General features: G+C 39.7%; 2 protein-coding genes across 3 annotated transcripts; one reads left to right on the forward strand and one right to left on the reverse strand.

Moving 5' to 3' along the window:
* Positions 1 to 32,457: 32,457 nt before the first annotated feature.
* On the forward strand, positions 32,458 to 34,982 carry LOC121783694 (trifunctional UDP-glucose 4,6-dehydratase/UDP-4-keto-6-deoxy-D-glucose 3,5-epimerase/UDP-4-keto-L-rhamnose-reductase RHM1-like). The gene is made up of 3 exons (XM_042181841.1): positions 32,458 to 32,565; positions 32,823 to 34,407; positions 34,480 to 34,982. The coding sequence occupies exons 2-3, from the start codon at positions 32,836 to 32,838 to the stop codon at positions 34,930 to 34,932; spliced, it is 2,025 nt and encodes a 674-aa protein (XP_042037775.1). The 5' UTR covers positions 32,458 to 32,565; positions 32,823 to 32,835; the 3' UTR covers positions 34,933 to 34,982.
* Positions 34,983 to 45,599: 10,617 nt separating this feature from the next.
* Positions 45,600 to 59,173, reverse strand: LOC121783555 (alpha,alpha-trehalose-phosphate synthase [UDP-forming] 1-like). Of its 2 annotated transcripts, none has more exons than XM_042181664.1 (18): positions 59,053 to 59,173; positions 50,373 to 50,696; positions 50,200 to 50,297; positions 49,730 to 50,118; positions 49,513 to 49,627; positions 49,315 to 49,416; positions 49,062 to 49,212; positions 48,884 to 48,972; positions 48,572 to 48,620; positions 48,373 to 48,473; positions 48,018 to 48,205; positions 47,606 to 47,723; positions 47,337 to 47,513; positions 47,134 to 47,259; positions 46,910 to 46,997; positions 46,688 to 46,818; positions 46,412 to 46,510; positions 45,600 to 46,216 (listed from the first exon to the last, which is right to left on the reverse strand). In XM_042181664.1, the coding sequence occupies exons 2-18, from the start codon at positions 50,650 to 50,652 to the stop codon at positions 45,881 to 45,883; spliced, it is 2,637 nt and encodes an 878-aa protein (XP_042037598.1). In that variant the 5' UTR covers positions 50,653 to 50,696; positions 59,053 to 59,173; the 3' UTR covers positions 45,600 to 45,880. The 2 variants fall into 2 exon arrangements, with proteins under 2 accessions (XP_042037598.1, XP_042037599.1); XM_042181665.1 differs by lacking the exon at positions 59,053 to 59,173 and adding an exon at positions 50,808 to 50,875.
* Positions 59,174 to 72,089: the final 12,916 nt, after the last annotated feature.

Raw genomic sequence — 72,089 nt, forward strand, 5'->3', positions numbered from 1 at the left:
ACATTTCTGCAGCGTCGTGTGGCTGGGACGTCCGACCGCGTCGAACCCTTCCTGGAAGAACTCTTCCCGGGCTGCCAAAGTATTCGCGATGTGGAGAAATAACGGTTTCCCCATGCGGAAACGGCGACGGAAGTACGTATCTCCCCAAACCGGGTTATCGCAGAAGTAGTCGCGTACTAACCTTGCGGCGGCTTCCTCCCGGTTACGATGGATGTACGTACGGGAGCGACGTTGGGGCAGAGCGGCTTCTTCCGCCTCCCGTCGTCGATCTTCTTCAAGTGATTGTTCCAATATTTGACGCATTTGTTCATAAGGATCCATTAGTTTGATTAAATTTGGGAGAAGGAAAATAGAGTTGATTTGAGATGAAAATTGGGGTGGAAATAGAGAGAAATAGATGTGTGTTTGTGATTGAAATGAGTATGAAATAGGAGTATTTATAGAGTAAATAAATAAATAATAAAAAAAAAACCAAACGGCTATAAAATTAACGGTCTCATTACCGTTAATAAAAAAAATTTTTATTTTTTTTTATTAAATTCGAAATTTTTTTTAAAAAAATGAATTATTGCGTCATCGGGACGAAGCCCACTCGCGGGGCAGCGAGTGGGCTTCACGCGTCGATTGGGAGTCCGCCACGTCGCCTCGGCGCGTGGCGGAACGTTTCGTTCCGCGTTCCGGAGGAACGAAACGCGGCACGGCATGGGAACGGTGGCGGCACGGAATGGCGACGGAACGCACGCTGCAACGCGTGCCGCCGCGAAACCGTTCCTCCGGAACGGCATAGGAACGGCGACGGCACCGCGTTGCGGGTGCTCTAATGTAGTTGGACAATTATTCACTAACATGTATTTCCTTGCACATCAAACTCGTTGATCATAATTATTTTTTCACATTGGCATTAGGTTTTAATAAAATCCAAAAGGATTTAAAGTAACAAAACATAGTAATTTGAAGTACTACTCACTTTAATATAAGAATTTACTTGATATACGAACGTATTGATAAACCTTAAACTTTATTAAGAGATTGGGGTATTACAATAGTGTTAGTGGATTGTGGGTCCACGTCATAAAATAGAAAGTTCAGAAAGTTTCTATTTTTCATGGAAAGGGGTAGTATCAAACTTGACTCTCTTGGGGTGCGATTCAGTGCAATAACAATCTTAGCACCACTAGACGTTAATTACCACTACCCAACTTATTAGGATTATTGGGTTACGAAAACCAGCATTTTTTGATAAATCAAAGCAATGTGTTGATGTGGTTGGCAGCAAAAGCACAAATAAATAAGAGAATTGGATCTATTTAGCAGATTATTTAGACAAATTCTATTCGCGCAATTATCACATGTATCATGCTCAAAACTTGAATTAAAACATATTTTTTTATTAATTGAAACCTAAAACATGCTTTTCTACGAAGACGGAATAATACCTTCTTGATTCTCCAAAGAATCGTAGATGGCTTGCTACTTCTCCACGTGATGATCTTCAATACTAGACCACAAATCTTCTAACTGGTTCCCGAACTGTATTCCAATATCAGTGTGGGCTGATCTGATCAAAATACTATGACTTAAATAAAGAAGACAGAACTCCCACATGAAGCATGAGAGGAAAAAGTCGACTCCTTCAGAGAGAAGAAGTGGACGAAATTTTGGATAAAAATAAAAATTGTGTTTCCGCCTCTCATTTATTCTCCTATTTATATTAAGTTACATATTGGGCTTAGTCAGGGATCTATGGAGGTTTGGATGTGGCCTAACCTAATTAGCCCTTCTAATTAAATTGAACACACAATTTAATACAAGCTTATATTGGAATATTATTATCAGCCACTACAGTAATAATATTGCATTACCAATCCAAATCTGAAATTACAAGTAATTCGAGTTTCCACTTTTAAAAGGTTATTTCTCGCGCTTAAGATATAAATGTCCATTAATCAATTAATGTATGCTATGGACTTAATTAATTAACATCTTTTTAATTCCAAGAATGGACTTAGCAAGAAACACTTATTTATTATTCATGGAATAATTAAATTCCAACTAGCTAGGTTCCGAATAATAAAACCTTGTTTCGAGCTCCTCCTATTAATCACCATTACCCAATATACCAGGATTATTGGGTTGCGAAAAACCCACACCATTTGGTAAGTAAAAGTAATTCATAATCAATAACGTATGCTCAATACTAAATATATTTATTAAGAAATAATTATTTATCAAGACCTCGTCTTTCAGTAGATAGCATAAATACATGTCTTGCTGTTAGATCCGTTTAGTGTTATACCACACCAATGTCATCTTATTCAGTAAGACTTAGAAATATGCGGACTGACATTGCAACCGTTCACGATAGGTAGTCAAAGCCTATCTGGGTTGTGAAATTCTGCTTATTCTTTGTTTAGAACTGACCGTATTACCTTAAAGTGGGCGACGCCCACAACCGGTCTACTAAAACAAAAGCTTTGACTTGTTAAGTTTCTTATATATTTAAACATGTAAATAAACAACCATTAAATGTAAAACATAATACCATTATGACAAAAATGATATGTTTTATTCCTTAAAAAATAAAATAAGAGTTTTACAGTATTCAATCACTCGAAAGCTGATTTCTAGTATACAAAACTCTATCACATGTAACTAATGTTGTATGCTCAATATTATACACTAAGAAGTTCCGAGACCTAGTTCTTCAGTACATAGCAAGAAAAACTTATCTCTCTGTTAGATCCATTCAGTGCTATATCACATCAGTATCTTTAGTGTTTTTGGTTCAAATATTTATTGGAATGACACCAAAATCATTACCGATACATAGTCAAATCCTATTTAGATTGTAAAATTTAGTTTTGATTTTACAAGATGTTGACTACGTCATTTACTATGATGAAATGTCCACTACTCAGTCTACAATGAAAGAGACTGGACATGTTTATTTTTAAAAATTTATTATAAGTGAATAAGTAAAACATAATATAATAAAAAATATTTACTTATTAATAGATAAAAATAGATGAAGAGTTGTACATTATAATAAAAAGTCTCAGAATATACTGATTTTGTGCAATCTTCCTTGCCTTGCAGAATATTCCGGATCTTCCAACACCCCCCCCTCAAATTAAGTGATGGGATTTCCGAAACTTAACTTGCCCAACACCTCCTGAAAGCTTTTTGCAGAGACCGATTTGTCAAGATGTCTGCCAGTTGGCCTTCTGATTTCACATACGGAATTTCTACAATCTTCTCTTCAAGATTCTCTTTTATGAAATGTCGATCAATTTCGACGTGTTTGGTCCTGTCATGCTGCACTGGATTCTCTAAGATACTGGTCGCGGCTTTATTATCACACAACAATTAGCAATTTTACTGTTATTCCAAATTCAACTCCTTCATCAATCTCGTGAGCCAAAGGATTTCGGTTAAGCAGCTTTTGATGCCTCGAAACTCAGCTTCGGCTCTAGAGAGAGCCACCACCTTTTATTTCTTACTCCTCCAAGTAACCAAATTTCCACCAACAAAGGTGAAATATCCTCCAGTGGACCGTCTGTCGACCAAATTTCCTGCCCAATTAGCATTTGTATATCCGTGAATATCTAGGTGCCCATTCTTCATGAATAAAACTCCATGTTCGACAGTCCCTTTCAAGTAACGAACCACTCTGAGTGTTGCTTCCCAATGTTCATCCTGAGGACTACGCATGAACTGGCTGAGTACCCCCCACTGCATACGCTATATCAGGTCTAGTATGGGATAGATACGTGAGCTTCCCAACTAGTCTCTGGTATTTTTCCCAATCAGTGGAGGGTGCCCCTTTGATGAGTTGAAGCCGTGATTCTGAACGATTGGGGTGTCCGCCGGCTTGCAGTCCAACATCTCTTTCTCTGCGTAGAGATCAAGTACATACTTCCGTTGACTAATGAAAATTCATTTTCCTGACCTGAGTACTCCAATCCCAAGGAAGTATTTAAGGTCGCCAAGATTCTTCATCTCGAATTCTGCAGCTAAATGTCCTTTGAGTTGTTGTATCTCCTCGACACCATCACCAGTAATAATCTTATCATTTACATAGATTATCAAGCAAGTAATCTTCTCCCCTTCCCGTTTGATGAAGAGTGTGTGGTCGGAGTTACTCTGTCGGTACCCATATTTCTTCATCACCTCTGTAAATCTTCCGAACCAAGCCCTTGGAGATTGCTTTAGCGCGTATAGTGTTTCCCTTGCCCGAACTCTTCTGAGAATCCCGGTGGAGCCTCCATATAGATGAGATCTTTCAACTCTCCATGAAGGAATGCATTGGTTACATTGTACTGGTGAAGTGGCCAGTCCCTATTTGCCACAATTGAGAGGAGAACTCTTTCAGCGTTCATCTTTGCAACGAGAGAAAATGTCCCACAGTAGTCGATCCCTTGGGTTTGTGTGTACCCCTTTGCTACATGTTGAGCTTTGTATCATTCAATGTTTCCATCTGGTCTTCATTTAATTGTGAAGACCCAACGAAACCCCACTGTATGCTTCCCCTTAGGCAATGGACTGATCTCCCTAGTGCCATTTCTCTTTAATGCTTTCATCTCAACTAGCATTGCCTCCCTCCAATGTTTGATTTTCACAGCTTCTACAAAGGTTCGAGGTATCTCTTCCTCGTACAGCGAGGTATGGAATGCTCTTGTCATTTTGGAGATGTTGGCCTCGGCGAAGTTTGCCACTAAGTATCTACTTTTTCTGCCTATTCTCTCAGGAGAGTATCTCTTAGGAGAATCTCCTCTCGTACTCCTTGGGGGAAGCACTTATTGTCCAATATCTTGATCAATAGTAGTATCCTCCTTTTCTGTACTAGGCAGGTCAACTTTCAGGATGTGGGCTAGATATTACCTCGGATTCTATTACTGTTGGATCAAAGGAATGCGGCGAAAGCGTCATTCGACTCGTTTCTGTAGATGGGGTCGGCTCATGGATAGTGCCAACTTGCTCTGTTGGTCCCACATCAAAGTGACTTGGCACATACCACCGAAGGGAGTCGTTTTCTTGGGTCTCCCCCTGTCTCTCACTCTCCCCCTAAGTCCCGAGGTGGTAAAAGAATTCTGTTTCGAGAAAGTTGCACTTCATGGTGGCCAAAGCACAAGCTTCACATGAAAAATCCTTAGGAACAAAAAGTTTGGGAAATAAAGATTTTTGATAACCCGGAGAAGTATGACCCATTCTTCGGTGCCAGAGCCAAGTCTCTTGAGTGGTGGGTCCGTGAGCAAGCATCGCCGCACCATCTTGTCGAGTGATCTCGTCTACAAAATAGAGCCCACGGCGTTCAGTGCCATGTCCAATAATCTTCCCAGTCCGGACATCCTGTAAGGCACAAAAGTTTGGTTGCATCAACAGAGTACAATTTAAATCCTTAGTCACATGACTAGTTGACATCAACTTCTTAGATAGATCGGAGCATAGAGGCAGTTCGAAATATGCACACTCGGGAATATTTCTATAGTCCTTGCCCCTTTAACTAGCGTAACCCCCCATTGGTAGTTTGTATATGTGACTTATGGGTTTTATGAAATTTCACATATGCACTTTATCATAAGTCATAGTATCAGTGGCCCCACTGTCAAAAATCCATCTCGTATCATCAAATTCATCACAATCCCGAGCCTCAAATGCATAAGACAAGTTTTCCAAGGGGGCAAGCGATTTTTTGCAAATGATGGGGTCGGTTTCGGCATTTCTTCTAAGCTGGGGTCCTTTTTCATGTATATTATCCAAATCAGGCTGTTTTTCATATTTCTCATAAATGGGGGACTTAAATGATAAAGGGAAAGTGCTAGGGTTAGGTTTCTCACTCCCTAACCCTTTACCTCCATTCTCGGCGCCCTCAAGCTGGAGAAAGGCGACCATCACCTCGGCTGTTCTTCCCCGCCGTTGTCACCGCAACGACCACCGCCAGTTTCCGGCCTTCGTTCCTGGAATTGAGCCGTCTCACAGCTCCCTTCGGCCCCATGTTGTCGATGATCCATGAGAAGATAATTAAGTCGATCTCCTCCCAATCGGTATACCCCTTCTCTCCCGGCCGTGGTGGAGTTGGGGTTTCGGTGATGTGGCGGTAGACTCCTTGGCCTCCGATGGACACTTTCATTAGTCGTGCCCACAGTGAGTAGTTCAAGCCATTCAACTTGAAAGTTACGGTAACACTCTTGCTTTATCTGATTTTCTCGGCAATCGGTTCAACGTCTTCCTTGTTTTCTGTCATTTTTTATTGGGTTGGTTTCTCGTCGTTTCGGTCGAGAAAGGTATATTGGGGCTATGATGACTTCTTTCTGAACTTAACCTGCTCGGATGCCATGTAGAATTAGGTAATTTTGTGTTGTATTATTCACAATGAGATTGTACATCATATATAGGCTAGAAGATAACTATACAATGTAAGATTTTATCAATCAAACCTCCCTAATTACTCGGCCATGATATTATGCAATCTCCTCCTGATTTTGTGCAATCTTCCTTGCCTTGGAGAATATTCCGGATCTTCCAATAGAGCCGGGAGAGAGAAAGAGTTCAAGGAAGAAGAGATCGACCAAAATGTCGTGTGTCCAAACCCGCGCGTTTTTCGGGACTTCATCACTTATTAAAGATTGATGCTTCATCTTTTATATTTGTTTTACTTTATTTTATTCCATGAATATCGAACTTATGTATAAAATAGATTTGAGTCAATCTTCTCGGATTTTCTTCTTGATTCTTTCCCGAGTCGTAAGTCAGAATCAAGAAGGGGGAATTCTATATATATTGTAGAATTCCCATAGATCGAGTCATCAAGAAATAAGAAATAAACTTCTTTTCCGTAGTTCACTATGTTTCCGTCAATTCTCAAGTACAAAACAAGTGCTTGATCGTCGATAGGACACAACGCCTATCATTCTCACGATATTGTTTTCAGGGGTTGCCAATATTTAAATTATAAACCATTTATAAAGTTGACTCTTTTTGGACTATGGAATTAGCATGATAATTATTTCATGTTTTTTATGTTGGACTCTTTTTCTCACATGACAAGTGAATATGAAGCGAGATTCAATCAATTTCACTGTTCTAAGATATAAGAGCATCCACAGTTGGGCGCCCTATAGTCTGTCCTATAGGGCGCCCAATCCTCCGCCACATCAGCATTTTATCCTCCTACCCTTCCACCTGCAGTGGGATACCCTATAGTCCGCCCTATAGTTTTAACTTTTATTTTGATTTAATTTTTGTGTTTGCAAATATGTCAAGAAAAATAAATAAAAAAGCACCACAATTTAAAGGAAAATCCTACATTTACTTAATTAAAAAAAATTACAAAAGTGGAAATAAAAAACAAGTGCACTACAAATAAAATGGTTGGTCTAAAGCATTCCCAACTGACGCTGGAGAACATCGATCTGAAGGGGTTGGCAGCGGAAGCGTGCATCAATTGATCACATACTATCTTGATATATTTAGCAGAATAAAGGAGACAGAAAACATAATAATTCTGGTGGAGAATTTTCGTCCCCCTCAGAGAAAGAGAGAGGTCAAAATTTTGCCTCCTCCGTGAGCTGAGTTCTGTCTTCGTTATTCAAGTCCTAGTACGTTGGTGAGATTTGCCCACACAAATATCAGCGTATAGTCCGGGACACCAGTCGGAAGGTCCGAGGTCGAGTACTGAAGATCTTCACGTGGAGAAGACGCAAGCCATCATCGATTCTTGATTGAATCAACAAGGTAAATTGACTAATTCCTTAGTAAACATGTTTTAGGGATTTTATATGCTAAAGCATGTTTTAATTCAAGTTATGAGCATGATACATGTGATAATTACGCGAATAGAATTTGTCTAAATAATCTGCTAAATAGATCAAATTTATGTGATCGGTAAATTTCTGCACGCTTCCGCTGCCAACCCCTTCAATTGGTATCAGAGCCAGTCTTTGGCTCTGATTATTTAGATTTAAATTTCACGAAATTCATGTATGCATATATTATTTGATTGCGAAGCATGTTCTTGGTGTTTTATTTAATTTATTATGCATGATGAACTCAAGAACTATCGAATCAAAGAACTTGAATTGCTCGATCGTACGAGACGTGCAATCCGTCGGAGCTCGCGCCGAGACGGATCGCACCACGTGCGATCGAGGTAGGGTAGTCGAGACAGTGGGAGCCAGGGAACCGCGATCACGGGGCGACGGGCAGACGAGTATGGGCTCGTGCACGCCGCTGGCCGAGACCGCACGCCCCAGACGGAGCTCGCGTAGAGATCGACACGGCGGAAGGCGTGGCACGGCAGTTCGACCGATAACATGCCGAGGTGCTGAGCCACCAGGCCGAGAACCCTAGGCGGAAGGGTCGAGACGGATGGCGGCGCTGGCCGAGAGCAGTTGCGCTGTCGCGCGAGCCGCTGGTCGGGAGTGCGCGCCACCCGGCGCATCGAAGATGCCGAAACAGGCAGTCGGAGCTGGCCGAGAGCAGGCGCGCCACCTTGCGCTCTGTTGGCCGAGAGCTCGAGCCGCCCGAAGGAACGCTGGGCCGAGACGCGTCGGCACCTGACGGTCGACACGACCGAGACGGGTGCTCGACGCTGGCCGAGACGGAGGTGACACCCGATTGCTCGATGGGCCGAGACGCAGGCGCCCCACCTGCGCGCCGGTGGCCGAGACGCTGCGTGCGTCGTGGTCCGACGAAGAACTCATTGGATTTTCATCGTTCATCGTTCGTGCGAACCTTGTACGATGAGATAACGATGTAGGATTAATTTAATGATTATTTAATTATTTTATTAAAAGATATCATTAAAATATTATTATTTAATGGAAATAAAATCTTTTTGGAAGATTTATCTAGATTTAAGGAATATTTTTATTATTTTCTATATCTATGGAAATAAATAATATTATTTTGATTCCTAGATGATATAGATGAGAATAATTTAAAAGTTTCCTAATATTTATCTAGATTTAAGGAATATTTTTATTATTTTCTATGTCTATGGAAATAAATAATATTATTTTGATTCCTAGATGATATAGATGAGAATAATTTAATAGTTTTCTAATAGTTTTATATATATAAGATTCTAATAAGGTTAGATATGTATGAATACATTAAATAATAAAATATTTCTTCCTAATCTTAAACAAGGAAATAATTTGAATTTATTTTTCATGTCTTATTAAGGATTAAATAATTTGTTTATTTCAGATATACCTTATAGTAGACATGAATAAGAATTAAATTCTAAAATAATAGTTTCCTAAAGGAAGATAACAACATAAAACTATAATTAAAGCTTTTATCACATGTATCATGCTCATAACTTTAATTTCAAACATGCTTTAGCACAAAAAATCCCTAAAACATGCTTGCTACGGAGTTAGCCAATTTACCTCGTTGATTCTCCAAAGAATCGTCAATTGCTCGCGCCTTCTCCACGATGATCTTCAATACTAGACCACGGATCTTCTGACTGGTGTCCCGAACTGTATCTCGACATCAGGGTGGGATGATCTTGTCGAAACACAAGGACTCGAATAAAGAAGACAGAAATTCCTCACGGAGGAGGAGCTGAAAATCTCACGGAGGAGAAGAGTGAATTTTCGAGCTCCTCTCAAAATAGAGGGGGACGAAAATTTCATTGTGAAAATCAATTAATTTTCTGTCTCCTTTATTCTCCTTTTTATAATAGTTCATATTGGGCCCAGTCAGGGATCTATGGAAGAATTTGGATATGGCCTCCCCCAATTAGCTTTTTACTAATTAAATTGAACCCGCAATTTAATATAAGCTTATATTGGAATATTACGAGCAGCCACTACACACGTAATATTGACCTCCCCATTCAATTCCAAAATTACAAGTAATCCGGGTTTCCATTTTATTTATTATTTATTTATCGCGCTTAATTAATTAAAGTCTGCTATGGTCTTAATTAAATAACATCTTATTAATTCCATGAGTGGACTTAGTAAGAAACACTTATTTATTATTCATAGAGTAATGAAACTCCAACTGGCTAGTTTCCGAATAATAAAACCTTGTTCAAGCTCCTCTTGAGGACATTATCAAACGAGACTCACCTCGCGCACGATTCAACATAATAGCAATCCTAGCACCGCTAGATAATGATCACCACTACCCAATATACCTGGATCGTTGGGTGACGAAAAACCCGCACCTTTGGTAAGTCAAAGTAGTAGATACTCAATATAGTATGCTCAATGCTAACGTACATTGATTAAGAAATAGATATTTATCAAGACCTCGTCTTTCAGTAGATAGCATAAAGACACTCTTACTGTTAGATCCATTCAGTGCTATACCACACCAACATCATCTTATTTCAATAAGGCTTAGAAATAATAGGACTAACGTTGCAACCTTTCACGATAGGTAGCCAAAGCCTATCTAGGTTGTGAAATTCTTCTTTTTCTTTTGTAAGCGTTGCATAGAACCGACTGTAGTTACCTTAAAGTGGACGACGCCCACAACCAGTCTACTAAGCAAAAGACTTAGGCTTTGTTTACTTCTTACGCATTTAAATGTTTATAAAACATCTTATAAACGCACAAGCAAACACAATGTAATAATTTACTGATTCTATTCGTGCGAAATGCTCGAATAATACTGAATCGGGTCGAAAGTGGATTGTAGAGTTTTTCCGTACACAAGCAAGATTCTATTCGTGCGAAAACACTCGAAACATGCTTTTCATTATACTAACCCTAACATGATCTTGTTAGCAGCATATAAGCATTGTTATGGGAGTGTGTTGTAGAAATGAGACTCTATAATGCTAAAGAGGTGGTCTTGCTTAGGAAACATTAGGCGGCCATGCCACTCTGCGGTCTCTGGACTATTCGTCGGTGTTGTGACCAGTAAAAATTGTAAGATTTTAATGCGTATTAGCTTCCTCTGGAGGATACAAAATTTTAATTTTACTGTTGTAAGATTTTGAAAAGTTTTATGGCTAATCTAATCAAACCTCTTACATAGGTTTATGACAAATGGTAAATACTCTGTTTTGCAGTGCAAATCAAATCGTCAATATGTCATTCAATCCACTTTCTGCAATTCTCAAAGAAAATAAACTTCAGGGCCAAAATTACATAAATGGAAACAAAATTTGGACATCGTTCTCACAGCAGATGAGTACATCTTTGTACTCACAACCCCGCGACCTCCAGTGCCACCAGCTAACGCTGCGGCAGGAATCAGAGATGCACACAGACGGTGGCATAAGGCGAATGAGATGGGTAAGTGCTATATGTTGGCATCTATGTCATCAGTACTCAAGCATCAGCATTCAGCCATTGAAACTGCCGCCGAGATCATGCAGAATCTCAAGAATCTTTTTGGTACTCAGAATCGAACGGTTAAGTCTCAAGCCTTTCGGAGTATCATGTCGAAGACTATGAAGGAAGGCTCATCTGTGAGGGACCATGTCCTCGAGATGATGGGCCACCTCAACCAAATTGAGGTCTTGGGAGGGACGATCGATCCCGAGTCCCAGGTGACTATTATCCTTCAAAGTCTTTCCCCTAGCTTCTAGCAGTTCAAGCTCAACTTCGAGATGAACAAAAGGAACTACACCTTGGCAGAACTGTTGACTGAACTTCAGTCGGCAGAGGACCTTATGATCCAGGCTAAGGCCGCCATGATGACTTCGGCGCCTCGTTCCTCTGGCTTCAAGCCTAGCACGGGAAAAAGGCAGGCACCGAACTCAGGACCGGCCAAGATAGCTAAGGGAAAGAAGAAGAAGAGGGCAAACAAGAACCCCACGGGGAAGTGTTTCATGTGCGGAGAGAATGGGCAATGGAAGCCAGATTGTCCTAAAAAGGGCAAGGCTACAGGTATGCACCAAGCTTTAGTAGTCGAGTCATGTTTGGCTTCGAAGTCTACTTGCACTTGGGTTATTGACACTGGAGCCACTGATCATATTTGTTTTGATCCTGACTTAATGTAGGTGACAAGACGGCTACGTGATCGTGAGATCGAGGTCCAGCTGGGCGACGCTACAAAAGTGGCGGCCGTAGTAGTGGGAGACGTTTATTTGCATTTTAGTAGTGATAGATTTTTGATTTTGAAGAATGTTTTGTTGCTTCTTTTAGAAGAAATTTAATTTCAGTTTCTAAATTAGTTTTTGATGGATATTCGATTTCTTTTAATGACAATTGCATTATTAAGAAAGATGGTTCTTATATCTGTCATGGTATCATGGAAAACAATTTGTACACAATCACATCTACACAGTTTAATAATCGCAAATCAGAACACAATACAACATCGAAAATTTCAAAGAAACGAAAGGAACCTTCAAGTTCAATGAATGAAACGTACTTATGGCACCTTAGACTTGGTCATGCCAATGAAAGGAGGATCCATTCTCTTGTCCAACAAGATCTTATTAAAGATCTAGAGGAGGAACCTTTTCATAAGTGTGAGTCATGCTTAGAAGGCAAGATGACCAAGAGGCCTTTTCAGGCTAAGGGCAATAGGGCCAAGGAAGTACTTGAGCTCGTTCATTCCGATGTATGTGGTCCAATGTCTACTGAGGCAAGAGGTGGTTTTTGATACTTCATCATATTTATTGATGACTTCTCGAAAATTGGATACGTCTATTTGAGGCGCCACAAGTCAGAGTCTTTTGATAAGTTCAAGGACTTTAAGACTCTTGTGGAGAAGTATCATGGAAAGAGTTATCTGATCGTGGAGGCGAGTACCTCAGTGCTGAGTTTTTGGACTACTTATCGGAGTCGGGAATTGAATCCCAATCTCAAGATTTGAGGTTGCCCGGCTCATGTATTGGAAAAAGGATCCAACTAAGCTAGGATCAAGGACGGAGGTATGTTTGTTTATAGGGTACCCCAGAGGAACGAAAGCTTATGAATTCTTTAGTCTCCGAGATAAGAAAGTTATTGTGAGCACTCACGCCACATTCTTAGAGGAAGACTATGTAAAGAATCATAAACCGGCAGTGAAGTGGCTCTTGATGAGCTAACTTCTGTCACAAATTCCATTAACCAAGAACGAGTACCAAGTGTATAAACAATTCCAGAAACTTCAACTTCTATTCCAAGAATTGTAGTGCCGCGCCGCAGTGGGAGGGTCTCACATGAGCCCGAAAGATACATTGGTTTGGGGGAATCTGTGGATCACTCCTCAGACAGCAATGTATTAGATCCCTAGAACTTTGCGGAAGTGCAGGCAGATGTCGATCATTGCGAATGGGTGAAAACAATGGATTCAGAACTACAATCTATGATAGACAAAGACGTCTACAATTTGTCCGTCCTACCCAAAGGCTGTACTGCCATTGGGAGCAAGTGGATATATAAACATAAATGTGGACCCGATGGACGAGTTAAAGTCTTCAAGGCAAGACTAGTGGCTAAGGGGTATACCCAAAAGAAAGGTGTCGATTACGATGAGACTTTCTCCCCAGTGGCCATGCTCAAATCGATCCGGATAGTATTGTCTATAGCAGCTTATATGGATTGGGATGTATGGCAGATGGACGTTAAGACTGCGTTTCTAAATGGCGGTCTTGAGGAGACCATCTACATGGAACAACCCGAAGGTTATGCCATAAAGGGCAATGAACACATGGTTAAGAAGCTTAAGAAGGCCATTTATGGCCTTAAGCAAGCATCTAGATCATGGAACCAGTGTTTCGATTAAACTGTTTGGATTCGAAAAATGCCCAAATGAAAGGTATGTGTATAAGAAGGTTGAAAAGGGGAATGCAGTGTTCTTAGTTTTATATGTAGATGACATTCTTCTAATTGGAAACAATAAAAAGATGTTGTCATCAGTATGAACATGGTTGTCAAACCAGTTCGAGATGAAGGATATGGGAGACGCGGGACACATCCTCGGGATCAAGGTTCTTAGGAATCGAGAAAAGAAGATGTTATACTTATCTCAAGAACCTTATATCGAAACAGTACTTAGCCGTTTTAGCATGCAGGACGCCAAGAAAGGTTTCTTACCTTTTATACATGGCATCCATCTATCACGGTTTATTGTGACAATTCTCACAAAGCGAGCAAACACATAGAGCGGAAGTATCATATCATAAGGGATATAGTGCAGAGAGGAGACATACAAGTGGTCAAGATTGCGTCAGAGAACAACCTGGCAAATCCTTTTACAAAGGCATTGGCGGTAAAACCGTTCGAGGGCCACGTTGAAGGGATGGGAGTTTGACTCATTCAAGACCTCAACTCGCTTTCAGTATAAGTGGGAGAAATTTGACGTGTTCACACTATTTTGTATACTGATAAGTCGTATTCTAGGACTTGGTTACTGGTCAGTATAATGTGCATAATTGGAATATATCTGCAAAACAGTTGCTAAAGTGTGCATGGAAGTGTTCTAGCCAGTATGGGAATGTTATGAGAATTCAGGTGAGAAGGGCGTCAGGATGTTGCTATCCTGACTAGTATGCAAGCCAAAAAGGCTCGAGATGGAGAAGAAGGATAGCTGGGAAGATCAGCCGCAAGCAAGGGGGCAAAAGAGTCATTTCATGTTTGAAGTCTACCCTAAAAATCAAGGGAGGCCTCCCTATAAAAGGAAGCCACTTGGAGAGAGAAAAATCATGAATCAGTACATCCACTTCTACACTTAGTTAGCAATCTCTCTTCGATAGATCAATCCTTCAGCATTATCCTTCATATTCTCGTTCCTCGCCGACAGCCATGGTCACCTGATGCTCATCAGTTCGCCGGAGTTCCACATCTCTTCGTTCCAGTCAGCGTGTTTCGTAGTGTTAACAGTTTCATCGCCCGGAGTGGCAAACAATCTTTATTTACTTTCTTAGTTAATCGCACTTTGTTTTCTTACGTTTGATTAATTGCACTTTCAATATTTGCTTTGCAGACTTAGTTGTGATCCAAACATTTCTTTGATATAAAGTTGTTTTTGTGCTTCGGTTCTTGTTTGATCTTGTTCTTTTCTTCCTAGATAGCTTAATTCCAGTAGTTACGGTAATTTCTAGTTGTTGCGAGCATGTTTCCATTTCCGAATTGATAGATCTGAGTACGTGAGTTCAGTTTGCTGGTAGATTTTAGATCTGAAATGGTTAAATGTGAAAGCCTAGTTTACGTAGTTTCTGCCACCTTGCATGTCGCCCAGTAAGTTTAGTTGCAGTGTCGGTATTTGATCTTTTGATTTGAGGTTTTAATTGTAGATTTGTGTACATGAAGTTGTTGATCTGTGTTTCTATGGTGATAATTCTGGATTCGCTGATCTGATTTGATTCATGTTGAAGAAGACAACATCTCCATCCAACTTTTGGACCACTTTTGCTTTTTAACCACTTTTTACTTTTGTCCTTTACTTTTCAGCTGTCAATTTTCAGATCTGTAGGCCTAGTCACCGAACTACCTCTTTTCCTCTGATATTCCGTTTAGCCTTTTATAGTAAACTCGTACTTTCCATATATTTCCTGAAACCTATGCTCCCCACTTTCCACGTACACAGCTACATGTCAATCATCTTTCTCCCCGCCTCCTAGTCAGTAGAGTAACATCTTAAATTCCAGCCTAGATAAAGTCTCAACCCAAAGCGTGGTAGCTAACCAAACCTTTCCAGAATTTCACCACAATTCCCAAAGCGCATTCATCTCTGTGGGATTCGACCCTTACGTCCACTATACTAGTCAGTAGAAGTGGGTTGAGGAATTATTGATATCAGGTTCAGGCATAGCTGGGGTTCCATCCTGATTAGTAGTGCTCGAAACGACACCTGACACAAACCGCTCTTTCAAATGGCGCCGTTGCCGGGGATGAATGGCGTTATTAACTGTTATTGTGTGTGAAACTTTGGCGTACGTATTGTGGATAATTTTTCTATTTCTTTTTATTTCAGTTTATGAGAAGCAGTTCGGCTCCTGACCAGTCAGTGAGGATCTATACTCGTAACCACTCGATCCGGCCTGTCGACAGCTTTGTCTGATTTAGGTTCGAGTAGTGACGAAGAACAAGACACCATAGAAGGAGGAATACCAGACAATCTAAGGCTACAATTGGAAGGCAATCCCAGGAGAGTGGCAGACCACGATGATGACGATCCAGAGATCGGAACGCTGAATGCGCATACCGAAGGAGAACCACCGCAAGCTATAATAGTCACCCCGGGGCAGACAGCCTGTGATGTGAAGTCCCATGCTATTGCAATCCTGCCCACGTACTGTGGAAAGAGCTATGAGGGCACTTACGAATTCCTTCATGAGTTCTGTAAGATTTTTAGGACACAGAGAAGGCCAGTAGGGGCGACCGAGGATGACTATAGATTGAAGGCTTTGCCGTTCGTTCTAAAAGGGGAGGCTAACACCTGGTTCATGTGACTGCCCCCCAATTCCATTGAGAGTTGGGCAGATTTCAAGTCGGCATTCTTAGGGGAATTCTTCCCGTCATCAAAGACGAGCGCGCTGAAGAGAGAGATCACTACTGTGAAACAGGGGTACGTTGAACCCTTGAGTGACTATTGGGCGAAATATATGAGGTTCTTGGATGCATGTCCGAATCATCGAATGGCCGATATAGAAACACATCATACCTTTTATTAGGGGATAAACAAGGCAACAAAGGACCTAGCAAACTCCTCGTCGGGAGGAAGTTTCACGCAGTTAAGGGTCAGTGAAGCTAAAAGAGTCCTAGGGAAGTTATTGAGTGCAAAGAAGGAGTACGACAATTCAATGGATGGTTACATCAGAGAAAGGATTGCTAGTGCCTTGTCTACTGACCAGGAGCACAAGTTAGAGCAGAAAATGGATTTGAAAATGGACGAATTGAAGAAGACACTCCTTAGCGCGATCGAGAAGAACGTGTTAGGGTTTTGTATACTAGAAATCACCTTTCGAGTGATTGCATACTGTAAAACTCTAATGGTTATTTTCCAATAAATGCAACAGATTATTTATGTCATAATGTTTTTATGTTTTACATTTAATGGTTGTTTATTGCATATTTAAATGTATAAGCAAACGTAACAAAGTCTAAGTCTTTGTTTTAGTAGACCGGTTGTAGGCGTCGTCCAATTTAAGGTAACACGGTCAGTTCTAAACAAAGAAAAATAAGAATTTCACAACCTAGATAGGGCTAGACTACCTATCGCGAAAGGTTGCAATGTCAGTCCGATTTTTCTAAGTCTTATTGAAATAAGATGACGTTGGTGTGGTTTAGCACTGAATGGATCTAACAGCAAGACGAGTCTTTATGCTATCTACTGAAAGACGAGGTCTTGATAATTAATTTCTTAATCAATGTACGTTAGCATTGAGCACATGACCTTGAGTATCCACTACTTTGACTTACCAAATGTGCGGGTTTTTCATAACCCAACGATCCAGGTATATTGGGTAGTGGTGATCATTATCTAGCGGTGCTAGGATTGCTATTATGTTGAAACGTGCGCGAGGAGAGTCTCGTTTGATAACATCCACAAGAGGAGCTCGAAACGAGGTTTTATTATTCGGAACCTAGCTAGTTGGAGTTTGATTACTCTGTGAATAATAAATAAGAGTTTCTTGCTAAGTCCACTCTTGGAATTCGAAATATGTTAATTAATTATGTCTATAGCAGACATTAATTAATTAATGGATGTTTCTATCTTAAGCGCGGAAAATAAATCAAATGCAATTAAAGGAAACCTGGAATACTTGTAATTTTGGATTTGGAATGCAGTGCAATATTACTTCTGTAGTGGCTGCTGGTAATATTCCAATATTAAATTGTGGGTTCGGTTTAATTAGTAAAAAGCTAATTGGGTGAGGTCTGTTCCAAATTCTTCCTTAGATTCCTGACTGGGCCCAATATGTGACTTTATAAATAGGAGAATAAAGGACACAGAAAATATAATTATTATTGCTCATAATTTTCGTCCCCCTCCATAGAGAGATAATTCGAAAATTGCTCCCTCCGTGAGCTGAGTTCTGTCTTCATTATTCGAGTCCTAGTATTCTGGTGAGATTTGCCCACACAAATATCAGTATATAGTCCGGGACACCAGTCAGAAGATCAGAGGTCGAGTGCTGAAGATCTTCCGTAGTAAGCATGCTTTAGGGATTTTATGTGCTAAAGCATGTTTTAATTCAAGTTATGAGCATGATACATGTGATAATTACGCGAATAGAATTTGTCTAAATAATCTGCTAAATAGATCAAGTTTATATGATCGGTAAATCACGCACGCTTCCGCTGCCAACCCCTTCAATTGGTATCAGAGCCAGTCTTTGGCTCTAATTATTTGGATTTAAATTTCGCGAAATTCATGTATGCATGTATTATTTAATTGTGAAGCATGTTCTTGGTGTTTTGTTTAATAAATTATGCATGATGAACTCAAGAACTATCGAATCAAAGAACTTGAATTACTCGATCGCACCAGACATGCGAACCGTCGGCGCTTGCACCGAGACGGATTGCACCACGCGCGATCGTGAAATAGGGTTGTCGATTGAGTGGGAGCGGAGGGATCGCGATCACGGGGCGACGCGCAGTCGAGCGTAGGCTCAAGCGCGACGCTGGCCGAGACCGCAAAACCCCAGGCGTTCCCCGCACCAAGGCCGACGTGAAGGCTGGCACGGAGTGGTGGTTCATCCGAGAACCACCGAGACACTAGGCGCCGAGAGCTGGAACCCTAGGCGGAAGGAAGGGTGGTCGGAGCTAGCAGAGAGCGGGCGCGCCACCGTGCGCGCCGCTGGCCGAGAGCTCGCGCCACCCGACGGCTCGAATGTCCAAGACGGGCGCAGAGACACTGGCCGAGAGGTGCGCGCCTGGCTGAGACGTATCGGCAACCGACGGTCACCACTGACCGAGACGGACGCGCCGAGTTGCGCGCCGTGTGCCAATGCGATGGGAGCATCGTCGCTCGGATATGCTGAGACGGGCGACAGCAACTGGCCGAGAGCAGCGCCACCGTCGTGCGCGCCGCTAGTCGAGGACCGCGTCACCCGACGTGCTCAGCTGGCCGAGACGCGTCGGCACCCGACGGTCGAGACGACCGAGACGGGCGCTCGCTAGTGTCTGAGACGCTGCGTGCGTCGTGATTCGACGACGAATTCGTCGGATCTTCATCGTTCATCGTTCGTTCGAACCTCGTACAATGAGATAACGATGAAGGATTATTTTAATGATTATTTAATTATTTTATTAAAAGATATCATTAAAATATTATTATTTAATGGAAATAAAATCTTTTTGGAAGATTTGTCTAGATTTTAGGAATATTTTTATTATTATCTATATCTATGGAAATAAATAATACTATTTTATCCCTAGATGATATAGATGAGAATAATTTAATAGTTTCCTAATATTTGTCTAGTTTTAAGGAATATTTTTATTATTTTCTATATCTATGGAAATAAATAATATTATTTTGATTCCTAGATGATATGGATAAGAATAATTTAATAGTTTCCTAACATTTATATATCTAAGATCCTAAAAAGGATAGATATGTATGAATACATTAAATAATGAAATATCTCTTCCTAATCTTGAACACGGAATTAATTTGAATTTAATTTTTCATGTCTTATTATGAATTAAATAATTTATTTATTTTAGACATATCTTATAGTAGACATAGATAATAATTATATTCTAGAACAATAATTTCCTAAAGGAAGATACCAATTAATAAAAGATTTAATTATCCAGCAAATTTAATACCAACAGAATTTAATGAAAGTCTTTCTCTACCCTAAGGCTAAGGATAATTAAAGAAAAACCATAACCCAAAATATCTAAGCTATAATTATGATCTCAACGTTTGTATATGGTCTCCATCAATTGGTCTGCAATTTATGAAGCATTTTTCTAATATTATCACCACCTGCTCTGTGGGGACAATAATCCTAAGAAAATAGCAAGTTCATGAGGGCGGACTTCTCAAATATAAATAGTATGAACTAGAATGTAGTTTCCAATATTATCGCTGCATGCTCTATTGGGACAATAATCCTAAGAAACTGCGAGATTCAGAAGTTCACACAAGATTTATGAGATAGCTTGATCTTGTTAGCAGCACATGAGCATTATTATGGGAGTGTGTTGTAGAAATAAGACTCTGTAATGCTAAAGAGATGGTCTTGCTTAGGCAACATTAGGCGGCCATGCCACTCTGTGGTCGCTGGACTATACGTCGGTGTTGTGACCAGTAAAATTATAAGATTTTAATGCGTATTGACTTCCTCTGGAGGGTACAAAATTTTGATTTTACAGTTGTAAGATTTTGAAAAGTTTTATGGTTAATCTAATCAAACTTCTTACATAAGTTTATGACAATAGTAAAATACTATGTTTTGCAGTGCAAATCAAATCGTCAATATGTCGTTCAATCCTCTTTCTGCAATTTCAAAGAAAATAAACTCGAGGGCAAAATTACATAGAACGGAAACAAAATTTGGACATCGTTCTCATAGCAGATGAGTACATCTTTGTGCTCACCACCCCGTGACCTCTAGTGCCGCCGGCTAACGCTGCGGCAGGAGTCAGTGATGCACACAGACGGTGGCATAAGGCGAATGAGATGGCTAAGTGCTAGATGTTGGCATCTATGTCATCAGTACTCAAGCATCAGCATTCTGCTATGGAAACTGCCGCCTAGATTATGCAGAATCTCAAGAATCTTTTTGGTACTCAGAATCGAACGGCTAAGTCTCAAGCCTTTCGGAGTATCATGTCGAAGACAATGAAGGAAGGCTCGTCTGTGAGGGACCACGTCCTCGAGATGAAGGGCCACCTCAACCAAATTGAGGTCTTAGGAGGGACGATCGATCCCGAGTCCTAGGTGACTATCATCCTTCAAAGTCTTCCCCCTAGCTTCCAACAGTTCAAGCTCAACTTCGAGATGAACAAAAGGAATTACACCTTGGCAGAGCTATTGACTGAACTTCAGTCGGCAGAGGACCTTATGGTTCAGGCTAAGGCGGCCATGATGATTTCGGCGCCTCGTTCCTCTAGCTTAAAGCCTAGCAAAGGAAAAAGGCAGGCACCGAACTCAGGACCGGCCTAGATAGCTAATGGAAAGAAGAAGAAGAGGGCTAACAAGAAGCCCACGGGGAAGTGTTTCAAGTGCGGAGAGAAGGGGCATTAGAAGCCAGACTGTCCTAAACGGGGTAAGGCTACAGGTATGCACCAGGCTCTAGTTGTCGAGTCTTGTTTGACTTCGACATCAATTTCCACTTGGGTTATTGACACATGAGCCACTGATTATATTTGTTTTGATCCTGACTAAATGCAGGTGACAAGACGGCTACATGATCGTGAGATCAAAGTCCAGCTGGGCGACGCTACCAAAGTGGCAACCGTTGCAGTGGGAGACATTTATTTGCGTTTTAGTAGTGATAGATTTTTTATTTTGAAGAATGTTTTGTTGATACCTTCTTTTAGAAGAAACTTAATTTCAGTTTCTAAACTTGTTTCTAATGGATATTCGATTTCATTTGATGACATGCATTATCAAGAAATGTGGTTCTTATATCTGTCGTGGTATCATGGAAAACAATCTGTATACAATCACTTCTACACAGTTTAATAATCGCAAATCAGAACTCATACAACATCGAAAATTTCAAAGAAATGAAAGGAACCTTCAAGTTCAATGAATGAAACATACTTGTGGCACCTTAGACTTGGTCATGCCAATGAAAGGAGGATCCATTCTATTGTTCAACAAGATCTTATCAAAGGTCTAGAGGAGGAACCTTTTCATAAGTGTGAGTCATGCTTAGAAGACAAGATGACCCAGAGGCCTTTTAAGGCTAAGGGCAATAGGGCCAAGGAAGTACTTGAGCTCGTTCATTCCGATGTATGTGGACCAATGTCTACTGAGGCAAGAGGTGGTTTTCGATACTTCATTACTTTTATTGATGACTTCTCGAAAATTGGATATGTCTACTTGATGCGTCACAAGTCAGAGTCTTTTGACAAGTTTAAAGACTTTAAGACTCTTGTGGAGAAGTATCATGGGAAGAATATCAAATGCCTACGATCTGATCGTGGAGGCGAATACCTCAGTGCCGAATTTTTGGACTACTTATCAGAAGTTGGAATTGAATACCAACTGACTGCGTCGGGCACGCCCCAGCAGAACGGCGTGGTTGAAAGAAGGAGAATGACCTTATTAAACATGGTTCGATCGATGATGAGTTATGCACGTCTGCCTATTTCGTTTTGGGGACATGCCTTGCCTTCTGCAAGTCACATTTTAGACAATTTACCATCAAAATTCATACCTAAAACTCTATATGAGTTGTGGACTGGGCGTAAGCCCAACCTTGCACATCTAAAGGTTTGGGGTTGTCCGGCTCATGTATTGGAAAAGGATCCAACTAAGCTAGGATCTAGGACGGAGGTATGTTTGTTTATAGGATACCCCAAACGGACGAAAGGTTATGAATTCTTTAGTCTCCGAGATAAGAAAATCATTGTGAGCACTCACGCGACATTCTTAGAGGAAGACTATATAATGAATCAAAAACCCAGCAGTGAAGTGGCTCTTGATGAGCAAACTTCTGTCACAAGTTCCATTAACCAAGAACAAGTACCAAGTGTACAAACAATTCCTGAAACTTCAAATTCTACTCAAAATATTGTAGTGCCACGCCGCAGTGGGAGGGTCTCACATGAGCCCGACAGATACATTGGTTTGGGGGAATCTATGGATCACTCATCGGACAGCAATGTATTAGATCCCTGGAACTTTGCGGAAGCGCTGGCAGATGTCGATCATTGCGAATGGGTGAAAGCAATGGATTCGGAACTACAATCTATGATAGACAAAGACGTCTACGATTTGTCCGTCCTACCCGAAGGTTGTACTGCCATTGGGAGCAAGTGGATATATAAACGTAAACGTGGACCCGATGGACGAGTTAAAGTCTTCAAAGCAAGACTAGTGGCCAAGGGGTATACCCAAAAGGAAGGCATCGATTATGATGAGACCTTCTCCCCAGTGGCCATGCTCAAATCGATCCGGATACTGTTGTCTATTGCAGCTTATATGGATTGGGATGTATGGCAGATGGACGTTAAGACTGCGTTTCTCAACGGCAGTCTTGAGGAGACCATCTACATGGAACAACCCGAAGGATATGCCATAAAGGACAAAGAACACATGGTTTGGAAGCTTAAGAAGGCCATTTATGGCCTCAAGTAAGCATCTAGATCGTGGAACCAATGTTTCGATCAAACTGTTCGCAAGTTTGGATTCGAAAAGTGCCCAAGTGAGAGCTGAGTGTATAAGAAAGTTGATAAGGGGAATGTGGTGTTCTTAGTTTTATATGTAGATGTCATTCTTCTAATTGGAAACAATAAAAAAATGTTGTCATCAGTACGAACATGGTTGTCAAACCAGTTCGAGATTAAGGATATAGGAGACGCGGGACACATCCTCGCGATCAAGGTTCTTCGGAATCGAGAAAAGAAGATGTTGTGCTTATCTCAAGAACCTTACATCAACACAATACTTAGTCGTTTTAGCATGCAGGACGCCAAGAAAGGTTTCTTTCCTTTTAGACACGGCATCCATTTATCTCAAGAGATGTGCCCTAAAACGCCGTCTGAGATACAAGCAATGAGAAGGATTCCATATGCTTCAGCAGTTGGAAGTCTCATGTATGCTAAGGAGGTCCAGTCAGCATCCCCCCTTGGCCAATCCACAGTGGATCTCAAATTCTTCGCGCGTCAACAAACGCGCGCTCAGATGGTCAAGACGATGGCCGAATGGCGGGCGGCGGTGGACCCTGTGGAGAAGAGTTTGCTTCAAACATTGCTCCTGAGCATGCAGGAGGATTTGGAGGCGGCACGGAGGGAAGCCGCCGGGAGTAGAGGCGGACGATACCGCGTCGCCCGCAATAGGGCGGACGATACCGCAGATGATGTGTGTTCCGAGGCACATCGTCTGTGGACGATGCATAGGGCGCGGACAATGGATGTGCCATCGTCCGCCTTGGTACAGTGGCGGACGATAGCCCGCTCGATGCATCGGGCAGACTATCGTCCGCCCCACTGTGGATGCTCTAATAGGTGGAAAAATTAATCCATAATTTTATTTTAGATTTATGTCAGCCGAAACCGGTTAAATGAGATGAATTCCTTCAATACCCTTCAGAATTTAACGCCTCTGACTTGACCTCGTTGGAGCCAAGGTTCATAGTGGTGGAACTCAGGATGTGATTCACTATCTATGAAAAGGAAAATCCTCAACCTTGAGGAACTTAGCTCCGATTCAACTACATCCTCCATCCGACATTACTTTATCACTAGTTTCCTTTTCAGTCTGTCTATCAATACTTGTCACACTTACTTCTAACAGCTTTGTTTTGTTATAAAACTAATACTCGTATATAAAAATAGGACTCACGTACCACTAACATTTTTCCAATCACTTTTCTCTATATTTCTTAAAATCCGAGTCAGATCAACTTGTGACGTTTAATGGCGGAAGGAAGAGGGAGGACCAATTTTTGTTTATTTGGTGTTCCATAAACATCATTTTGAGTGGAAATCGAGTTCCTCCATAGGATGACGAGTTGACGACGTACTTTCATATTTTATAGTAGTATTATATCATTATTCGCGATTTATGAATCTTCTCATTTTCTTAATTTTCGCATGAATCTTCTTTATTATTATCTTATTGATTCTTATCTATGTCTTAATGTAAGACCCAGCTTTTAAAATTGCCTCAGCTTATAGAATTTTGATCGGACTTATAACGCACGTCGCCTTGCGATTCCTTTTGGAAATGAATGAAGTGATTGTTAAGCTTTGCTTTTGCGCCTATCGAAATTTAGAGTATTGAAATATAAATAGATTTGATTTGACGATTATTACGAAGACGAATATGGGATTTATGAATTTGTTTAGGAAATGAAATGAAGTACATGAATAATGAAATCAAAAATTACACCACGAAAATAGAGCTAGTGTGTTTTACAAAGTCCATACATATACACAAGTATCTATAGATCACAAATATTGAGGTTATACAATATTACATATTTTGGCCCTCTTCTTCAAGCCCAAGAGTCCTTTTTCGAGCCCTCTTTCTGACCCAGCAGCTTGAAGACCAGCCCAGCCCAGCCCACCCTTCTTCTTCTCCTTCACAAACCTGCAATGAACAAACAAAACCAATTAATCTTGTGAGAAAAACTGACCAAACAAAGGAATGAAGAGCAAGGGCCATGTCTAAATTGGCAAGTCAGCTCCTGCACTTCTCTCTCCCAGGAGCAGCTACTCCCTCAAGTATACTCCATTAAAATTGTCACGACCGCCCTTTAGGGTTAATAAATGCGGGTGATCATGATTAAAGAACTTAAAGAACAGACATAGAAAACTAGGGTTTCAATAAAGGTTTGACCCATAATTGATAAAACGACCAAGGGTTTGACATTATTCAAAAGATACCAAGTATTCAAACATTCAAATAGACAACGTCAAAGTTTAATAAAAGACAAGTAAAGGAAATGTCACAGCGGAAGCATCCAAGAGAAGAGTGAAGTCATGTGTGGAGACACAACGACACTCGGTGTTTCAAGACAACCATAGTTTTTATTGATATTTGCTCAACACCATCAACCGCTCGTCACCGCTCAACCTGCATATAGGGAAAACACATGCAGGGCTGAGTACTATAAAAATAATAATCAGTGGCTCATGCCTAAAACATTTTTTTAGTAAAAATATAATTTATCATGCCATACGTAAGTAACCATCGGGGTTTAGCTTTAGAAAGGCCCGAGGCACTCAAAATCATTTCTCATAGTAAAAGTCGACTGATCAGTCATTTTCCCATAGACGTTAGTCATATTTGCCAATACATGACAAGGAATGCGGCCGCAAACCTGGTCACTAGACCGGCCAGCCCGTACGCTAGCACACGATCTACCATAGGTGTACACTAATCCAAGTAGGGTTTGTGGCCCTACGAGGACCCGAATTAGATTTAAATAATATTGGCAAAAGCCACATCAGATAGGCACGTTAAAACAAAACACGGCATGATAAACATAGTAATTTTCACCGATAAAGTATTTAGGACATTGTCCTTAGTTAAAAGAAAGCTCACCTTGACCGTTTAGACCTTAAGTACTTCTTTCCCTTTGTTATCACGCTTCGTGCACGAGTTATCACCTTTAGATAATATGTATTACCAATCAGTCACAAACATTGACTCATAATTATGCATGTCCCCAACGTTTCCCTTTTCCCCAACAACAAAAGGAAGCACACCGTAGCATGCATCATCGAATAACACATCACTTCATCATAGAGTGGGTTCCTTAACACATACATATCATGTATATCATTTAAAATACAACAACATCGTTATTTTTGCAAGGATAGAAATCTGGCAGGAAAGCGCGGTCATTTTGTAAAAATCATTTAAAATTTATCCGGCCTCCGTTGGGGCTGAAACTTACCCACAATACAGTAGACACATCGAATATCATTCAGTTAAAATTTCACATCAAAATAATCTTTTTAGGTCGGTCAAATCGAAAACGTGACTCATTGGTCGAGAAAAACAATTTCAGGCAGAACTGCGCAGTCAACTTCAAAAGTTCACCAAAAATTCATCTTTCGTCCAAATAGGTTCAAATTCACACACGACATAGAAGACACCTTGAGGGTTACTCAGAAAAAAGAATCGTACAAAAAGGAGTTTGTTTGCTCAGTCAAACATGCGTCGGAACCTACTGTCCGAACACTACAGATTTCATGCTTCAAAATTCGAATTAGGGTTTTATCCTCATTCATCCAAACACAACCTTTTTATGCTTCCAGCACACAACCATGCTTAAAAAGGTTCTCACAATCATGTTCTCATATAGTCACACATCATTCACCCATGATTCATTTAGACTTCACACAAATTCATTCAAAACGCATATTCACAATTTGTTCTCATTCAGACACGAATTCCCACCAATTAAATTCCTAGATTTGAAATCCATATACTCACTATATGCATGAGGGAGTCAAAACAATGTTTGAATGGAGAGGATGAAGAAAAAGCTCGATTGTACCTTTCTTGATTGAAACGATCGGTAGAACAAATATAAATCTTGATTCTTCAACAGCTCTTGGCAAGGATGAAAAGATCTTGAGTGGAGTAGAAGAACAAGTGGGAGAGGTGTGGGGAGGAGATGGGGCATGTGGAATGAGGAGGGAGGGAGGCGTGTAGTTTTGGTCTAGGTTTTTTTCTCTCACCCTTTATTTATAGAGCGCAATGGAATCCCAATTAATTAAAGGAGATTTGGAGAATTAATTAAATGAAGGTTTGAAGGAGATTTGAGGGGGAGATTGGCGTGAACTATGGGGAGGAATAAGGGGAAATTTTTGAAAATCATAGGCTATTTAATTAGCCTATGATTAAATTTTGTATTTCACGGAGTAGAATAAAATAATACGGAATAGAAAATTAATAATAATCCTTCTAAAACATAGGGAAGTAGGCGTGTAATTGGGTTCCTCCCACAAGGAAAAATTTCCAAATCTTTAATAGAATAAGGTAAGGCAAGATTTGCTAGGATATTCCAATTCATTCATGGAAAGAAATAATTAGGATATCAATTAATATAGTGCAATAATTTCCTCCTCCCATAGTTAGGGAAATTTCGAAACCTCCCTTGGAGTAGCATAGGGATCTTTTTTTTTCTCATGAAGAAATAAAGTAATTGGGCTTTGGATTTAATTTTGATGATTATCCCAAACAAATAATTAAATCCAAGAAAATAGAATTCCTCTCCAATAATTAATAGTGGTCGAAAAGGGCAAGTTGAAAAATTGATGATCCTATTTAATCTCACTCACCCTTAGGAAAATAATTCACCGCAATATATTTCATCCCGCATCAATTATTTAAAAGTCACGTCATAAAAATCAACGAAGTTGATTCAGTCAAATCAAAATTAGGTCACCAAAGAAATCACATAACAATCCGTCATTTAATTCGCGACATTAAAAGAAATTAAAGCAATCGTCTTAGGGTTCGAAAAGTGGGGCGTTACAAAACTTCACAAGGACACTCCCAATGCAGCCAATAATGAAGCAACAACAAGCCAAGATCCCAACAAACCGCAACAGCAGATATATATGTATGTATTCCCCTTCAACACTTGTTTCCCTTCACCACTCATCACTTCAAAATCACATTCTTTTATCCCATAAATCACAACCGAGAAAAAGAGAGTGAGTAGAAGCTGTTGTGACTTTCAAGCACTATTTTAAAGTAGGAGTTTTTCCAGCTCATCAGCCACAAGGAATCAGGTAATCATACACACACCTTCCCAGTTTAGATTTCTCATTCACCATACAACACAAAAGCATCAAAATGTCTTATGCATACAGCCATAGCTCAACAACTCCAGTTTAATATCCATCCATGTTTAGAACTCCAATTAGTTCACAAGTCGAGAGAAAGTAAGAAACTGACCCATAAATCGCAAGCCTAGGGACATGAAGATCAAATTAACACCAAATATATATATGCAAATGGGAATTTATTCCACTACACGAAACCCCCTTCTACAAAACTTAAGTTTTGAACCATAATGTTTTTTTGCATTTAGCCAATAGCATAGATGAAAACAAAGACTCATCCCTATGAGTCTATACAAGGATAGAATCTGCCAAGCTTAATACAAGGAAGTAAAACAAGTAGAAGGTGGGCATTCTTTTATGAACTTACCTTCCTAAGTATATATGTTTATGTGAAAACTATGCTATGCTATGTATGTTTAGTCATGTCATATTTGTTTTATGAAATACATATTCGCTTGGCTATGCTAATTATGTTTCATCGAATTCGGGCACTGGTAGGGCCGCAAACCCTACTCGGATTAGTGTACACATATGGGGATCGTGAGTTGACCGGCCCGGTGACTGTGGTTGAATGTGGCCACATTCCCGGTTCATATACGTTTCAGATATGGTATCTACTATGAACTTAGATTGCAATCAAACTTTACGAATAAGATATTTTAGTGTCTCGGGCCTTTTTAAGTTAAAACTCTGTGTCTACTCAATTGTGACTGACAAAACTCTTTCACGAAAAATATATTTTCAGCATGAACCCCCTGAGTATATCAAGTACTTAACTATGCATGTCTTTTTCTAACGTGCAGATTGAACGTGAACGAGAGATGGTGGTGTTGAGCAGAGACGACAAATAAGTTAGCTTAAAGATGTCCAATGAATTGTGTCCTCGTGCATAACTCGTTGTCTTAAACTCTTATGCTGCAAATGTCGATACTCTGATTCATCATTCTATGACCACTTAAGTTCGTTTTGGAAATCATGTTAAGTTTTAATTATCATATCTATGTCTCTTTTTCCTTTTTCCCCTAATTTCATTTTAAGCCAAACTTACTATTACCAGTAAGTTCGGTCGTGACACTTAATGAGTTTGGAATATTTTCATAAAATTCAAATTAGTCAGGCAAAAGAAAATAGCTACCACTGTTGGTAGTTGTGAATTTTTGTGCACCCGGATTATGACTTGGTGCTTACCTTTATACCGGAAGGGATCAGCTAATGCATAAGCTAATCCACCATATAATACACTAATAAAAAATAGACACGTGGAATCTATTTATAAAATTAAATAAAAGACTACCTTCACATCTTCACTCATTACTCATTACTCATTACTCTCTCCCTCCCTACACTGCAACTCCTTTGTCTTTAGGAGGAAGAAACACCGATTTCCCTCTCTGTTCGTTCGCACACACCGATTCAAGCCATGTGATTTCTGACATATCATTCCTGTAATTCACTATTGCCTGATTTCCGATGTCTACATTTTCATAGCACTGACTCAGGCGCCAGGGAAGAGGACGAGGGGGAGGGGGAAGAGGGAGAGCTCCGCCGCGTAGTCGGATATAGGATTTGTGTGGTGCTTCTCCGGGAACGAGGAGGCGGCGCACGACAGGGGATGGGGGCGACGGCGGAGCGGTGGGGAGAGGAAACTGCGGGCGGGGTTTAATTGGGGTTTGGGGGAGATTAGGGAGGTGGAGGAGGACGGCGATGGAGATGGAGGAGAATGCAGGAGCTGAGGCAGCGCCATTTTGGGAGAGGAGAGAGAAATGGGGTTTAGGAAGGGGAAATTGATTGAGGAATTATTGAATGGCATGTGGGAATTTACGAGTGAAGATATGAAGGTGGTCTTTTATTTAATTTTATAAATAGATTCCACTTGTCTATTTTTCATTAGTGTATTATATGGTGGAGTAGCTTATGCCTTAGCTGATCCCTTCCGCCTTTATACAATGACAAGTTACTTGAATTTACATATGATTATATAAATAATTCGCATTAGCGTTAATTTATATTGTATGCATTCATTTTAATTCTAATTACTTATGAATTTATTAAATTTATTAATTTTATAAATGATATAAAAATTAAAATTTGATGCCGAAAGAGTTATGTCATGTGTGAGTGTTGCACCACCATTGAATATCATTTAATAAATTATTTTAAATATTAATTAAGATAATTTTGAGAAGATTCATGCGAGAATCAAGAAAATGAGAAGAATTATGAATCACAAGGAATAATATATAGTACTCCATCAAATGAGAAAATAAGTTATCTTGTCATAATTCAAGATGTCATTAGTGGATTAAGTATTTACATTAAATAATGATTGAAAAAATAATTTAATGTTAAAAAATTGTCATTTATTAACTTTATAAATGATAATTGTGTAAGAAAGTAATAATAAGATTAATAAAATTATTTATACGCCCTTCATGGCTTTAAGGTTAAAATAGTCATTTGAATCACTTCAAATATAATTTCCATGTTCAGTTCCTTATAACATGATTTTTCCTACACTAGGGACTAAAATGTGCAAAACTTCAATTTTCCATGAACCAATTTTGAAATGAACTCAGGGTCCACTCGCCCATGAAAATATGTCTCATTTTGTTATTCGAAACGTCCGCAATTCCAAGTCCCATTTACGTTCTTTCCATTTTAGTTAAGTGAATCCTGTGAACTAAATCATTACATTGACATTCAATTATATAACCAATATATAAAACTATAAAAGTGAGACTCAAAATGCACTAACTTTTTTCTCCATTTTACTTCATAAAGTTGAACAATTTCTAAATACCCGTGGTGAGTCAAATTGGACTATGAAATGGTAGATAAAGGGAGTAATTCAATTCCAAATCCTTTGTTCAGTTAAATATGATATAACTGATATGAAATTAAATTTGAAGAAATTACATAGTGTATGTGCAAGTGTGTTTGTAGTGTGTGTTGTGCGTAAATGTGCCCAATTTTATAACTATTTTAAATTACAATTATCTTCTTTCGATATAGAATTTAAATCAAATTGTAGAATTGAGAAAATTTGGAATTGAAATTCGATTTTTTTAGGCATATTGGTCTCTAAAATCATAAACTTAGGCTAAAATTTGGTATTTCCCATGAATTTTAAAATTGGTCTAAAATATCCCAAATTTTATACTCCTTCTGTCCCATTGAAATATGTCATATTTCCTTTTTTGTCCGTCCCATACAAATAGTCCATATTCATTTATGGAAACATTTTTCTCCTTCTCATTTACTTTATCATTTATGGACTCCACCATCCACTACATAATTTCAACAACTTTTTCTTCTTCTCTCTAACTTTATCAATTACGCATTAAAACATGTGTCAAATCCAATGACCTATATGTATGTGTCGGAGGGAGTACTTTGTTTGTTATTTCTCATGATAGGTCAATCAACATATCCAACCAACTTCCGTACATTTTTTTTATCCTAATTGGCACTACTAAATAAACGTGATTTTCTACGTAGTTTTTTATCCTACTTGTCACGAATTTAAAAATTAATCTAAAAATATCATAAATATTTAACAGTTGCCCAATCATTAGTAAGATTTTTGCCGAAGATGTCATATTGGCTGGGTTGAGAAATAACAAACAAAATGTAATATTTGTGATATTTTAGACCAATTTTAATGTTCGTGGAAAATACTAAAATTTGGCGATAGTTGATGGTTTTATGGACCAATTTCCCAATTTTTTGTACTCCCTCCGTCCACAAAAAATAGTCATATTTTTCCGTTTTGAGATGTCCATGAAAAATAGTATCATTTCTTAAAATAGAAAGTTTCTGTCTCTTACTTTTTCCACTTTTTTCTCTCATCTATCATACTTAACCCACTTTTTCTCATTCTCTTTTACTTTATCAATTTTTTCTCATCCTCTCTCTTACTTTACCTTTCTGCTCCGATAATGTAAACAATAATTTAAATATCTATCTTTATATTGTGTATCATTAATTACAAAACAAATGATAAGGTTAAGTCTCTCCAAAATCAATCACATCAGGTGTATTTGATCACTTGATCTATAATTGGGAAGGATGAAAAGTGCAAATTTGAATAGAGGTAAATGATAGTTCCATTCTTTTCGCCGCTCCTTGTCTTAACCATTCACTTCTCTCTCCCATTTCAATCTTCTCTCCCCCTTTTCTTCCCCTATTTCCAAGTCCGAGTCATTATCGCAGAATAAACGTGAGTTTCTTTCACCCTGCATTAATTCATTGTGGAGTCTGTATTCAATGTTATATGCGATGATCCAATTGGATCCATGAGATTGATCTAGGGTTCTATTGAGATGAATGTGATGATTTCATGCGTCATTTAATATCCATTTAAAAGAATAAAACTTGATATGTAATGTGAATCATATTTTTGTTATGGATGTTAGCTGATTTTTCTTTAAGCAGATGCTATCCTAGTATGAAAACATGGTTGCTTTTCTGCTGTAGATACTAAGCAACAATGTCGAACTTTACACCGAAAAACATCCTCATCACTGGGGCTGCTGGATTCATCGCTTCTCATGTCGCCAACAGGCTTATACGAAACTATCCCGAATACAAGATTGTCGTGCTCGACAAGCTTGATTACTGCTCCAATCTCAAGAACCTCCTTCCTTCCAAATCCTCTCCCAACTTCAAGTTTGTCAAGGGAGACATCAGCAGCGCTGACCTTGTCAATTACCTTCTCGTCGCTGAGAACATTGACACAATAATGCATTTCGCTGCCCAAACCCATGTTGACAATTCCTTTGGTAACAGTTTCGAGTTCACCAAGAATAACATTTATGGAACCCATGTGCTCTTGGAGGCGTGCAAGGTAACCGGACAGATTAGAAGGTTTATCCATGTTAGCACGGATGAGGTCTATGGAGAGACCGAGGAGGATGCTATTGTTGGAAACCAAGAGGCCTCGCAGCTCCTGCCAACAAACCCTTACTCAGCAACAAAGGCTGGGGCTGAGATGCTCGTTATGGCATATGGTAGATCTTATGGATTGCCTGTTATTACCACGAGAGGTAATAATGTTTATGGCCCCAATCAGTTTCCGGAAAAGTTGATTCCTAAGTTCATCCTCTTGGCCATGAGAGGGAAAACTCTTCCCATCCATGGTGATGGATCCAACGTTCGAAGTTACCTCTATTGTGAGGATGTTGCAGAAGCCTTTGAGATCGTTCTCCACAAGGGAGAAGTTGGTCATGTTTACAACATTGGGACGAAGAAGGAGAGGAGGGTGATCGATGTAGCCAGCGACATGTGCAAGCTGTTCAAGATGGATCCCGACAAGGTCATTGAGTTCGTGGATAACAGGCCTTTTAATGATCAACGGTATTTCCTGGACGACCAGAAGCTGAAGGAGTTAGGTTGGTCAGAGAGGACCCCGTGGGAGGAGGGTTTGAAGAAGACGATTGAGTGGTACAGCAGCAATCCTGATTGGTGGGGTGATGTATCGGGTGCACTGCTTCCTCATCCTAGAATGCTGATGATGCCTGGTGGAATCGAGAGGCATTTTGACGGAGCTGAGCAGTACGAGTCTGGGAAGGCCGAATTCACTGCTAACTCTACTCAGAAGATGGTGGTGCCGCCTTCCAAGACTGGCCAATCAATGGAGAAGCCAGCCTTCCGGTTCTTGATATATGGCAGGACGGGGTGGATTGGTGGTTTGCTTGGAAAATTGTGTGAGAAACAGGGGATAGCATATGAGTATGGAAAGGGGCGTCTTGAGAACCGCCTCCAGGTTTTGGCCGACATTAATGCTGTGAAGCCTACACATGTTCTGAATGCAGCTGGTTTAACCGGTAGACCCAACGTCGATTGGTGTGAAAGCCATAAGACTGAGACGATTCGTGTCAATGTTGTTGGCACGCTGACCTTGGCCGATGCATGCAGAGAGAACGGACTCCTGATGCTGAATTTTGCGACTGGCTGCATCTTTGAATACGATGCTGCGCACCCTGAGGGTTCTGGCATTGGATACAAGGAGGAAGACACACCCAATTTCATCGGATCGTTCTATTCCAAGACGAAGGCGATGGTAATATTTTGTTTAGGTTGCAAATTACTTGTCATATATTTGCATGCTAACTTTTGGTGTGCACTCTATCAGGTGGAATCGCTCTTGAAAGAATACGACAACGTCTGCACGCTGAGAGTCCGGATGCCGATATCTTCAGACCTGAGCAACCCGCGCAATTTCGTTACCAAGATCTCCAAGTACAACAAGGTGGTTAACATCCCTAACAGCATGACAATCTTGGATGAGCTTCTTCCGATTGCAATTGAGATGGCAAAACGAAACCTCAGAGGCATCTGGAACTTCACCAACCCGGGTGTCGTCAGCCACAACGAGGTGCTGGAGATGTACAAGCAATATATTGACCCGAATTTCAAGTACGCCAATTTCACCCTCGAGGAACAAGCAAAGGTCATTGTTGCTCCCAGAAGCAACAACGAGATGGATGCGTCTAAACTGAAGAAAGAGTTCCCTGAGTTGCTCTCGATCAAGGAGTCGTTGATCAAGTACGTCTTTGAACCAAACAGGAAGACCCCACCCAAGTGAAGCGTTGTTTCCTATGTCGACTAATTTCCATCAATTTTATTTTTAGCCGAATGCCCCAAAAACTTTGTGCTCTTGTATTTAATTCTTGTATGAACAGTGATACTCCACAGCATCTTAAGTAGATTGCAAGGAAGACAATTAAGTTTTTAGGCCAAAATATGTTCGAATTTAGACCATCCGCAATGCGTCTTGTTGCTGTCTCTATCTCGTCTTGGAGAGACAAGACCGCATCGAGACAGCGTTGCGGGCTCCGTCTCGTCCCCAGCCCATCCCCATCCCGTCCGGTGTCTCGTCGCGGAGAGGCAGTCCGCAAGCTGTCTCGCCACGCGCGTTGGCCACGTGGCGAGTTGTGGTTCGTCCGTGACGCCCACTCGCCTGCCCGCGAGTGGGCGTCGTTTATTTCCGTTGAAAATGTATTTTTTTTTAATTCGGAAAAAATAAAATATATAAAAAAAATCCCAAAATTATACTAGCCGTATATAGCCGTTTTTTACAAATTTTTTATTTTTTTGTATTTTTTTAAGCCCCCAATCACTTCTATAAATATCAAATCATTCTAACAAATTAATCCACCAAAAAAAACTCTCTATTCTCACTCAAACACTCTCAAACACTCTACATTCTTCATCTCAAAACATTATGCTTCTCCCAAATTTAATCCATTCATGGATCCATTTGAGCAAATGCGCCTCAAATTACTTCTGTGAGAACCCGGTATGAGGAGAGACCTACTTCCATCGCCGTTTCCGTATGCGGAAACGGCTATTTCTGCATATCGCAAATACATTGGCAGCCCGGGAAGAGTTCTTCCAAGAAGGGTTCGACGCCGTTGGCCGTCCCAGTCACACGACGTTCCAGAAATGTACTGCAGCAATCCGTCAGCTTGCTACTGGACAAACGGCGGATTTGTTCGACTAATACCTGCACATTGGGGAAAGCACTGGGAGAATGTGTTTGATGAACTTCTGCAAAGGCGTCCGGGCAGCCTTCATCGATGAATTTCTCCGAAAACCAAGCACAGCAGATTGTCAGTTTCTGTTCCGACTTCACGAACAAGTGCAAGGATTCCCCGGGATTCTTGGCAGCATCGATTGCATACATTGGCAATGGAAGAATTGCCCTATGGCGTGGAGGGGGTCATACACGAGAGGCCACAAAAGCACCCACCCCACCGTTATACTCGAGGCCGTTGCCGACTACCGGCTATGGATTTGGCATGCGTATTTCGGGGTCCCCGGATCGAACAACGACGTCAACGTGCTCAACCAATCCGACCTCTTCACCGAAGTTTTGAATGGTAAAGCGTCGGCCATCAACTTCATCGCTAACAACCGGCAGTATAAAATGGTGTACTATCTTGCCGACGTCATCTATCCGAAGTGGCCAACCTTCGTGAAGACGTTTAACAGGCCGATGAACGAAAAATAGGCTCTTTTAGCGCAGAAGCAAGAGGCTGCTCGCAATAATGTGGAGAGAGCGTTCGGGGTTCTCCAAACTCGCGTCAACATTATCAAAGCCACGTCTCGTACGTGGATGGAGAATATGGTCGACATCATGTATACGTGCATAATCTTGCACAACATGATTGTCGCCGGCGAAGGACCTGAGGCGGGAAATTGGTTCGACCCTGAAACCCCGGGAAGCTCTACCGCAAGTAGTCCGCCTCGTAGTGGAGTGCATCCGTCTATGCAAGATCGGTTGTTTGTCCGGATAAGGACACGTGATTCTACCGCCCACGCCCAAGTCCATGAGGATCTAATGGAGCACATTTGGGCAAAATTTGGCAACCAGTAGACGCACATGATCGCCATTAGACAACTCTTTCTTCTGCTTCTTTGAGTTTTGAAATTTTGAATTTAGAGAGAGTGAGCGGATGATTTTAAATTATGTAATTTTTATTTTTTTTTTAAGATTTTATTAATGTGGTTTTTTATTTTTTTAGAATTTTAAGTTGTAATTTTATTTTATTTAATGAAGTGTGTTTTTATTAATTGAATTTGTTGGAAATAAAAATAAAAAAATGAAATCGAATGAATAGTTAAGGGATGAGATGGTTAAGAGATGGAGGGTTGCAGGTGTTGTCTCTTAGTTAAGAGATGGGATGAAAAGTACAGTGGGCCCATGAATAGTGAATTGATGAAACGGTTAAGAGACGAATAAGAGACAGCGTTGCGGATGGCCTAACGTACTACTCTCTCGTCCGCAATTTAAAGATACATTTTTATTCGACATGAGTTTTTAAATATTGTTTGTTTTATAGAAAAAAAGAGTAAAAAATGTTAGTGGAGGTGGTCTCGTTTTTATATATTAATTTCATAATTGAATGTGAGTGTAACGGGTTTGTGAAGCATGTAATTCCCTTTTACTAAGGCCATCCGCAATGGGACGGATGATGGCACGCCCGATGGCGCGCATCGTCCGCGCCCGCCATCGTCCGCCCCATTGCGGGTGCGTGACATAGGCCGCGGACGATCGTCTCGCCCTATACTAAGGGCGCGGAGTATAGCGCGGACGATGTCCATCGTCCGCGCCATCGTCCGCCCCATTGGGGCCTACGCAGACGATGGCCGCGGACGATAGGCCATCGGCCACGCCATCGTCCGCCCCACTGTGGGCTACGCGGACGATGGCACGCATTTTTTATTTTCTATTTAAATCTCGTTTCTCATTCATTTGTACATACGAACATATCGACTATCTCTTTACATATTCTCTCTCAACATCCAACCAAAATGAATCTCGGCGACGACACCAATAGTTCTAGTTCGTCTGAGTCCGGTAGTTCGACGTCAGAAGCATTAGATGCAGCCGTTGAAGAGGCCATGGCGGCATGCTATGCGGCAATGCAGCGCGAGGAGGAGGCGGCGGCTGAGCAAGTCCATAGGCCTATTCGACATAGGACGTATGTCCGACGCGACCACCCGGAAGCTCACAGACGTCTGATTGAAAACTATTTTGCCGATCAACCACGATGGGGACCGACTGTTTTCCGCCGCCGGCTTAGAATGTCGCGGTACCTTTTTCTCAGCATTATTCGGACATTGTCTTCACGTGATGAATACTTCACGTTTCGGGAGGACGGCATCGGCAAACCCGGCCTTACACCATTGCAAAAGTGCACGACTGCTATTCGTCAGTTGGCATACGGCACCACGGCGGATCTTTTTGACGATGCCTCCACTACGGGGATTCTACAGGCCACGAGTGTCTGAAGCGCTTTTGTCATGGGATAGTAGAGGCCTATGGCGACACATATTTGCGCAAGCCGACTGCCACTGATTGCTAGGGTCTGATGCAGATGCACGAGACGGCGCACGGGTTTCCTGGGATGCTCGGGAGCATCGACTGTATGCACTGGCAGTGGAAGAATTGTCCGACGGCGTGGAGTGGCCAATTCACAAGTGGATACAAGGGCAGCCACCCGACGATGATCCTCGAAGCCGTCGCTGACCATCGACTCTGGATCTGGCATGCTTACATCGGCGTAGCCGGGTCGAACAACGATATTAACGTCCTCAACTCGTCCACCCTCTTCACCGAGCAATGTAACGGCAACGGCCCGGCCATCGAGTTCACTGCCACCAGACGCCAATACCATATGGGGTACTACTTGGCCGATGGCATCTACCCACGGTGGCTAGTTTTCCTAAAGACGATCAGCTGTCCAATTGGTGAGAAGAGGGTTTTATTTGCGCAAAAGTAGGAGTCGGCGCGGAAGGATGTCGAGCCGGCATTTGGTGTGCTCCAATCACGGTGGGCGATTGTGAAAGGGCCGGCTCGTTCCTGGTACAAGGAAGTCATCGCCGATGTCATATATGCGTGCATAATCATGCACAACATGATAGTCGAGAATGAAGGCGGAAGCATCACCGATTGGAATGAAGATGATCGTGCATCTAGCTCGTCCGGCACGTCGATCGAGACACCCGATAGAGGGGTTACCGGTAGGCTTCAATGAGGTTTTATCTAGACATGCCTCAATACGCAACCAACAGGATCATGCACAGCTCATGAGCGACATGGTTGAAGAAGTGTGGGCTCGTAACCGCCGTCGCTGAGTTTGGATTTTTTTTAATTCGCATTGTAATGTATTAATTTTTATTAAATGAAATGAAGTTTTTGAAATTCGTATTTTAATTTATTAGTTTTTTTAAATTCGTATGGATTTTGTAAATATTAAAAAAATGATGATGTGGCGCGCCTTAGGGCGCCCAACTGCAGGTGGGGAGGTAGGAGGATAAAACTGATGACGTGGCGCGCCATAGGGCGCGCCCCACTGCTGATGCCCTAAAGATTGTTTGAAGCATGCCTTTAATTTGCAACACAAGGACTTCCTAGAAGTCCGAAATTAAAAAACACACATTATTAGGGCATCCACTATAGGGGTGGCGCGCCGGCTGCCCCCATTCCGCCGTCGCCCCGCCGGCCTATAGTGCAGGCAGCGTCCACCCTGAGGCGGACGCCATTTCTGGGTCGGAAGGCCATACGGCGAGAAGTGTGCGAGGACGCGCCGGTCACGCCTCGCTGCGCCTATAGTGCGCCGGCCATCGGAGCGCCGACCGCCCTCCAGAAATTATTTTTTTATTTTTTTATTTTCGAAAATTGTATTATAAATACCTCTCCTCCACCACCCATTTTACACCATTTTCAAACACTCTCCATTAATTCACTCACTACACTTTCACTCTCAAAAAATGCACGGTGGAGACGACGAATCACCCGGCACTGACAAATCGGGATATGGCGGCTATCCTTCCAAGCCGTGGGGTTGGAGTCAAACTCCCCCTCTGTGGGGATCGAATCCAACTCTTCCTTTCCATTCCAGCCAATCTCCTTTCACCGATGCAGATCGAGACGCACTGGAGACGATGATGGGTCTGCTCAGTCCGGGCGTACCGGATACGCCGGCAGCACTCGTGGATACGCCCGTTCCGATGAGAGTCGGCGGGTCGGGTGGGGCGGGTGGAAGTAGTGGCCGCGGGGGCGGCGGAAGAGGCGGCAGCGGCGCCTGCAGTGGCGGTGGCGGCGTCGGCAGCGGCGTCGGCAGCGGCGGTGGCGGTGAGGGCAGCGGTGCCGGCAGCTGGCGGTGGATGGGCCACGCACTATACCAAAGCGGAGTCCATTGCTGTGGCGCGGGCGTGGGATGCCGTCACATCGGACCCCATAGTGGGCACCGATCAGACCTAGGGGAGCTTTTGGAAGCGCGTCTTGTTGGCATACAACGAGTTCAAACCTCGAGGCGCCCAACCGCGTGACAGGGAACAGCTCCGTAAAAAGTGGTATACGAGAACAACCTGCTCAATGCTGAGAGTGGCCGAAGCGAAGCCGACGTGAAGGCGTTGTCTATGACCCAATTCAACACGAAAGGCTGGCCGAAGTTCACCTTGTGGGAGGAGTATCTTGTTATCGAGTATCTTGTTCTCGAGCATCTGTGCGCAAGAGCGGGCAGGAGCTCCTGGGGCGAAGCGTACTAGACACAACATAGTCGGGGACTACAGCAGCGGCAGCGGCTCGCAATCATTCGACCTCAACGACGAGCAAACCGAAGAGCCCTGATAAGGCTAATTTCATGCATCGGTTATGGGGTTAAATTCAACAATTTACGGGGTCTAACACATCTTTTAAGCCAGGTGTGTGGAAGAAATCGCCAGGTCCAGGAAGGAAAGAAGATAATCACCTGGCGAAGGAAATTGGCGAGAAAGTGAACAGAATGAAGAAAAATTGCCAGACGGAGGAGATCATTAGCTGGAGGGAAGAACGGAGAATTCAAGAGAAAGCTTCTAGAAGATCGCCTCCACATCTATAAAAGAGAGAGCACGCAACATACATGGGGAATTATTTTTTAGAGGGGATTTTTGGGGGATATACTTTTGGCTCTAAGCTCACTTTCACACACTTCTACACACACTTGGGGTGATCGGGAATCTATAGGGGTTAGGTTTATTTTCAGTTGGCTATTGTGTACCACCGTCCTCGTGTAGGGCGAAGAAACAATTTATCCTCTTTCATTTCGTTTTTCTGTTCAGAATTCTACCTAGTCTTCGTTGTTCGAAGCTCGGCTTTGGTTATTTGTTGAACCTTGCTTATCTATCTATGGAATTTCTATTGTGAAGAGAAACTGGATTGTGAAGTATGCCGGACGTCCCATTCTCTGCCCCAGTCCCGAATTATTTGACCTCGATTTCTTTGTTAGAATTCAGGTACTCGAGAAGACGCAAGGAGGGATGTTCCAATTTTATGCAGCCGGTCGGAGGGAGCAACAGAGAAGCCAACCCAAAAGGAGAACGAGGCCTGAGCAAACCTCAGCAACCCCTGCTGAAGAAGTAGAGGAAGGTACAAATTGGGTGCCCACCCCAAGGATGGAGCGTGAGGACGTTGCACGTGCTGACGACGCATGGAAGCTCCGAGTGGAGCAAATGTTGATGCAGCTGGTGGAAAATTTGACCTATCAACTGGTCCTGCTGGCCAGGTTGCTGGGAGCCACCCACAATCAGACCTCTACCAGGCAACCACCACCTCCCTCTACAAGCTCTTCTCCAACTCGACGCCCATCATCCTCCAGGCCACCCTCAGCATCTCCCGGTCAACCCTCCAAGCAGCACTAGTATACCCCCCCTCCTGAACTCATTTAAATTTCAAACAATTTTTTTTATTATTTTGGTCTGTAAAAATTTGATATGTCTGTTTGCTCTTACACTTAGACCTTTGTTCGGTCTAAGTGTGAGAAGGTTATGCATGAATCACCCGTTTCTGCCTGCCCTTGTGTTTTAGTTATGTTTTTCTGTGTTTATTGGCATGTTTTGATTGATTGGCACTATCTCCCACTTAGCCCAGTGTCTGGTCTAAGTGTGAGAAGTTTTCCTTGGTTTATTTGATTGTGCCTAACCATTTTTCCACTGCATCCAGTCTCTCAAGGACGAGTTCATATGCAGTGGGGGAGGGTTAGTTCCAGTAAAATCATACGTGTCAAGTTTTTTTGAAAAAAATACAAGTATCTGTTAGTAATAATTAGGGCTGTATGCATGAAATTGGATAAGTGGACGACTTGATTGCTTTGGGAAGAGTTAGAAAAAGGACTCAGTATGCTTACATGAAGAGACTTGATTGCTAAAACTTGATCAGTTTGAACGACGCAAGTATGATGAAAATGCTCAATTTTAAAATCATTTGTGAAGCCTCTCTATATGTGAGTTATAAGCCAAAGTTGAACACTTTCTACTATTTTTACAAAGAAAAATTTTACAAGAGGCTACTTTTTAATATTTAGATGAAAATTGCACAAGTAGTAAGGACTAAAGGCATTAGAACTTAACCATTTGAGCCTTTTCTTTTTTAGTTTCATGAACCCGCCTCATCAAGTAAGGCAACCCCTAGTTAACCAAGTTGAGCCATATACATTCTTACCCGTTCTTTTGAAACCAAAACCCACATCCTTATATTTTTATAAACATGTGAGGAAAAGGGGTCAGAGAGGTGAATCAATTTCAAAGGAAAGGGGGATGATAGAAAATTGGAATAAAATGGTAGCCGGGGTTGAACAAGTTAGTCAATCAGGTTGATCAAGTCAGACATCAAAAAAAATGTTGAAAAATATATGTCGGGAAAAAGATTTGAGAAAAGTTTGAAAAAAAGAAGGGCAGGAAAAAGTTATAACCTGACCCAGTAAGTTGAAAGTTAGAGAATAAGCCAAAAGGGGTCGCGACTTGACCCAGTGAAATATCTAGAGGCAGAATTAATAATTCCGACTGATCCATCAAAGTTTGTTCAAAATCTTTGGTCTCTTGACTCATGTGTTTTTCCTTTTACAGTTTATATTTTTAACTTAGAACCCCTAGGACCCTACCCTAATACATTACTCCCTTAAGCCCCATTACGCCCGAAACAAAGACCTTAAGGAACTATCTTGTGCAGTCTGATTCAAGGTATTAAACTTGTGGCAATACCGAGTGAACAATCCTTATATCTCTGGTGAGAAATGAGTGATTGAGTGAATCCAACAGTTGTTTTAAATTGAGCAATCTTGACAAACTGACACCTTGATCAAGTATACGTGAAAGAAAAGAAACATAAGCTGATGGCAAATGGATTGACCTCGACCTCGGGTATGATTGTTGGAAGTTTATTTGGTCTAATGCATATATGTGAATATGTGTTTTGGTTTTAAGTCTGTTTTCCCTTTTCGTCTTCTTTTACTTTCTTGAAATGAGTAAACCATGCCTGAAATTTGTCTTGGCTTTTTCTTTTCTTTTTCTTTATACTTGGGGACAAGTATGTTTTAAGTGTGAGTAGTTTGATAAGGCCTATTTCATGCATCGGTTTAGGGGTAAAAAGTACGCTACTTGATCGGTTTATCACGCAAAAGCAAGTGTTAATTGTTCAGGAATGCCGCTTGACCAAGGCAACAAGGCCAAACAGATCAACCAAGTACAACAGGCAAAAAAGGCCAAAAATCGGGGAGTTGATCAAGGGGAGTAATCAAGCAGTTAAGGGGGGACCACTGGATTCTAGAAGGAGGACACGTGAGGCTAATGAGCTGGATGGTGAGCATCATTCTGTTAGCAAGGACGACGTTCTAGAAGAGGGACACGTGCTGATACATGAGACGCAAGGACGGAGCTGTGTCATGAAACTGTTATTAAAAAGTGACGTCATTCTATAAGGAAGGCACGTAGCAATCGCTGAGTCACTCGCTCACAGCGTGAGCGAATATCCTCTGCCAAGATCGTTATCCAGCTGGAGATTGTGTGAAGTGCCTATAAATAGAGGATGTGCCACCATAATAAAAATATCCCTCATTTACTTTTTAGTTGACGCTTTAGTTTAGTTTACGTTTTAGTTTAGTTTCCCAGTTCGAGAGATAATTTAGATAGAGAAATGTTTAGTTAGAAAGGGCTACCAAAGGAAGCGCAACAGAATTCTCGATATCTGTCGGTGTTATCTCAAGTTTCCCGCCGAGGACCTCTCGGTTTTACTTGCTTTATTCTCCGAAGAGTTAGCTTAGTTTAAATCTCGCATTGTAGCTAAAGTTTCGATCTTTTTACATTCTGCATGTTCCCTGTACTGTTCTGAGTTTTTAGTATGAAATCGAGTTGTTTTGTTTTTGTTCTCGTATTTACTGTTTTCAAGTTCAGTTCAGCTTTTTAATCTTTGACCAAGTGTTTAATCATGTTGAGTGGCAAGGTGTTTCATGTTTTCCGTGGCATGCTTAGTTAGTTGAGTTCTTATTTTCAGCCTGACGTTTACTTGATCCAGTAGTAATCAGTGACTTGATCCAGTAGATAGTTTACTTTGTGCCTAATGTAAACTCAGTAGTTAAAACTCCCAAAATTAAAGCGTGGCAGCAACCGAACCCTATTCACTACGCACATACTCGATACACTCGCTTCTTTGTGGGATCAACCCCGAACTTTCCGATTTACTGTTAAAGTAGTGCAAATCAGGAGTTATATAAATTACATTGGTTGGCTGGCGAGAGCGAGATCGCCTTGATCAAGTGGCCACGACATTTGCTAATTGATCCATCCGGTTCAGTTATCTTCCATATAGCTTGATCCACTCACGCGAGAACGACAAAGCCGTCCCAACCAATCTCTATTTTATTCCCTCTCTTATTTTACTCTCTCAATTTAACACACTAAATAAAGTTGCATAAAATTCTTTTTACCGCTCAAATCTTCCTTGGGACGGAGGGAGTACTTGTAGAGTGAAAATAGTAGAAAAATAAAAAATAAAAAATAAAGAAGAGATTGGCGATCTGACGCGCAGGGCAGGCGGGAAGGGCGTGAGATGGCAGAGGCGATTCAACCCACTATTGCGAGTGCCCTTAATCAAAACAATCTACCCTATATTGAAATGCCGGTTGGTCACAATCTTCATCTCCCCAAGGTTTCCTTATCTGTCATTTCTGAAATGTCTCGAAAATATCAAAATTGCCCAAATGTAAAAGTCCTTGTTGGTATCAACAAATATCCAATATTTGGCAACTAATTTTGTTGAAAGTTGAGATGCACACTTTTTGTATGGTTCAAGCCCATTACGATTGTGTCAATCCAATAATTAAAAAAATTGCGTCATCTACTTGGAGAATGAATTGAAGATCGGCGCAAGTGAGTTGGATATTCTTTGGTTTTTAGAGGCTAAAATATTCAAGAAACTGAGGCAGCAATTAAACAAAATTGCTTTTCAAGCTTTGAAGGTGTTGACGATGGAATTCTACATTGTTGCAGATGGCATGAATTGACTGGTTCATATTAATATGATCATATCTAAAATATACACCCTTTCTTCTATGAATTGATTGAGTTCGTAATAATATGACCATAAAATATTTGTACATTTTTAATTGTTCCAGACAAATAAAATTTTGATGAAACTTACCAACGGATCATAGTGCAATTGGCGGCGCGGAGCTGTGTGGGTTCAAACCCGCCACCCGCTGGGTGACTTGGCCTTAATCTTCAAACCTGGTCGAGCAGGTTTAGTCAGATTCCACTAAAGGCGGTGTTCGGTATACCTCCGGTCAAACAAAAAATATTTTATGAAACTTGTCGTGACTTTTGTACTTTTCGATATTATATCTACAACTTATGATTCATTTTGACTACCCCCAACAACATATTTTTGTAATAGTAGTATTGTATAAATAGAACTATACACACAAGATTGCAAAGTGTAAAGATGTAGTGTAATTTGGAGATTCCGAGATGTAGTATTTCTTAAAATAGGAAAGAGAATGCCTCTATTTATAATAATTTATACCCTATGCGGTTTAACTCTACGAGAAAGAACCGACAAAGAAAACACAAAATAAAAAAATGAAAAATATAACATACTCTGATAAGAAAATTAAAGAAAGTTAATGCACACTACATGTAATCCTCCAGCAACTTGGTTCCGTACGTCTTTGGCTCCCGCGTGTGCGTATGTATCGATACCCGTATCAACTAGCCTATACTTTGGTTGCATCCGCCAAACCCTTAAGGAACGATACGACGTCGTCAGAGGTGTTGAGAAGATAGCGAGCGTTGGTGCGCGGCCGCCCCACAGCTACCGAGAAGTAGTTGTCCTTTTTGAGGTCAAGCACATTCAAGCAAGTATTTTCAGGCGACGGGCGTCTGCTGCTCGCGGATCTCTTGTCTCCGTTGGAGCTACTCTTACTATGAGCCATGGAGATGCTATTGGTGCTCGGAGGTTGCCTCTTGGCTGCCTCGCTCACCTTGCATTTTGATAGTCCCAAGTTGTCGGGTGGAAGTTCTGGCTCGAAAAATGTGTACACATCTTCGTCCTGCAAAACACCGTGTCTCAAATTTGTGCATAAATTAATACTCCCTTCGTCCGACTCTAAGTAACACATTTTCCTCTTTGGGATGTCCTCTAAATGATACATTCTAAATATAGAATCATGACACTGCATAAAATCTCATGGCGAATTAGAAATGTTCCACTTAAAGTGGGACGGAGGGAGTAAGATTGAAGTTACCTTTCCGAAGAAATGGCCAACGCACATGACGAAGTCTATTGGAGTGGAGATGGCTTTGCTGTGTACAATCTCTCCCAGTATACGGTCAATGGCTGCTCCCTTTGTAGTTATACAATAACAAGAATGTAATAAATATTAAGAGGATGTTTGGTATGGTAGATAAGTCATCTATATTGGAGTTGGAGTTGGAGTTGTATGACAAAAAAATGTGGTTTTATCATATTTTGTTTATTATTATTGTTAGCTAGACACACATAGCCATGATTTGTTACCAACCTTAGTCACACCAACTGATCGCACCTCCACCGAGCGGCTGCCTTGGACAACGTCCACTGACGAGTTGGATATTGGACTCGTCCACAGGTGCTGCAGCATGTCCCTAGCTTGCAGTCTTCCGAATTCAGAATCTTTCAACCACACACAAACAATCAGAATCAGAAATTGAGTATATTCTCCTTCTGTTTTTACCAATCGGAGCATTAATATTGTCATCGGTACCTGAATACTTGTAGTTCCATACAAGCGAAGTCTCCCGACGTTCAAAATGTGATCTCGGTGTTCTTTCCGTAAAGTACTCGACCACATGCTGAAAGAGGCAGGCTTAATTTTTGGCATCCTTAAGTGCATAACACGAATTTTATTCACTATAAGAGCGATTTATTTTACTACTATAATTTACTCCGTGAAATATTCATCCTATCCCGTTGGTGTTATATATGTACCTTGACACTGTCAACCCAATCCATATTCAAGTGCTCTGGCATCGTCGTCATCCAGTTTCCCGCCGGTGATCGCAGGAACATCCCATTTTCAGCTGCCAACCACATATTCTTGAATTCACAGAAGTTCTGCACCAGCAATTTTTTTTAGAAGGTATATGGAGCAACTAAAGAGGCAAAGGAGAAGGGATGACAGGAGTACGTACTTCTTCCAGGACGGATCTGTCGCTTCCGCTAAGCACCACGATTATAGTTTTATCGTCCTCACAAAGCTTTTCCAGAGGCTCCTTCAAGTCAGGATGCAGCTTTAGTTCCATTTCTTTGATCTGATCTCCCCTTCTCCCAGGTGTGTCGACTAGCTCGGTAAGCGTAGCATTGAAACCCTGTCATGATGAACAAAAATGACAGTAAATGTTACTTGACAAAGCTTGGGAATTCTGGGGGTGCTTGAGGCACCCGATCCGTCCCTGCTTACCAGTATGAGTAATCGATTGTTAGACTGCAAGTAACGGTCGATTGCATCGCTACATGCAAGAGGGGGAGGAACTTTTCTTATTCTCTGCTGTGCTTCAATAACAGTATCATTGAGTTCACTGCAAAGCAAAATCAGAATCTTGATTTAGGTTTTAGACTACTTACTACAGCAGCACAGGAATGTAACAATATTGCAAGATACTATAATGTAGCACCATATATAGAAATATGTATGTTGCAAAATAAGTTTGTAAGGCTGTCTATACTATCTGAAGATATTAGCAAAAAACTTATAGGTTAACAGATTTTCAAGAGTCTCCTGTATGCTAGTTATGTGGACATGGCCAGTATCGTCGCTAGTTGTGTAGATATTAGACGAGAGTTTAGTGGAGGTTCGAGGTATGCAGGCTCACCTTACAAAGAATTCAGCCCACTGTTGAGCAGTATGAGTTGTGACATGCTCAAAGTTATGCCTATGGCGCTTCTCTCGTTCTTCAGCAGGCATATCCAAAGCCTGTCCTATCGCTGCAGCGACTTCCGTAATGTTCCACGGATTCACGAGAATTGCGCCAGCACCAAGAGACTGTGCTGCTCCAGCAAACTACAGTTCAGCAAAATTAGTACTCCAAACCACCAGAATTTTGAAAAAAAACAAGAAAACCTAATGTTACTCAAAATCTGGAATCAGTATAAAAGTATCAAAGAGAGTATAATGAATTAAAACGTCACGCAAATTTGAATCAAAGAGTGCTATGGTTCGTTATATACTTCGCTGAGGATGAGGACGCCCCTCTTGGAATCTTGACATGCCACAAACTCATAGCTAACGAGATTCATTCCATCTCGCAAAGAAGTGACAAGTGCTACATCTGACGAGTCAAGGCCACCAGTTAACAGTTGAAGAAACATAAAATCAGATAATAACATACACATTTCTCGTTTGAATTCAGCTGGAGGAGATTTTTACCGGTGATAGCATACAATGCACACAGTGCATGAAAGTCGAGAGAACGATCCTGCAGAAAAACAAAAAGTTGCTTCAGAATCTAAAATAAATATATAATTGAAAGCATAAATGCGTGTCTAGGAACTCAGCAATGTCAAAAGCAAGAACGAGAGAGATGACATTATCAGTCGCTCGGATATCTGATAAATTCGTGTAGAAGTATTTGACTGTAACTACATGTAGTCCTTTTATGAAATTGAAGATGGGAAATGGAAGCAAATACGAATCAAATTCGTCTAAAAAGTAAAGAAGCCAACTGATAAAGATGCTAACCAGATGATGAATAGGAACAGCAGTCAAACTTCCAAATCTTCCATTGATTCGTCCAACAATTTCATGAACTTGACTCATAAGTTTTTGATCTGTAAACACCAAGCGGAAAAACTAGATGAAACATCAGTACGCAAAAAAAAAATCGTGTCAAATGCAACTAACTACCACAAGCACATACATTCAGGAACATCAGTTCTCGTTGGCACAGCAATCTGAAGCAATACCACTTTATCATGCCAGTATTCGTTTTCCTCCAGAAATTTCTCAAATGCTAGTATCTTTTGCGGGATTCCTTTTATCATGTCAAGACGGTCCACACCCAGCATTACCTACAGGTAACAATTTTACCAGATTGGTAACGAATACATATTTCGTACTCGAATACATTAGTATATAGACGTCTCATTCTTCTAAAAGAAGTTAGAACAAACCTTTCTTCCAGAAAATCTCTCTTTGAATTCTTTAATGAGCTTCTGGACTTTAGGAAGCTCTACAGCCCGCATGAACCTTTCCGAATCAATCCCTATCGGAAACTATGGTTGAACCAATCCAAAATAGAGAGATCATCATAATTTGAGGTTGGTTTAAGGGCCCACTAAAATTGGGAACATGGAGACACAGGGACTTACCGCAGCTACACGAGTAAGTCTACCTTGATCCTCAACACCTTCAGGAGTACCTTCAAGTCCGAGAATACGAGTGCAAGCACTCACAAAATGCCTTGCATAATCATATGTATGGAATCTAGAAAATAAAAATTCAAACTAATGTGAGTAAGCATATTCATTATACATCAATAACCTCCGCGTCTTCAAATAATTTATACAAAGGGAAAGAAATTATTACCCGACTAAATCAGCCATCAGAACTGCACGTAGCAGGTCAGACCGGGATGGCAAAGTGCGGTGGATTTCAGAAGACGGAAATGGAGTGTGAAGAAACCATCCAACTTTCATCTTGTTGTTATATTCCTTGAGATATTTGGGCAGAAACATGAGGTGGTAGTCATGACACCAAACAACATCACCCTCCTCATAGTGATTGTTCACAACATCCGCAAACATCCGGTTCGCCTTCTGATACGCTTCAAACTGAGACTGAAAACTCCTCGTGGTTGCAAGACGGTCCTCTTGTGGGAGTCCGAGATAGTGGAACAGAGGCCACAGTATATTGTTGCAGTATCCATTGTAATACTGATTGACAATCTCTTCATCAAGAAATACAGGAATACACTTCTACAACGACACCAATAGTCCATCACAAAACACCAAACATTCAACAAACACAAGTGTCTAGCAATGCGATGATTAACTAACCTTGTGAGCAAGAGCTGCAGCGAGCGCCTTCTTGCCAACCTCGTCCGGCACATTAACACCAGCCCAACCAATCCATCTTGCCTCGAACTCCTTCACCCCTACAAAAAAACACAACATAAGCTAAAAAGCAACACTAGAATAAAATCAAATTTATTCGAAAAACAACTCTTCACCCAAAAGAGCGCTAACAAGGCCGCCTGCGCTGATCTCCAATGACCACGAATCCTCGCCCTGCCTCACTGCAGAGACAGGCAGCCTATTGGCAACCACAAGCAGCCTCTGTTTAGGCGGTTTGTCGACGAAAGAAGTGTCGTAAGACTGCTCCACATTGCCATCCGATGAATCCATCTCAGAAATGCCATCATTGTTGATCTTTTTGAGTCTCTCTCGCAAGAGCCTTCCTACTCGGGTGGTGGGAACTTGTGAGCTGCCGTTACACTTATTGCCGGACATATTGCCGATTCGAGACAGCTCAACTGCGCCAGAGAGCAATTGCTCTGCATTACAAATTCAAAACCAATCATTTCACTATAATTTTGTGATTGCTTGCAGATTGCATTTGGAAATCCATGTTTTTGCTTGAATGGATGATGATTTTGCATAGTTACCCAAGCAGAGATGAAAACTAGACAATGATGGGAGGTCACAGGAAATAAGTGTGTGTAACGCTCCGAATTTATTTTTTAGATTTTCAAAAGATAGGATTTGAATTTAATGAATAAGACTCATCAACGTCAAAAAAAAAAAAGTTATGTACTCCTTAAATTAATAAACTGGAGGAGGTGATTTGTAATTTGATACTACTATGCTATTAATAGGTTAAATTACTTTTATCCAGCGCATTCAGCTTACAAACATGGATTCAGATAAGATCATGTTAATAATCCTGGCATGTAATCAAATCCAAACTCTAAATATTGTACAAACTCCAAACTATGATCTGGATCCTTAAAAATTGTCAATAGATTACAAAAAAACAGCAACAGAAAATATCAACACAGTGTCAATGGTTGACATCATGTTGACATTGTGCTGATATTGTGTTGACATTTTATTGACATTGTGTTAGACATAAAAATCTTGAAATTTTACACTGTGTTGACGTTGTGTTGACACTATATTGAAAAGTTTGGAGTTTGTACAATATATACCCATCTAATAATCCTTGTATATATATTTAATCGCCACACCTGATTTTAACAACTGTAATTGCAAATTGTAATATAATTGCCTCCAGTCAAATTAGTTACTATAACCTCCCTTAGAAAAAGCTATTGCTCTTATTTTAGTGAAGATGCGATCCTCATTCTTGATTTGAAACATAACGACGGATCAACTAACTATTGTGAAATGACATTTGATAAGTCGGATAAAATAACTCAATATATTGAAAATCTAAAAAGATAAAATTCATTATAAAATTAATATTCAAAGGTTTGTCTTTGTAGTCTACAAACATAAAAATTTTAAAATTTATAAAAAAGTAAAACTTAAAGAGATAAACTAGAAAGAAATCCAAGCCTACTAGCTCAACTGGTTAAGAAGGGAGGCAAGGATACCGCCTCATCCTAGAGGTCGCGGGTTCGACCCCTGGGAGGCGCATCTAGGGGATTGTCTGACTCCAGAGCTTCGGGAGGTGAGACTCCAGAGCTTCGGAAGGTGATTAAGCCTGTACCCGTGCCTAGACCCAGGAGCTGGGGGAGGTGAAAAATCCTAGACCCGTTCCTGCGGGGCTGGTGAACCCATTGGGTCCCACCTTGACAACGAAGCGCGTCTTGGTAAGACGCTTCACCTCCGACCGTTAGGCCGGGGGTCCGAGTCACTTCGGGGGTAGGTGGTTAAGAAAAATTGTATTAAGTGACTTTAAGTAAAGTAAGAATAAAATAGAAAAGAAGGAAATGACTCTATTACTATGGAACGTACCAAAATGGAAAAATAACTCCACTACTATGCAACGGATGAAGTAGTTAATAACTTTTAATATGTTTATTTTAATTTATTAAAAATTAAATAAATATCAAAATAAAATTACTTAGTGTCCAAGTCATGTATAACACCTAACCCTATACTATATAGATATGCGCCATGATTCACCCCAACAATTATTCCCTTTCACGAGATAGAGAAAAAGGAAACAAGGGACACGAAAAAATGATGAATCGGAATAAGATTTTATCAGAGATGACTTTTGCTTTTTTCATACTTTTATATATACCTTGAAATATTATAGGTATATGTTAAGTTCATTATTTGGTTAGAAAATAACATCCGGAATGTAAAAAAATTTTAATATTTTAGAATAATCTAAAAATTTGTGGAATATACCATAATCAGGCCAAAGTTCATAGTTCGGAACGAATATCCCTAAAATAAAAAATTGACTACATTCAATTAATCAAAACCAACATAAAGGTTTTTTTATCATATTTTTTCAAGAAAACCACAAACATTCAAGTTTCACTATGACCAAATTCATAATGGGGAAAATCAAATCAACCAAACTTGAAATCGACTCGATATTTCAGCATGGATTTGATTGTGTTCACTCAAATATCTATATCTAGTAGGTATGTGATGTACCCTATTATACTCCTTCCGTCCCGGCTAAGATGAGACATTTCTTGACCGACACAAGATTTTAGGAGTTATAAGTTAAGTGTATAATTGGAGAGAGAAAAAGTGGGTGTAAGTATTAAAGTATAGAGAGAAAGAAAGATAAATATTTTAATAGGAGTGAGAAATAGTAGTTGAGTGTATTAATTGGAGAGAGAAAGTTTTCAAAAAAGAAAATGTGTCATCTTAGTTGGGATAAACTATAAAGGAAAATGTGTTATCTTAAATGGGATGGAGGGAGTACATAAAAACACAAGATTATAAAGTATAGTTATGTGTAGCAAAAATCACTCTTCTTTAGCTTGGCATGACAAAAAAGTAACGAGTCCAACACTAGGAAACAGTTATCTAGAGGTGGAGTCTGATATATACATTAATGTATAATGAGGATAGATAATTGTCACAAGTGTATTCGGCGCGATTTTAAGAAACGTGAAGGAAAGTGGATAGAAAAAGATAGTGGAATATAGTCCCTACTTTTTTATAATAAAATATGAGTAAAAATGAATTAATAGAATATATGGCCTATTAAAAAAAATTAATGACAAGATTTATAAGTGTGAATGAGAAAATATAAGAGTATATGGATATGGACATACGGTATGGTTTGAAAAAAAGGAAGAATCTTGTGTATAGAAAATCGAAATTGTACTGCTGTACTGTTTTGTCTTCCAACAGCAAGTGGGAGAAACCTATGGTTTAGAGCATCCGCAGTGGTGGCGAAAGTCGCCACCGCCGTCTGCGCCGTTGGCAAGGCGAAGGACCGCCGCCGCTGCAGCCGCGCCGCTGGCAAGGCGCTGCTCGATGTATCGAGCACGTCCGTGCCAGCGGACGCACACGTGGCGCGCTCCCATTCGTCAACGGCATAGCCGTTGTGTTTAAACTTTTTTTTATTTTTATTTTTTAAAAATCGGTATTTAATTATAAATAATGCTAAAAAATAAAAAAAATATTTTCCAAATCCCAAAAATATGGCCGTTTTTTTTCCCGTTTTTCTGAATTTTTTTGATTTTTTTTTATTTTTTTTTTCCCCAAAATCATCTATAAATACACACATTCATCATCCATTTATCACATCAAATCATCTCTCATTCATCTCTCATTCATAATTCTCATACAAACTATCAACACATTCATCACCCACTCAAAATCTCAAATGGATTTCACCCATATTATGGCGGAAGCGGAACGCGAAGAACAAGAATACTACGAACAACATCGTGCCGCTTACGAAGCATATGTCGCGGCGAATACCCCTGCTCCTCCTCCTCAACGAACCAGATCAAATCGACGGTACATCCATCGTGACCGGGAGGGAGCCCACGAAAGGCTCGTTGCCGACTACTTTGCCGACCAGCCGCGGTTTCCGGCAGATTACTTCAGGCGCCGTTTTCGCATGTCAAAGCGCTTGTTCATGCGAATTGTCAACACATTGTCCGCACGTGTTGAATACTTTCAAACAGGTGTAGATGCAGCCGGCCGGCAAAGTATCACGGCGTTGCAGAAGTGTACGTGTGCCATCCGACAACTCGCTACTGGGCAAACGGCCGACATGTTCGACGAGTATTTGCATATCGGTGAGTCCACTGGAATCCTATGTTTAAAGAATTTTTGCGAGGGCGTTCGTTCTGCTTTTGGGGATGAATTCCTTCGAGCACCCACCACTGATGATTGCCAACGGTTGCTTCATCTTCATGAATCAGTCCATGGCTTTCCCGGAATGCTTGGCAGCATTGACTGCATGCATTGGAGGTGGAAGAATTGTCCGACTGCTTGGAGGGGGCAACACTTGAGCGGTCACAAAGGCGGCGGCCCAACGCTTATCCTTGAGGCGGTCGCCGACTACCGCCTATGGATTTGGCATGCATATTTCGGCGTTGCTGGATCCAACAACGACTTGAATGTGCTATATTCGTCACCACTCTTCAATGATGTGATGAATGGTGTAGCACCGGCGATCGACTTCACCATCAACGGAATTATATACCGCATGGGTTACTATCTCGCCGATGGTATCTACCCAAGGTGGTCGACGTTCGTGAAGACGCTCCACAACCCGCACGACCCGAGACGGGTTCTTTTTGCGCAGCGTCAAGAGTCAGCGCGGAAAGATGTCGAAAGAGCCTTCGGGGTCCTTCAAGCTCGATTCAACATTGTGAAGGCCCCGGCTCGGCTGTGGTACGTGAATAATATCGCCGACATCATGTTCACGTGTATTATATTACACAACATGATTATAGCCGACGAAGGGCCGAGGGCGGCTAGCTTCTACGACGAGGACGAAGCCGGAAGCTCAACAGCGAGGTCTCCCCTACGCCGAGGCGAGCATACGACGGTTGGCCAGAGGATCGAGACAAGACACACAATGCGCGATACTCGAATCCACAATCAACTACAAGAAGACCTAATCAACCACATGTGGGCGAAATTCGGCAACGAGTAGTGTCATTTTTAATTTTTAGGATTTTAATTATGTAATTTTTAATTTTTAGGATTTTAATTATGTAATTTTTAATTTTTAGGATTTTAATTATGCAATGTTTAATTTTATTTGTCATTTGTAATATTTATTGTGGGTTTTAAATGAATTTTAATATTATGGAAATGTTTTTGTGTAATTGAATTTTATATTAATTGTGCTCGTCCTTGCGGAAGAGCACAGTTGTGGGTGTTGTGCTCTTGCCAGAGAGCAGGCATGAATAGTACCGCCCGGGCCCACAACCGTGCCGCTGGCAAGAGCACGGTTGTGGATGCTCTTAAGTTTGAGTCTATGCACGACCTAGCATTGATTCTGCTTCCAATCAAATTATTCCTCACATACTTTTTTTTTCTAATTTGACTTTTTACTATAAATAATACTCCATCCGTTTCATGTTAATAGAGTTATTTTTCTATTTTGGGAAGTTCCATGTTAATTGAGTCATTTCTATTTTTAACAAAAAGTAATTCTTCTTTTTTACTTTATTCTCTCTTCATCTCTCTTGCTTTACTCTCTCTTACTTTTTTGACCATCCATTTAACATATTGTTCTTAAACTCCGTGCCAAAAAGAAATGCCTCTATTAACAAGGAACGGATGAGTATCAATTTTATAATAAAATGTGAGTGAAATGATTTAGTGGAATGTATGATCCATTACCAAAAGTAGTATAAAAAATAAAGGTTCCAATTAAGTGGGGACGTATGAAAAAAGGAAATGATATCAATTAATGAGGGACGGAGAGAGTAAGTAAGTTCTACATTTCATTATATATTCTACTCATATTTTATTATATAATTAATATATAAAAATGAGACCAACAATTTACTAATTTTTTCAATTCACTTCTCTTTACAAATTTTAAAATCCGAGCTCTACACAAAGTGAACTAAAAATAGGGCGGATGGAATAGTATTTTCATACTTATATACTAATACTCTTTTCGGCATATAGATTAAGAAGAAAGTTATAATAAAAATAAAAAATATATGTTACTCTGAAACAGAAATAACTAACTCTATTATTATAGAATGTTTAAAATAATAAAATAATTCTATCAGTATGCAGGAGGTAATACTAAATAAATAATCTATGCATATAGTTAGACATGCCCACGGTTCGAAAACCGGCGGTTCCGGTTCCGAATCGCCGGTTTTCTGACGGTTTTTCACGGTTCCAAACCGTCGGTTTCCGACGATTTTTCGCGATTCCGGCTAGATTTCACGATTTTCCGACAGTTTTTCACGGTTCCAGTTTGAAACCGTTGGTTCCGGCATGGTTTCGGTTCGTAAAATTTGGAACCGAAACTAGCCCGCGCTTCAAAAAGTCACGGTTCCGGTTCCGCGGTTAACAACCGGAACCGAAAACCTTTGGCATCTCTACGTATAGTCAATCTTCAACTAAAGTAATGTGGGCTCCCCACCTCTAGATTCGAGGATGATTTACCCAATTGTGAGAACTTCGACCATAAAATATCTACCCCCTTTTAAGGCCATTTTCAGCCACGTCTTCTTTTTTAACCCATTACTTTATGCTTCCTAATTTCTTTTCTTCTCTATTTCTCAATAACATTTTTTTTGCTCTTCAAAATAAAATCTATAACAAACAATTAAACGCTACTCTACTATTTTTGACAACAACCATTGCCTCGTGTATGCCCACTCCATATCAGTTTACTAAATAAATAATGCCACAGTTGATGTGCTATATAAATTAAAAATTGATTCTGTTGTGTAAAAATGTCATGGGACAGTTAAAAAAAATACAAGAATCAACTACATATGATATATGCATCAATAATTCAAACTCATAAAACACACAGTCGTAATTTTCGCCATAAAAATAAGCAAATGGCATCCATACAAGTGATGCGCTTCTCGAAACTAGCAATAATTAATTTTACCTACAGTAATTTTTTGATTTTGTGGCTATCGTTAGCAAACAAAGTTTCAAGTTCCAAACATCATTCATTGACATATGTATATCAAATAGGGGTGCTAAATTGTGCGTTTCGGGTCGTTATCGTGTCGACACGATAACGACACGAACAAGATAATAACAAACACGAACACGATCTGTTAAGAAAATCTCAAACACGAACACGAACACGACCCGCTACCCTCAGACACGAACACGACACGAACCCATTAACGACACGAATCACTTAGGGTCAACACGACACGATAACAACACGTATTGGAAAGTGATTAAATATTTAAATGATTTAAATGAGATATGACCATATAAGACTATGAGAGTCAATTTAATAAATATTGAAAAATGAAAATAATAAGAATTAATAATATTAAAATATTATTTATTAACGGATAACACGAACCCGACACAAACACGACACGAACACGACACGAAATTTTCGTGTCCTTAATGGGTCGACCCAATAAGGACACGAACCCAATAAGCTCTGACCCAAACCCATTAATTTCGTGCTGGTTCGTGTCGTGTTATCGTGTCGTGTCAAAAATTGGCAGCCCTAATATCTAAAAGGAAATCTAATTTTGCTTTACACCTAGTGATGATTGTGTTTGTTCACTGCACTTGGTAAAAAATTTCAAATATTCCATGTTAAATGTAGAGGTAATGTGCCCCGGCCCCTTGCACTATCTTTTACCTAATTCATTTTATTCAATCACATTAATAAAACTTTAAATCTTGTGCTCTCTACTGAAGTAGTGAGGATGCCTTTACAGTGCAGGTCAAGCTCAAGATCAAGGACATCAGTTATTGCCTCCATTCCTACATAGTTGACTGATACATTTTTTGTATTGTCCAATTACAGTTGAGTTATTTATTTTTAAAAAATATATTTGTACATGTATTTATTATTTTATTCTTTTTTTTACTTTATTTTTTATTTACTTTATTTTTTAAAATCATGTATCTAAAAAGATACATCTACTATTAGGGGTGGATGGAGTATAAATTTACATTAAATGTTAACAGAACTTGAAGCTTATACACACACATATATAGGATTGAATTAAACATATAATTCCTTATTTATTATTCCTTTACACTACATCTTAAATGCCGTATTCAGCGGCAGCAAAGGAAGTCCAAAAACAATAGTACTATCTCCGGCCGCGAATAGGAGTCTCGTTTTTCTATTTTAGTCCGTTCATGAATAAAAGTTATGGTTCATTTTTACTATAAATAGTAATAGGAACCCAGATTCCACTAACTTATTTCACTTACATTTTATTTAAAATCAATAAATACTAGTGACACTCATATTCTACTAATTTTTTCTATCCACTTTTTAAAATATTATTAAAACTCGTGCCACCAAGAAATGAGACTCGTGAGGACAGACGAAAGGGGGCGTCAAATTAAGATGAGATGAAATTGGTGAGGTAGGAGGTCTTTGCTACTAGCTAGCTAACTAAATTAGTTGAGCATGCTTGATTTTATATCACTTAGTGAATTTAATACACCTAAAAATGAATTTTCATAAAACCTTGACAAAAAAGAAAAAAAATGAATGGAAGAAAGAAAAAAGCGGATTGCGGCGCGGCCAAAGCCCAGGTAGTCGATATGCCCATGGAACGCCATCGCTGCGATCGTGGCAGACAGAGCGTCTCAAACAAACAAATTAACAGCATAGCATCTAAGAGGATAACCTATTTCGTGGAAGAAATGTAAAATGCTAAAACGAAAATAAGAAAAAAAATCACATCACATCTGTCAAATTCTTAAATCAAACGAGGTAGCATGAAGCAATCGGTAAAATTTAATAATGCTAACCTGGAAATGGGAAGAGAAATGTTGACGTCAGGATCCATTAAAGCATTGCAATTGCTTGGAGACGAAGAGTTAAAAGGCTTGCTTTATGTAAATGGCGTATCTATGTCTTTGTGCGTGTCAGTGTGTGTCTATAGATTTTAATTTTATGATGAAATGCGACAGCTTGCTATATATATAGATATATATTCAATATCACAGCACGATTTATTATAATGGCTGTGTATTAGATTCCCATTATTTTTCCTCTGTATCAAATTAGTCACGCGTTTTCATTTTTAAATATATGAGAGAAAATAAAATGAGTAGTTGAAAATATGAAGAAAAATAAATTAATACTCGTAATAGAATTGAAAATAATTAATCATTTAACTGGGACACTGCAAAATATAATATAATTACATTACTTGTTTTAGAACGGGGAGTATATCGATATAAGAGTAGTTATTTTTGGATAAAGGTAATTAAATAGGAAATTTACCAAATAAAGGCAATAATATAATGTTGATATTTTCGCATTAGGAAATTCAATGTGGATCCAGAAGTACATTTAATGTATTTATTTGTTTTTATGTGAATTCATTCGATAAGGATGAATTATTGAAAAAATTAGGCAACCTATGATACATTAATTAAAAAAATTGTAAATATATCGAATTGGCGAATCAAGTTAGTTAAAACTATTAATTAGCTATAAAATTTAAAAAATTAATCTCTTCATTTCCACGAAAATGATCCTTTTCTGGAATAACACACAATTTTATTTAATAGTACTATTATTTTATATGTTAAGTATGACAAAGAATAAAATAGAAAAGTACTCTCATCGTTTCTTCATAATTGAGTCATTTTTCTATTTCAGAAAGTTTCTTTATAGTTGATTCATTTTTATATATAGACTATAGAATAATTAACTCACCTTTTCTTTCGTACTCCATTTTCTCTCTTATGTTATTCTCTCTATTTTATTCGCTTTCCTACTTTATTCTCTCTACTTTTTCTTTCTCTTACTTTATCTACTTTGTTACCTGCTTACTTAATACACTAGACATTCATTTCTTAAGCTCAGTGTCAAAGCAAAATAATTCAACTATAAAGAAACGAAGGGAGTATATAATAGAGAAAATAGTGTTTCAATATTTAGCCAACAAGTCATCTTTGTTGGAATATACCAAAAAGAAAATCGAGTCATCTTCATTAGCACAAATACAGTAATGTATTGGCGATTTATGGATTTTCATGCGAAAATGCCAATAAACCGTTTGACCATATTCTTGCTAAGTACATTCCCAGTTTCATTCTCATTTTCAATTTGGCATTGTCTTCATTTCAAATGTGCTCTGATTTGAGTTGATGTGTTCCTTCCTTTTATTTGTCATATCATTACAGATATTTTTCTCAACCTCTATCATCGCTAGTCCAACACAACCACCACCTTTGTCTCATAGTTGCTCTGATCTGATATGTCATCCCATTTTCCTACAAAAAAAATATGGGATTTACAAACAATTTTCTTACAGTCGATAAATCATAAGAGCACCCGCAACGCGTGCCGAAACCGTTCCGCGTGCCGTTCCGCCGCGGAACGCGTTGCGGCGCTGCATTCCGCTCCCGTCTCGTTCCCATTCCGTGCCGGGTGCCGACGGCACGTAACGCGGCACGGAACAAGCCGCCACGCGCCTGGGCGACGTGGCCGATCCCCGTGCGTGCGTGCTTCCCACTCGCCGGCCCGCGAGTGGGACACGTCAGCAATGACGCAATAAATTTTTTTTTTTTATAAAAACCGAATTTTTAAAAAATTTTTTTTTTTTTAAACGGTAACATTACCGTTTTTTTAACTTTTTCTTAATTTTTTTAATTTTTATTTTTATTTTCTTATTCTATAAATACACCTAATTCATTCATTTTATACACAACTACACATCTATTCTTCCTACATCAACATCAATTTCTCTCCAATTTTCATATTCTATCTCTTCAAAAAATGTCCGGCGACGGCAATTACGGTGGTGGCGGCGCCGGAGGGTGGGATCTCAACGCGTTCGGCGATTGGGAGACCATGTACAACACACTTGGTGGTTCTGGGTCATCGACGCCGGGCACGCAGGGGTCGGCGACGCCGGGTGGGTACCAACCACCCACTTTCGATGTGGATGCCTACGCTCGAGGCTCCGGCTCGCGGCTTTCCCAGGGTTTGTCCCAGATTCGGGAGGATATCCCCGTTGAACCCACTCAGGGAGGAGGCCGAGGCGGTGGAAGCTACAGGGCTGCGTCTGAGGCACCCGAGGAGGATGAGGAGGAGGAGCCGGAGGATCTGGGCCGGCATCCCTACACCAACGAAGAAACAAAGGCGGTGTACACCGCCTGGCTCACCGTCTCATATGATCCCATCGTCGGCAACCAACAAGCCGCCAAGTGCTTCTGGGAAAAGGTCCGTGATATCTACCACGAGACTAAGCCGAAAGGGGCCCGGAAGCGCAAATATACAATGCTTCGTGCTCACTTTGGCCGAGTCGATTTACAGGTCAAAAAATTCTGCGGGATATACTCCACCGAAGCGGCGCACTACCAAAGCGGAGCTTCGGGCGCCGACATACTGAGGGCGGCTATGCGCGCCTTCCACCAGGACACCGGTGTACAGTTCAAATATGTTGATATTTGGCAGCTCGTCAAGGACGAGGAAAGGTGGGCCGGTGGTGTCCGCTCCAGCTCGGGATCAACCTCAAAGCGGACGAAGCACACGACGAGCGGCCAGTACTCGTCTGGTGACACCGATGCGCCCAGTGATCGTGGCACGCAGGAGGTTGGGGTTACGGCCGCCGAGTACGAGGGATCTAGCCGTGGGCGCCGTCGTCCGCAAGGGACGAAGGCGGCGAAAGCGGCTAGAGCGAGGAAGGGCCGAGGAGAATCAAGCCAGTCGGCCTCGGGATCGGGCTCACAAGGAGGCTCGAACACACTTATGGTGGCGTACATAACCGCCACAATGGCGGACACTTCCCGCTTCTCGTACGCCCAATACACGGCCTGGTGGAACGGAATTGTGCATATGGCAGGACTACTTGGTCTTCCCCCTCCCCCTAAACCTCGACCGCCTCCGGAGGATGATTCGCCGGCGGAGTAGTTTTTTTATTTTCCCACGTTTAAGTTGTAATTTTTTTTAATATTGTGTGTTTTTTAATGAAGTATGTTTGTTTTTTAATAAAGTATGTTTGTTTTTTAATAAAGTGTGTTTATTTAATTTAATTTAGTTGGAAATAAAAATAAAAATTGAAATAGAATGAATAGTAATTTAAGGAACGGTTAAGGAACGGTTAAGGAACGGAGGGTTGCAGGTTCCGTTCCTTAGTTAAGGAATGGAGTAAAAAAGTACAGTGGGGCCCTCAAATAGTGGTTTAAGGAACGGTATAGGAACGGTATAGGAACAGCGTTGTGGATGGCCTAAATATCTTCCTGTCAAATCATTTATCGATAGATTACCAACAGACTCAGCAAATTAACAAAAATATAATTGGTAAAAGAAAACTACAAACTGATCTTGTTCGTCAGTAATATTACCAAAGACTTCGTCCGTTAGTAAAATTATGTCCTATAATACGTTGTTTGAATTATGTTGGTAGATTACAAACAACAAAGTCTGTGCGAGAGCAATCGACGATTCTTTAGAGAATCAATTCGGTATTTCTAAACCCTAGCATTCATGTTTTAGGATTTATATTTTTTAAGCATGAATTATTTGCGTTCTAGCATGCAATTCTGTGTTAACATGTGAATAGATTAAGTCCATAATCCGTCCACGAAAAAATAGAGCACATTTGCCATTTTTTATTGTCCACAAAAAATAGAGCGCATTTAAAAAAGGAAAGTTTTCAACAACTTCTCTCTTACTTTTTCCTCTTCTGTCTTACTAATAATATGGACCCTACATTCTACTAATACTATTTCTCTCTTGATTTTTTCCCCTCTCTCTTACTAATAATATGGACCTCACATTCCACTAACACTACTTCTCTCTTACTTTACCAATTCCTCATTAGAACATGTGACATTCACAATGTGTCCTATTTTTCGTGGACGGATGGAGTATCCATTTTATTCATTACTTTCTTTATTCTAAGTTGTGGATAATGCTTCATGTTTGTTTGACACATTCTTGTGATGATTACTTGGCTTGGAAAGTATTCAAAGAAGATTTATATGTAATCTAGGATTGACGACCCTGGTGTGTGATCTACTTTGTGCCGCATGGACAATAATTATGTGACTCGTTCTAGTAAAGCATGAACTATGCTAGGGTGTTGTAGTTGGAAGCATATCCCTAGAATTCCCTTCTCCCATATATTTTCTCCTACATGTTTAATTTACAACTGTTTATTTGATTTCTTTGTTTTTACAATCTTAGTTTAAAATCTCAACCAACCGTGTGTCCAAATAGTGAAAAGCGCCTAGTAATTGGTAGACAATCTGTGAACGTATTCCTTGTGTTCGATATCCCTGTGCTTACCCTTTGTCTATACTAAATCTACTCTGTATACTTGCAGGTTTATTTAGTGCTAAAAAAATAGTGCATCAATTATTTATATAATCCCTCAATCCACTTTTTTCTCTCACAATCACAATCACAATCACAATCCACTCCTCTTCTCTTATCTTCTATCTATTAAATATGGATCCCAACAATTTGGCTAATGTTGAAAGACAAGTCGAAGTTCGACGGAGGAATAGCGCCCGCCTCATCAGTGCCAAAGCGGACGAAGAACACCACCAGTGGCAGTTACACGAGTTGCGGCGGCCAGTCGCCTATGAATCTCAACGCTGAGCCGGACGAAAATTCCGGCATGCCAACGTCTACTTTTAGGCATCCCATTGGCAACAAGACTGCCAAATTAAACACAGGCCAAAGGGAAGGCGACAGCGTCTTGATCGGCTTCCCCGCCTGCGCTCGTGGCTTCAACGCTCGCCGTGTACAATGGCTTTCGCGAGAGTTACGACATGTGGTTGCTACTTGACACGATCACCGGCCGTGACAATGCCACCGACCCGAACACCCGTCGGATGTGTGAAAGGATGGTGAAGATTTTGAAGAAGAAGTTAGATTTAGAGTAGAGTAGTGTAGGTATTTGTTTAATTTTAGTAATGTAGTTTTTTTTTAATTAGGTAATGTAGTTTTTTTTTAAAATTAAGTAATGTAGTTGTTTTTTAAAAAAAATTAACTAATGTAGGTGTTTTTTTTAATTTTGTAGTGTTCAATATATTATATTTTGGTATTTAGTAATTAAAAAAATATATATCAAATTTAAATATAAAATTGTATACTTGTCCGGCACTAGTCCGTACCATTGCAGGAGACTAGAACGGATTATGAAAAGGTGTTGTAGCAACCACCAGTCAGAACACTAGTCCAGATCATTGTGATCCTCTAAGTCTCAACTGAAAAATGGTCTACTCTAATATAATTAACAGAGAGAACTTAATCACGTTACAATATGCATTATAATGACGTGTGTTCTCTTATGTGGCGGAATCTTTTTCTTTCGCTCTTTAATTTGAGTTTATTTTGACGTGAGCTTTTTTCAAGCTTTTACCAAAAGCAAGATTTTTTCATATGTCATACCAACTTTCTAAGTTTTGAGATTCCATTTTCTATCTTGTACTACAAATAATTTCTAAAGTCCTTGCAACGTAATTAATATTCCCTCCATCTCAAAAGAATATGAACTTTGCGTTCGGCACGAGTTTTACTGCATTATTGATAAAGTAAGAGAGATATAGATAAAGAATGTTTTTTAAGTATTATTAGTGGAGAATAGGTCTCACCTCATTAGAGAGAAGAGAGATTCCAAAATTGGAATGTTCACTCTTTGGGGACGGATGAAAAATGAAATAATGTATACTTTCATTTACGGGGGAGTATTATTATTAATAATAACAATGATAATAACAGTGTGTTAAAGAATTTAAACTTCGTAACAAGTGTCATCCAAGCTGGAAATTTCGTATTCCATAAGTTAAGGAAAAGATGTGGCTTCACAAGGTAATAGTTTCTTTCATTCCTTGAATTTCCGCTTAAATTCAGCACTTTGAAAGCAATGCGCGACTTTCGTAGAATGGTCATAACTCCCTCTATAGAACTCCGATTGAAATAATCAAGATACCAACGCGAAGATCTTTTAAAGACTAAGAGAATGGTGTATAGAATGCTCTGATCAGGATCAGACTTTAGAATCGCCTGAAAAATAGGTTTGAACTGGGACTGATGCGCACGAACAGGTCCAGCGGCGCTGGGAAAGTTTCTGAGCTCTCTGGATGGCTTTCAGCGACAGGTGGCATGCGCCAGTTGCCCGCTGGGTTGTGCTTCTGCTCTAGCTTCCGAATTTTGACCTTTTTATGCCCCTTTTCAGCTCTATTTTGCATATTTCTCACAAAACACATCAAAATACCATAGTAGATAAAATATGCAAATAATGGACATATAATGCAACTTTGACACTCAAAACGGGTCAAATAATGACCTTAAAACAGTACAAAATCCGAGCTTATCAATAAACAAAAATGAAAATAATGTCTATTTTATAGGACGGAGAGAATACTTATTCTTGTTATAATAATAAAACTTAAGTGAAATAAATTAATTATTATAAAACTTAAGTGAAATAAATTAATGAAATGTGAAGTCTATTTACTAAAACTAGTAAAATTAAAATCATACATTTAATTACAAATATCTTAAAATGATAATTTGAGACATTTAAATATCTTAAAATGATCATTTGAGATATTTAATGATAACCGGATGATATTTCATAATGTTAATAAACTTTTATGCATAATTTCAAGGGTAGTGATTTAGACACATAATATCTTCATGCCATAATGCCCTATGTCACTTTACTAGCTATATTTTATATCATGACTAATTTACCCTAATGCTATATTAAGTAAATTTATACCATTAGATTATGATTGTTTCTCATAATATAAAATTCTTAATACACATTAATATAGAGTACTTCTTTGGATATATACATACCGACAAGATTAGAATATTAAAAAGAAATTAGTTATTTAATATTAAGGACTTTTCATCAAACTTGCACTTTAGATTAGTATAGATGCGTTATCAATTTTTGAAAGCAAAACGTTTTCTTTCATTGAAAAGTTTTCTGTCAAAAAATTTAATAGTATTAAATTTACTACTCCCCAGTGAATAAAACATTTATGCAATTTTAATTTATAATCTAAGTGAAGTAAAAATAATAAAATTAATGACAAAAATAAGATGTGTGACTAATGATAAAAAAGTATTAATTAATTAATTAGAATAAGATATACAAATAAAGAAAATATGTGTGAGTAGAGATGTTTATTGAAAGTGCTATGCAAGTCATTAATCCCAATAAAAGGTAAATTAATATATAAATTTAATAGCTTAATTTATAAAAAATTAATTTGAAAAAATATATGGAATATTAAACATATCCACATTAAATATATGAATAATTTAAATCATATAAATTTAAAACTTCTTTGAGAAGTCAAGTAAGAAAATTTGTATTATCCAGTAATCATATTTTAGTTGACTATTTATGTTTTTCTTTTAATTTCAGATCATAGCATATAACTTGATATACATTTCCAAATACTAAATGAATTTTTTATATTGGAAAGAATAAATTTCTTACTTCCCGCCACATATACGTATAAAAAGTAAATTACTACTATCACTTAAAATAACGATAATATTTTATGCATCTTGTTTGTTTTGAATAATGTGAGAATTTACACTACTCTTTATATTAAAAAGTATTGTAATTAATGATTAAATCTCAATTTTAACCTAAATAAATGGAAGGCAAACTAAACTCTCTAGCACAATTCCAATTTAACTCAAATATAAGGCTAATTAATATATAAATTTAATAACTTAATTATAAAAAAATTTAATGGTAGTGCAATATTTAAATGTGTTTTAACACTTCTTCAAGAAGTTAGCATTTTATTGGGCTATTATTTGTTCAATTATTTTTGTCTTAAAAAATTATTTTTGAATAGAAGACACCTCATCTTTCCATTTTCCCTCCAAAAAGGGCATTAAGGATTTTTCATCAAACTTGCACTTTAGATTAGTATAGATGCGTTATCAATTTTTGAAAGCAAAACGTTTTCTTTCATTGAAAAGTTTTCTGTCAAAAAATTTAATAGTACTAAATTTAAATTTTATTTAGGAATACCGAATTTATAACATAATTTTCAATAAACAAATATGAAAAAGTTTTAATTCTCCATAGAGTTTCTTTTTATAATTTTCTTATTAATCATAATCTATAATATATTATTACAACTTTTCTTCCTGTTAAATTCACATAAACTTACTAATTCTATCTTTTTGGCATTTTCAAACCTTTTATATTCCTTTTAATTCAACATTGCCAAAACTTGGTAAATTTTTTGCAATTCTTAATATTTTAGTTTATTATTATGAGAAATTGAAATTATGAATGTGCAAAAACACATTATGCATTGGAGTTATAGTCTGATTTATATCGGTTTTGTGATTTAGTCTAAAATGATTGAGTTTGTCTTTTAAATTTGAGTTTAAGATATTGGAGTGATTAGATTTAAGAATGTTAGAGCATCCGCAGTGGTGACGTCCGTCCGTGCCGCTGGCAAGGACACCCCTGTCCACTGCTGCGCTCTTGCCGCTGGCACGGCGCTGCTCGATGCATCGAGCACGTCCGTGCCGCTGAGCAGGGCGACGTGGCGCGTTTCTAATTGGCATTGGCATTTTCTTTTTTTCTTTTTTTCTTTTTTTTAAAAAATCGAAAATAATACCAAAAATTAAAAAAAAAAATAGGATTCCCAAAAATATAGTCGTTTTATTACCGTTTTTTTAAATTTTTTTGAAATTAAAAAAAAATAATCACAAAATCATCTATAAATACACACATTCATCATCCATTTGGACGAAATTCGGTCACCTATGAATTTAATTATGTAATTTTTAATTTTTAGGATTTAAATTATGTAATTTTTAATTTTTAAGACTTTAATTATGAAAATTTTAATTTTTAGGCTTTTAATTATGTAATTTTTAATTTTTAGTAATTAGTAATGGTATTTTGGGTATTTTTAATGCATTTTAATATTGTGGAAATATTTTTATTTAAATTGAATAATATAATGGTGGGACCTTTGAGCATGTCTTTGCGGAAGAGCACGGATGTGGGTGTTGTGCTCTTGCCTAAGAGCAGGGAGTAAAAGTGGGTCCGGGCCCACATCCGTGCTAGTTGGCAAGAGCACGGATGGGGATGCTCTTAAAAAACCACACTATGCATTGGAAATCGATTGTAACTTTAAAATTAAAAATTTTAAAAGTAAAAGTTTTAAAATTAATCTTATGATATTCTTAAAATAAAATAGTAAACTTAATTAGTATTAATATGTCATATATCAAATTTTAATTTATTCAATGAAATAGTGAATCAAGCTAAGAATTCTAATATTTTAGAAAAAAAAGGAGAAAATATTAATTATATGAATTTAAAATGTTAAATACATGAGTTAAGAATATGTAACTTTTTGTCAAGGTTTGGTGCAACGTTCCAAAACCAAAGGATTTAATTGTATTACAATTTTGAAAAGTAATTAATTAAAGAGTTAGGAAGAAAATAGTAAAATAGTTTTAAAATTTTAACAACATATGGTTATATGATCTGAGTAGTAACATTAAAAAAATTAAGAATTTTAAAGAAATTAAAATTTTTGAATGTAAAAATAAATTAATATTATGAAAATTTAAAATCAAAACCGCAAACTCAACAAGTATTAATACTCCATATCATATATTATCAATTTTAATTTGTTAGCATGATATAGCAAACTGTAATATTTATACTAAAAAAAAGAGAAAGTATTAACTATATAACTTTAAAAATACTTATTAAATAGACTTTTAAGAACATGTGATTATTTTTTTATCGATGTTCGATTGTAGCATTCCAAAAATTAAGAATTTAAATAAATTAAAATTTTAGAACATGAAGAATTAGAATCTAATCCTCAAACTCAATCAGTATGATTATAAAATTTTATTTTTTTACATAATATAGTGTATGAGACATAACTCTAATATTTTGTAAAGAAAAAGAGAAAACTCTAAGTATATATCTTTTGAATATTAAATAGATGAGTTAAGAATATGCAATTATTTTTTATTGAGGTTCGATGTAATGTTTCAAAAATTAAGATTTTAAAAGAAATTAAAATTTTTGAAAGTAAACAATTAAAATCATAAAATCCTTAAAATAAAAGCACTAAACTTAATTAGTAATATTATATATCAAATTTTAATTTGTTGCATAGTGAGTGGAGTGGAGCCAAGAAGTCTAATAGTACTATTTTATATAAAAATAATAGACGAGTTAAAAACATATGATTATTTTTTTATCGAGGTTCAATTGTAGCGTTTTAGAAATTAAGAATATATAGAGATTAATTTTTGGAAAGAACAATTATTAATTATGTAGACTTAGTAATTTATTTAAATTAAAATTATAAAACAAATTTGATAAGAAATCTATTATAAATTATTTTCTAATAAATATATCATTACTTTATTAGATAGATAAATGAACACTAAATATATAGAATCAATGGAATTACACTATTTTAATACTTTAAATATGTGTCTTTAAATAAATGAATAGAAATATGAGATAAAAAAAGATTGTCAATCATAAATATAAAGGTTGTATGTAAAGAAAATAATTGAATACGCATAACAGCATCCGCAATGGCGCCCGTCCCGGCGGACGTCCGACCGGCGTCCGGGACGTTCGTGCGGGACGTCCGCTATTGTGCAAAGGTGACGCGGATACGGACGTCCGCTGCGGATACGGACGCCTGCTGCGGACACCGGAGTTCCGCGGCGTTCCCGGGACGTCTGTGGCGACGTCCTTGCGGACGTCCGCCATTGCGTTGACCCCACGAATGTCCTGATTATTTTATTATTTTTTTTCAAAAATTCTATAAATACGGCTCGTTAAATTTCATTTCATTCACCCCACTTGTATTAACGAGTATCTCTCTCTCTAAATACTTTTCTTTCGAAGATAAATGGAGCACCACGATAGTGATTCCCTTGCCACGAGCGAGTCACATGAACCGATCTTTCCCGTTGGCAGAAGTACCCTAATGTCCGCCACGATGTCCGGAATGGCGGGATGATGCCCCAACCCCAAATGACGGCGGGGATGATGCCCGAGTACTACAACATGTACCCGCCTTGGTATGAGATGATGCCCCAAATGCCTCAAATGCCCGGGGTGAGTGGCGGAATGACCCCAATGCCGGGGATGATGCCGCCCCAGATGCCCGAGATGATGATGCCGGGGATGATGCAGGGCTCGCCTGTCGCTGCGGGGGGAGTATCTAGAGGGTCCCCCAATCACCGGTGGACAATGTCTATCGCCCCTATATGGATTTACTGTCGACGGAAAACCCACCGAGTACTCCTCTCGATACTCAGTTCACTGGCATCGAGACATTCTTGATGGAGGAGTTGGGGCTATCTCCGATCCGGGATTCTCCCACAGATGCACCAACGGCGACAGGGAGGAGGGGGAGGACAGGGAGAGGGAGGGGTAGGGGACGGGGCACTACCTCGCCTGCGGCGGGGTACGATGGTGAGGCGGTGGCCGCTGAGGTGGGGGGGGGATCTTGCGGGAAAAAGAGGACCTTCTGGAGCACAGAGGAGTGCATCGCGCTTGCGAAGGCGTGGATCAGTATAGTGGAGGATCCATATATCGGGGCTAACCAGGATATCGACAGGATGTGGTGGCGCATTAGCCAAAGCTACCTCCAATTCAAACCGCCAGGGGGAAGCCTCACAACGGAGAGCAATGCCGGAAACAGTGGGAGCGGCTGAAGAGGCAGCTCAGCCGATTCGCCGGCATTTACAAAAACAACCTCCGCTCGGCAACCAGCGGCATGTCTGCCAAGGATGTGAAGCTTCTGTCTCACCATCAGTTCATAGACGCTGCGGGGGGCTTCGGGGAACTCAAATATTGGGAGGTGTATCTTGTGGTGCAATCTTCGGCCAAGTTTACTGCGGGTGTTGAATCTGGCTGGCCGAAGCGAACGAAGATCAGCGCCTCCGGGGAGTACAGTAGCAGTGCTGGTTCCCACGAACTCCCCCCCGCCGAGGCAGAGTTCCCGACACCTTCATCGTCGGCCCGCCGCCGTCGCCCGGTGAGGCAAAAGTCCACGGCGCGGATGGCGAGTGGAAGCGCAAGTGTGTCCGCTGAGGCCCAATCGGTAGCTCCTACCCAAAACGATCCCGAGCTCTCCTCACTGGCCCGCGTCGTGCAACATGAAACCCTGTTACGTGCAATGGTTGAATGGCGAACATCAACCGATCGCCATTACAGGTCGTTGCTGAAGGATATCATCAATAGTATGCGACGCGATTTGGGGTTGGGAGACATGGCGGAGAGTGGCGACGAGGGGACTACCGGCGAGGACGACAAGGGTACTGGCGGCGGGGAATTCGAGGAGTGAGACAGCGGTTTTTTTTAACTATGTAATTTTTTTTAATAATTATGTATGTTTTTTTGTACTATGTATGTTTTTTTTAAAATATAGTGGTTGCAATTTCTCCGTATTTGTGTCACAATTTTAATTCCGTGAATTGTTTAATTTCGTAAATTGTTTAATTTGGTGAATTTGTGAATTTTTATTATTGTGGGAAGTCCGTCGGGATGTCCTTGGGGATGTCCACCACTGTGCAGTAGGATGTCCTTATGACGTGGCAGTGCAGTGGGAAGTCCTTATAACGTGGCAGTAGGTGTTTTTGGGATGTCCGCGGGGATGTCCGTCGGGACATCCGCACCACTGAGGATGCTCTAATTAGAGCAATGTCCTTAATTAAGTACATTAATGAACAATTTAATGTAAAGGGTAATAAAGTATATAAACCTAACATCATTTTAAATACAAATAATAATATAATGCACAATTACTATTTTAACCTCATTATGGCATTG

This window comes from Salvia splendens, chromosome 21 (genome assembly GCF_004379255.2).
Source record: "Salvia splendens isolate huo1 chromosome 21, SspV2, whole genome shotgun sequence".
Classification (NCBI taxonomy): domain Eukaryota; kingdom Viridiplantae; phylum Streptophyta; class Magnoliopsida; order Lamiales; family Lamiaceae; genus Salvia; species Salvia splendens.

Bases quoted from the DNA above. Each gene is read 5' to 3' on its own strand.
- LOC121783694 (XM_042181841.1), top strand. From the start codon at position 32,836: ATGTCGAACTTTACACCGAAAAACATCCTCATCACTGGGGCTGCTGGA. The intron at 34,408-34,479 runs GTAATATTTTGT...GCACTCTATCAG, and splicing joins ATTCCAAGACGAAGGCGATG to GTGGAATCGCTCTTGAAAGA.
- LOC121783555 (XM_042181664.1), bottom strand. From the start codon at position 50,652: ATGTCCGGCAATAAGTGTAACGGCAGCTCACAAGTTCCCACCACCCGA. The intron at 49,213-49,314 runs GTTTGTTCTAAC...TGTTACCTGTAG, and splicing joins AGAGATTTTCTGGAAGAAAG to GTAATGCTGGGTGTGGACCG. The intron at 46,511-46,687 runs GTTGGTAACAAA...ATAACTACAAAG, and splicing joins GATCAGTTGGTGTGACTAAG to GGAGCAGCCATTGACCGTAT.